The sequence below is a fragment of the Hevea brasiliensis genome, chromosome 9, assembly GCF_030052815.1.
Source record: "Hevea brasiliensis isolate MT/VB/25A 57/8 chromosome 9, ASM3005281v1, whole genome shotgun sequence".
NCBI classification, from domain to species: Eukaryota; Viridiplantae; Streptophyta; class Magnoliopsida; order Malpighiales; family Euphorbiaceae; genus Hevea; species Hevea brasiliensis.
Window position 1 is genome coordinate 48,512,253 of NC_079501.1, and position 72,089 is coordinate 48,584,341.

Below are 72,089 nucleotides of genomic sequence, written 5' to 3' on the forward strand. Positions count from 1 at the left end.
TATGTTTTAAACTAAAAATTTTAATTTAAATTCTTACCTCTCTTGAGCTTTCGAATCTTCTTAATTCTTCAATTTTCTTCAAATTTTCTCTTTCAAATCTTTTTCTTGAAGCTCAATTTGAGGATTTCTACAAGTTTTCTAAGGGATTTATGTGGTAATTTAGGGTTACAAAAGCTCAAAGTGAGCTTTAATGGAGGGAAGGAAAAGAAAAAAAATGAGAGAGAAGAGAGTTCATGGCAAGAAGAAGAAGAAAGGAAAAAAAAATGAAATTTCTTTTAATTTTTGCTATTTTTATGTCTTTTAAAATTACTTTTGACTTGGTTAATTTAGGTAGGAAAATTAAAATTAGTTTTGACATCATGATGATGTCATAAAGGTGTTGTAATAAGTCCCATTTTTATTCTTTTTCTTTTTCTTTAATTTTCCAAAAGTTCTTTAATTTAATTTTCGATTCTGTCGCAAGGTGTTTTGCGGTCGCCTGGACGAACACTCACCGAAGTGGGAAAAGTGAGGAGTTGCCACTTTAATTTTGAGAGAAATTAAAGAAAAGCATTTGTGAAAGTAAATTAAAATGAAACCACTTCAAAAACAGAGATTCTAGGTTCGGGGTCCGTAAACGGGCGGGGAAGGTGTTAGGCACCCCACCTCGTCCCTCAACGAGGGTAAGCAGATTTAACTTCACGTTCTTTATAGTTAGGAGGGTTTGACTGGAAATGTTAATCCTTTTGACAACAGGAATATTTGATTTTTTACTAATTCGGATTACCCAGATACATAAGTAAATGAGACAACCTTAGTGAGTTGCTATTGCGTATTTATTTTATTTTAGGGGGATCATCTTACGTATTTGTTAAAATTTAATTTGGAAATCGGATAAGAACTTTCCTTCGATCTCTTTAAAATATTTATTAAGATTTTTAAATGATAACCGGATAAGAACCCTCCTTTGATCTCTTCTAAATATTTGTTAAAATTTTTAAGTGAGAACCGGATAAGAACTCTCCTCCGATCTCTTTTTAAATATTTGTTAAAATTTTTAAGTGAGAACCGGATAAGAACTCTCCTCCGATCTCTTTTTAAATATTTATTAAAATTTTTAAGTGAGAACCGGATAAGAACTCTCCTCCGATCTCCTTTAAATATTTGTTAAAATTTTAGATTGAGAATCGAATAAGAACTCTCCTCCGATCTCCTTTTAAATATTTATTAAAAAAATTTTTAAGTGAGAACCGGATAAGAACTCTCCTTCGATCTCCTTTAAATATTTGTTAAAATTTTAGATTGAGAATCGGATAAGAACTCTCCTCCGATATCCTTTTTAAATATTTATTAGAATTTTAGGTTGAGAACCGGATAAGGACTTTTCCGATCTCTCGAAACTTGGTTACAGCTACCCGTCACGAAATCCTAGAACTAAGGGTTCTGGCATTTAAAGATGCCGGGGCTCGGAATAAGGCTTCTTTTAACTCATTGGTACCTTGTAACTAGTCAGGAGATACCAAACTGAATTTTCCGACCTTCGTATGTGGTCGCCTTACTAGTACCTTTTGATACCCGATCTATCCCATTTATCTATCTTAAGGTTCAGTTTTACTCTGCCTTGTGACGTCTTACTCAATTGTTTTTTTTGCATTATTCTAGTGATTCGGCCTTACTATTTTCCCGACTTATTGTTCAGACCTTTCATTATTTTAAAGAGACCCTTAAGATACAGTTACTTACATTTTATCCGACCACTTATATGCTACTCAGGACTAGAAGACTTATGTTCAGCAATAACAAAGATTAACAAAAAGAATGGACTGGTCAACACGGAAGTAAACTCGAGAATGACCTTCTTCGTGTTCTTTAGCGCAATATAAACTTGGAGAAAATTATATTTATATATAAAGAATAAAGGAAATACGTAAAATAAGAACGAACACTCAATAAAAAAGCAATATGAGCACTCACCTGTGGGGAGTCGGATCTATTGAACTAACTATGGGATCACAGAACGTAATGGGGGCCGCGGGCTGGTAACCTGAAGACTAAGGTTCGCCTTGAAATGAAGAATACCTTGTTAAAATGCAGTCCGATCAATATTATAACCAAGTATGAATGAAGTTGAGCTTGGACAACGGAAGTGGGAATAAAGATAATAAAGACAGAAAGTGAGAGTGTCACAGGATAATGAACGAACTGAAAATGGAGAGTTTCAGTATTCAGAAATCCTTTACAAGAAAATACTTCAGAAAACTGGTTTCAAAAGTTTTTCTTATGAAAGCTTCAAAAATAGCAGAGTAACGAGCTGAATTAAGTTTCAGAGTCCTTCCGCTATATTCACTATTTGTCCTCCTTTGAACAGTTTTTCATGCAGGTATTTATAAGAACCGGGTGCTCCCCATGGAGGGTCAGGATCTGTTTTGAGGGAGATGGAGGGTTAAGATTTTGAAGGACATGATCTAAGGGCTCGGGAATTAAAGAGAATCAGAACGGACGACTGAGATCCCTTCCGGAGTATTTGTCCTTTTCTCTCTTCTAATCAGACGGCCCAAAATTTCTTATCAAGAGCGATCCGAGAACTAGGAGTGAAAGGCGCTGATCTTGTGATTTTCTTCTTCAATCCGAGGGCTCCGAGCTCGTCCTTACAAGTAAGATCAACCGTGGAGATTAGGATGTACAGCGCTGTCCTGACGTACTCTGGCACATGTCAGTAATGCGGGCGATTCTGGGGCATGCGGTGGAGATTTCGTTTGTGACGCTTTAACTACCTCGGCCCTGGTTATGACGATAATCAGCAGGAGCTGTCTTATTCTTTTTGCTATCCGACCTCCTTTCTTTTCCGATCTTCCTAACACACTCTTTTTTGATATTTCATGCCAGCCTCCCTTCTTCCGACCTCTCCTACTCTTGTCTTTTCTTTATCAGGTCCGGTCCAGTCAAAACATTTATTCCCTCAATTTCCGAGGCGTCCGCTTCGTTTTCTGCTTAGTAATAAATGCTCAGACCATCCCCTATATATATACCTTCAGCAGGAAACCCTTCCTCATTTGATTTTTCCTCTTTCTTTCTCACTTTTCTTGTTCTAACTGCTCCAACAATAATCCCGGATAAGATGACCGCTTTTAATCTTTTTCCGATTGCCCTCTTTGTTCCTTGCCTGAAAATTTACGATCCCGGTGATCGAAAAATCATGATGACCTTATCTGATGACAGTGAGAGAACTGGACTAATTAACCGATCCGAATCGAGGACCTCGATCGTGCCAATCTCGAATCGTTTGCCTGATATAATCGGCAAACTGATTTCGGGCGAGAATTTGCTAATATTCCCCTCAACACCGGTGACTGCTCTTTGGCGTTCATCTGGCTCCTCTCCACACTGGGTGTTCCAACAATGGCTCGGTTTCGAGCGGTAACTTTGATGACGACCTCTCTCATTCTCATGAGAGTCATAGTCCCCCCCAGCCGGTAACTCAGCCATAAGACTAGGCTTTGACATAGGCCTTTTAGATAGGATGTTCCACCGATCTCTAAAGATCGCCCTTATGATGTAATAAGACCTTTAATGTAATCCGATCTCTAGAGATCGCCCAAATGATGTAATTAGAACTTTAATGTAATTCGATCTCCAGAGATCGCCCTAATGATGTAATTTGACCTTTTGGAAATAAAATTTATTTTGCCAATTATCACTTTATTATTATTGATTATTCTCCGATCTCTGGTGTGCTTATCCAATCTGGTTTCCAACTGAACAACCCTTATCCGATCTGCACTTCCAAATATTTGATTAATTAGCCAATATCTAACTAGCCGGTCTTTCCTTATGGAATTTTGGAATATTCGTGAGACGTGTCAGAACAGCTGGCGAGTCCCGCTAACCAATGCACTGCCTGGAACATCGTGAGCATTAAATGCTCGGACGAGTATAAATAGGGGTGGGGGTTAGCCAGTTGCTCCCTTATGTCATTTTCAGTCTCTCGCGAACAACTTCAAAATTCTCTCGCTTCCTCAAGTTCTTCCGACACCGATTAGACTCCGGTAAGGGTTTTGATCCTTCTTTTAGTTTAAATTTCTTGTTTCCTTTGAAAATGAGCGGCACCGAGGGTCAGAGAGCGGCAAGCCCTCCTTTCGTTCAGATCTCGTGGTCATCTGATGAAGTGGAGGTGGTCAGACCAAGCGTGCGACCTAAACCTTCTAGGGTCCCTGTTCCAGCTCGGGGGCAAGCAGCACCATCAAGGCCTGTACCTTCTTCAGGGAGGGAAAATCTTCCCATGGATGAGCTACCATCAGTTCTTCAAGAAACCGACCTACAATCGTTCAGCCAAGAATACAACATTCATCCTAATTCATTCGAACTCATCCGGTGTCACGGAGATATCCGAGCTGATCACTTCTTCGAAGGGAACAACATGATTATAGTATACGAAGAGAAATTAAAAGCCAGTCTACGGTTCCCTTTGGACGACTTCTTCAAGGAAGTTTTAAAATATCACCAAGTGTGCATCGCTCAAGTTCACCCGAACTCATGGCGGACCTTAGTAGCCTTCCGAGGCCTATGCCGAGCTAAGGGACTTCGACCCAGCTAAGGTATTCACCGAACTACATAGATTAACTCGTCGAAAGGACGACGAGTATTGGTTCTTCCAGGCGAAACCTCATTGTGGACTTTTTACCGACCTGCCTTCCTCCCTGAAGAATTGGAAGAACCGCTTCTTTATCCTGAGGAGCAAAATTCCGAACAGCTTTGAGGGCTTCCCCCACAGCTGGCTGCACCAGGGCCCTGTACTTTCGAAGTGCATCACCTTAAATAGAGAAGAAGGCCTGATGGTGATGGAGCTAAAGGATCAGGCGGGCAGAGAGAAGTTTTCTTGTCTGGATACTGTGACTGCCGAACTACATCACTGGACAATGGAGTTGATCGCGGGCTTCAGCTCTCTGACCTCGGCATCGGTATTTTCCTATATCTCAAATCTTTGGACCTTAGCGATCTCACTGACCTCTTCTTTGTGCGGGTATGTCAAGCGACGAAGCCTCCAAGGAGAGCCGGAAGTGAAAGAGAGAGGTCTCCCGAAAAGTGCGGGAGATAAAGCGATTCGAGCTACTCCAGACTCCCAGCCATGAGCCCGGGGAAATACAAGGGGGCTCATCTCAACCTTCGGGGCAGCCGATCCTCGAGGTAGAAGTGATCCGATCTCCTCCTCGCCAAGAAGAGCCGCCTCCAGCTCCTCCTGTTGCTTCAGGTGCGGAAGGGGGTCCTTCTCAACCTACCACACGGACCCTCTCTCGCGGTGCTCAAGTGCTGATCCATTCCTTGGAGAAGAACCGAACTGTTCGGGAGAATCCGGGTTTGGTTAAAGTCCTAGGTGCTTCTATTTGCCTTCGGGAGGGTCAAGACAGGCTGTCTCCGGACAACCTTGATGATATCCTGACCCGATCCATGAGCCTGAACGTGGAGTGCTTGGTGAATCAGCACATCGTCCGGGAGAAGGCTCACCGCCTGGGTAAGGAGGTCGAGAAGATGGGTCATGAAGTGGCTTCCCTCCGATCCCAACTCTCATCCGCTCAGAACTACATATCTGAAATTGAGGGGCGGATGAAGTTCTACGAGGACAAGCTGGCGAGCAAGCTCGTCTTCTAGCCGAGCGAGATTGTGTTCTTGAGGACATTCAGGAGCTCCGGGCTAGTGAAGTTGCGCAGCTCACTGAGGAGCTCAAAGCAAAAGAGGAAGAGGTGGTGACAAGGGAAGCCGGCGCTTATGTGAATGCTCACAGGGATCTCCTGGTCGAGCTCAAAAATCGGTACCCCAAAGAGGACTTCTATTGGATAGTAGATCTGGCTCCCTAAGACGAGGGTGAGGATAGCGAGGAGGAGGCTGAGGGCGAGAGAGAAAATGAGCAAAATGTAGATCAGGCTGGGGGTGATCCTCCAGCCGAATGACTTGTACAAACTTTAATATGAAATGAAACACGCTTTTTGTTCAGTGAATGGATGTGATCGGAAAATCTCTAAATTACTTAAGCACTTAATTGTCTGAGCATATTAAAACAACTAAAGTTGATTATTAATCTAAGTGTATGAGGTCGGAAAACACCATAAGCATGAGATCGGCAGGGAACCAATGCTAAACATGACTTAATTTAAAATTGGAAATTTGGCTTGAGTACATAAGATCGGGACTGCTATTAAACCAGATTGAAACCTTAACTTGATCATTCCCAAACTTTTAAAATGAAGATCTAGTGCTGGTTCAGTTTCGTTTGACGAGAGAGATCGTGAATGTAATTTACTGTTCAGGATATTTGACAATTGGTTTGAGAGATCGGCAAGGCTTTAAGTGACATGGGGACTTAGTATTGGTTTGATTCCTTTTGAGGAGAGGTCAGAAATGTGATTGTTCGGTAAAGAGAGATCGGAAATGTAATTGGCTGGCAAAAGGAGATTTAGTGCTGGGGATCAGTTTCAAAATTTATTGATTCTGGGGATCAGCCAAAATATGGTGTCGACAGCTGCCCCTCTTTACATAATTTCTATTAAAGGGAAAAATTTTCCCGTGTAGGGATTATGTAAAGATTCAGACCCATATTTTGGGCGGTTAGGAGTTCAAGGTTAGGAAGCTAAAGCCTACTTAAGTTAGTGACCTAGAGGACAGGAGTTAAAATGCTAAAGATTTGAAATCAACTTGGATCAAGGAACCAGAGGTTGATTAACAAGAAATTTAGAATGCTGAAAGTTAAAATCAACTTAGATCAAGGAACCAGAGGTTGATTGACAGGAAATTTAAAATGCTAGAAAATTAAAATCAACTTAGATAAAGGAACCAGAGGTTGATGATGGGAAATTTAAATGCAGGAAATTAAAATCAACTTAGATCAAGGAACCAAAGGTTGATTGACAAGAAATTTAAGATGCTGAAAATTAAAATCAACTTAGATCAAGGAACCAGAGGTTGATTGACAAGAAATTTAAAATGCTGAAAATTAAAATCAACTTAGATCAAGGAACCAGAGGTTGATAACAAGAAATTTAAAATGCTGGAAAATTAAAATCAACTTAGATCAAGGAACCAGTGGTTGATTGACAGGAAATTTAAAATGCTAGAAAATTAAAATCAACTTAGATCAAGGAACCAGAGATTGATGATGGGAAATTTAAATGCAGAAAATTAAAATCAACTTAGATCAAGGAACCAGAGGTTGATTGACAGGAAATTTAAAATGCTGGAAAATTAAAATCAACTTAGATCAAGGAACCAGAGTTTGATTGACAGGAAATTTAAAATGCTAGGAAATTAAAATCAACATGGATCAAGGAACCAGAGGTTGATAACAGGAAATTTAAAATGCTGGAAAATTAAAATCGACTTATAAAGCAAGTCTAATCTCGACACAAGAAGTTCTTCCCCGATGAAGTGTACTTAACAGGATCCCGTAAGCCAATGATTAATGGAGGACGAGTTACAAGACTTGGCCTACGACCTCATTTCTTCGGATGCTCATTGACTTTCTTCTTATTTTGCGAAAAGCGCCCTTGTGGGTTTTCACTTTCCTTTCGTCCATTTGACTAGAAGCGCCCTTCCAGGTTTTCACCTCTATTTTTTTTTTCCGCCATTTCCTGCAAATCTCATAGTAAAGTACGTGAGGTTATCAATTTTCAAATCCTAACCTTATGGAAAAATTTTAAATGATTAATAGCGCAGAGAAAATAGTGTGAGTATAAAGATAAAGCAAAAAGACGAATTGAAACGGGAAGAAGATAGATGGGAGAAGAAGAATGACTTTATTAAGGCATTAAGAAACAAAGATACAGTTTTAAAGGAAAAGGGTACAAGGATAGATCTCACATGTTTCTTGTAGTTAATTTTGAAGTCCCTTAACTGCCATTATTTCAAGTACTCTAAAGCCTTGTGCCATGACGGTTTATTTCCCTTCTCGGTTTCACGCCCCGCTCCTTATTTCTCCCCTTTTGGTTCTTGGGATGCCCTTTCGGGTTTTCACCCCTAGATTTTTTTTTTCTTTCAGGATGCCCTTTCGGGTTTTCATCCTTCACTCATTTTACAGAAAGCGCCCTTCGAGGGTTTTCGCCTTCTTTCACACATTTTGCTAGGAGCGCCCTTTCGGGTTTTCACCCCTACCTTTTTTTTTTTTTTTTTTTAGGCATAGTATCTCTTGACGGCATCAGTATTCATAGGTCTTGGAAATTCTTCGCCATCCATATGGGTTAAGATCAGGGCCCAACTAGAAAATGCCCTTTTAACCACATAGGGTCCCTTGTAGGTTGGTGACCATTTACCCCGGGGATCATTTTGATTCGGGAGAACTTTCTTCAGAACTAGGTCCCCGGGTTGAAATTCGCGAGGGCGAACACTTTTGTCAAATGCCCTGGCCGTTCTTCTCTGGTACAACTGCCCATGACATGCTGCTGCTAGCCTCTTCTCATCCAGCAAGTTTAATTGATCCAACCTTGACTAGATCCATTCCGACTCATCAATCCCTGATTCCTTCAGAATCCTTAGGGAAGGAATTTCAACTTCGATAGGCAATACAGCTTCCATCCTGTAGACCAGTGAGTACAGAGTTGCCCCAGTTGATGTTCTTACGGAGGTCCGGTATGCATGAAGAGCGTAAGGGAGCATTTCATGCCAATCCCTATAAGTGATCGTCATTTTCCGAATTATTCTTTTGAGATTTTTGTTTGCGGCTTCCACCGCTCCATTCATCTGGGGACGGTATGGGGAGGAATTGAGATGTCGAATCTTGTATTGATCACATAACTTCTGGATCTTTGGGCCATTTAAGTTCTTGGCGTTGTAAGTGACGATTTCATTGGGGAGGCCGTGCCGGCAGATGGTATTATTTCTGAGGAATTTAAGAAATGTGTTCTACGTAATATGGGCATATGACGTCGCTTCGACCCATTTAGAAAAATAGTCGATGGCTACCAGGATAAATCTATGCCCGTTGGATGCCTTAGGGTTGATGGGACCAATCACATCGATGCCCCACACTGCGAAAGGCCAAGGTGAGACAAGATTGAATAACTGGTGAGGCAGAACATTTATAGGATCTGCGTAGATTTGACACTTATGGCACTTCCGGAAATACTCGACGCAATCCTTTTCCATGATAGTCCAAAAATATCCCCGTCACATGATTTGCTTAGCCATCTTATGCCCATTGGTATGGGTCGCACAGTTTCCCTCATGGGTCTCGAAAAGGATTCTCTTTGCCTCATTCGCATCCACACATCTCAAAAAATCGCCGTTGGAGCTCCTTTTGTATAGAATTTCTCCACTGGGGGAGTACCCCAATGCTAATCTCTGAATCATCCTCTTTTCGTTTTCACTCGTCCCTGAGGGGAATTCTCTGGTTCTGATGTAAACCAGGATGTCATGATACCAAGGTTTACCATCAGGCTCTTCTTCGATCATGAAGCAGTAAGCCAGCTCACTTCTCGCTTTAATCTTTAATACCTGAGTCGTCTGCCCTTCTTCCATCTGAGCCATAACAGCCAGGGTGGCTAAGGCGTCTGCAAATTGATTCTTGTCTCGACTAAGGTGAGTGAAAGAGATTTCCTCAAATTTCTTAATCAGCTCCAGTAAGTACTTCTGATATGGGATTAGCTTTGGATCCTTAGTTTGCCATTCTCCCTTGACTTGATAAATTATCAGAGCTGAGTCTCCATACACCTCCAACTTTCTGATTTTCATTTCGATAGTAGCTTGTAGACCCATTACACAAGCTTCATATTCTGCGACGTTGTTGGTGCAGTCAAATCTCAACTTGATAGCTATCGGAAAGTGTCTCCCATCCGGAGATATCAATACAGCTCCGATTCCATTACTGGACAAATTGACAGCTCCGTCAAAATACATTTCCCAAACATCAACTGGCTCTTCTTCTTCGCAGTCTACTTCATTAATATGCTCATCAGGGAACTCAAAATCCAGAGCTTCATAATCCTGGATAGGATTTTCTGCTAAGAGATCAGCGATCACGCTACCCTTCACCGCTTTCCGGGTCATATAGACAATGTCATACTGGGAGAGTATGACCTGCCACTTGGCTATCCTTCCTAGCACGAATGGGCTTTCGAATACATACTTGATAGGATCCATTCTGGAAATGAGCCATGTCTTGTGATTCAACATGTTGTGCTTGAGGCGATTCACTGTCCAGGCTAGTGCGCAACAAGTTTTCTCTAGGAAAGAATACCTTGACTCACAATCATTGAACTTTTTGCTCAAGTAATAAATAGCTCTTTCCTTCTGGCCGGTATCATCATGTTGCCCCAAAACACATCCCATTGAACTTTGTTGGACTGCCATGTATAAAATCATAGGCCTTCCTGCCACTGGCGGAACCAATACTGGTGGGTTGGACAAATACTGCTTGATTTTCTCGAAAGCCTCTTGACAAACTGGATCCCATTGAGTGGTGTTATTCTTTTGGAGTAGTCTAAAAATAGGCTCAGCTTTAGCGGTGAGATTGGAAATAAACCTTGATATGTAGCTCAACTTCCCCAAGAAACTGCGCACTTCCCTTTCTGTTTTTGGGGATGGCATCTCTTGAATAGCTCGGACTTTGTCTGGATCAACTTCTATTCCTTTCTCGCTGACTATGAATCCCAACAATTTCCCAGATCTAGCTCCGAATATGCATTTGGCGTGGTCTGGCCACTGATATTTCCTGAGTCTCTCGAATACTTTCCTCATCACCTGCACATGACTCTCTTCTCCCCTAGATTTGATGATCATATCATCCACGTATACCTCCATTTCTTTATGCATCATGTCGTGGAATAATGTGACCATAGCGCATTGGTAGGTGGCGCCAGCATTCTTTAACCCGAAAGGCATGACCCGATAGCAAAATACCCCCCACTGAGTGATAAAAGCAGTTTTCTCCTTGTCTTCCTCGTCCATTAGGATTTGATTGCATCCCGATGCCCCATCGATACATGAACACCTGCCAAATCCCGCAGCATTGTCTACTAACACATCAATGTGAGGGAGGGGGAAATCATCTTTTAAGCTCGCCTTATTAAGATCCCTGTAGTCAACGCACACCCTAACTCTCCTGTCCTTCTTCATTACCGAGACAACGTTAGCTATCCATTGGGGATATTTGACTACTTCCAGGAACCCTGCATCATACTGTTTCTTGACCTCATCCCTAACTTTGAGTAGCGTGTCCGGATTCATTCTTCTTAGCTTTTGCTTCACCGGGATTGTCCCCGAAATTAGGGGAATTCTGTGCGTCACTATCTGGGGGTCCAAACCAACCATATCGTCATAGGTCCAGGAAAACACGTCCAGGAATTCTTTGAGCAAACTGATCATATCTCCCAATTCCTCGCTCTCCACAACCTTAAGTTCCCTTTTCACTTCTTCCGTGCCTAAGTTTATGGTGTGCGTTTCGTCTCCACAAGGCACTAGGGAAGGTTAATCCCTTTCATCCCTTTCTTTTGTGAGCTCTACCTCAGAATCACTTGAAGTAATGGTAGTTATGGGGATTTCAAAATTAACCAGAGGAAATTCTGAGTCTATTGAATTATTAGGAGTTAATTGACGAATGGTCCTGAATGAACGAAAATAGAATATATTATAAGGATGGAATTCAAGTGGGAAGAAAAAGAGAATTGGAAATAAAGGCGCTATTAATTCATTAAGATTTATGAGATAAGAAAAGGGTCCATTTACAATGTTACACTTGCCACCATGGACAAAATGATCAAGTGTAGATAACCAAAGGTACTTTACTAGAAATTAAGTACAGGGATGTCCTCTGCCGTCCAGTTGTCCAACTCTTGCCCCTCAGCTATTGGTGAGACCAGAGCCTCATACAAGGAATCCAAGTGGATGACATCAATAGATGGTTCATCGGGTGATTCTTCAACCTCTGCCGGATTTTCATTGACCGATTTAGTGAAGACCTCTGTGATTCTCGGGACTATTTTCATTCTCCCGATTTTCTGGTCAAATCTCTGATCCTGAAGTCTATTCCTCATCCAGAATCGTCCATCTATGAGGGCATCTTCCTCATATCCCAAACCGCAATGGCCCACCTTCTGGATAGCCGGTATAGGTTCAACAATTCCTTGTAATGTGGCGCCTAGGCCTTTGCCTTCTTCATATCCATTCCTTGACATTATCTTGGCCACCATAGCCATAGCACCTTCATTTTTGGTTTCTTGTAATTTGAGGACCTGGAAAGAGCTTTCCAATGACTCCTCAGCAGCTTCCACATAAGGAAGTGACTGTGGCTTAGTGACTAATATGGCTTCTTCCCTCTCACCATGATGATTTTGCCGTCCATGATGTACTTTATCTTCTGATGCAAAGTTGAAGGAATGGCATTCGCTGAATGGATCCACGGCCTCCCCAGCAACATAGTGTAGGCCGGTTCAATGTTCATCACTTGGAATGTGACGTTGAAGGTGCATACACCAATTTGGAGTGGCAAGTCGATGTCGCCCAACACTTCTCTTCTTGTACCATCAAAGGCTCTTATCACTATAGCACTCTGACGTATATTTGATTGGTCAACTGGCAGTCTAGCCAAAGTAGCACTAGGCAGTACGTTGAGCGCTGATCCATTATCAATAAGGACCTTGGCCACTATACAACCTTTGCATTTCACTGTCACATGGAGGGCTTTAGTGTGTGCCAAGCCTGCAGGATCTATCTCTTCTTCAGAAAAGGTAACAAAACTGGATGCCTGGATTTGTCTCACTATCTTCTCGAACTGCCCCGGTGTGATGTCGGGATTCACAAAGGCCTGATCCAGGATTTTCTGCAAGGCTTGACGGTGCACCTCAGAGCTTAAAATCAGTGATAATAGTGAAATTCGGGCAGGTGTCTTTCTCAACTATTCCACCACATCATACTCACTCTTTTTCATTATTTGGAGCAACAGCTCCTCCTCTTCTTTAGGCCCGGCGGGCTCTTCTTCCCCCGTTTTCTCAATCTCTTCTTCTGTACTCTTCTGTAATTCTCCCATTTTTACTTTCCCCTTCTTCTTTTCTTTTTCTTCGTTCCCCTAACATCTCCCACTTCGAGTTATAAACTCGACTTTTTACTCAGGTGGGGAGGATTTTGTGGCAGCGACGGGCTGAGGATTAGGTTGAGGAGTAGTATTGCTGGTAGGTCCAGCGTAAGTCATTCTGAAGTGCTCATGGGCAGTGAAGCATGGTTTTGGAGGTGCCGGAGGTGAAGGAAGATTAGGAGCCGACGTATTGCTTGATGCTCCTTGGGTGAAAACTTGAAAGTTATAATTCCAAGGTATGGCATGAGTATTGGTGACAGGAAGCTGGGGCGAGGCTTGGATAATCGTTACTGGTGGTGAGGGCGTTGGGGCATTAGGGGCAGAGAAGGTTAATCTAGGATTGGGGGTAGAGGTATTCTGGCCAAACCTGGCGGTATTTACTTTGCCCTCCACTTTCGATCTCCTTTGACATCTTAAAATTTTGAGGGACAGTAAGTTCTGGACCTCTTGCCGGAATCCCTCACAGTCTCGCAGCTCGTGATCAGCTGCCCCTCCATGGTAAGGACATCCCGCACTTTTCTCGATCCCGACACGAGGGCAAAGGTAACCTTCCCTCATCGCCATGGCAAAAATTTCCTCAAAGTGGGGAATCAGCTTGTCTACCTCTGGTGTCGACCTCTCCCCGTCTGATTCTATCATGTTTACAGCATTTCCTGTATTATGATTAGGCAGCGGGTTTGAGGTAACATTGGGGAGAGAACCATTCCCTTCAATCTTCAACCACCCGTTTCGGATTAAAGCGTGCACTCTCCCACTGAGTGCCCCGTAGTTTTCAGTTGAATGCCCTTGTGCCCCTCCATGATATTCACAACGGGCAGTGGCATCATACCACCTGCGGTATGGTGGCTGAATTGGGTCTAGGGGTATTGGTACTATCTGGTTTATACCAACGAGGTATCGGTATATTTCACTGAGTGGGATGGGAAGGGGTGGATCAGGATTTCTTAGTGGTCTGGGGTTATTTTGAGGTGGTCTGGGTTGGGTAGGTGGAGGAGGAGGTCTAGGCCAGTAATTTGTAGGTGGTGGGTATTGTAGGCGTGTGTGTGGATAATTTGGGAAAGGAGGTGGAATGTTTGCAACTGTTTGGCCATGAGGGGGAGGATATGGCCGGTAGTTATTTTGAGGAAGTGGGGAGTAATTATTTTGCCGGGTGACGGAATGCACATCACCCTTCTTCTTTTTGCCAAAACTGGCAGTTTTCTTCGTAGGATTCTCAGTCAACTGCTGCAGCTGTCCCATCCTTAAATTAGCCTATATTCTCTCACCGGCTTGGATGATGTCCGAGAAGCTGTTGGAAGTGTTTCCAATCATCAAATTGAAGTAGGGAGCCTTCAATGTTTCGATGAACAGGGAGCATAGTTCATTATCAGTTACTAGAGGATATACTTCTGCAACCTTTTCCCTCCATCTTTGGGCATATTCCTTGAAGCTTTCCCTGTCTCTTTGCACCAGGTTTTGAAGGTCCCTCCTTGTGGGGGCCACATCACAATTAAATTTGTACTGCTTCAAGAATGCGTCGGCTAAATCCTTCCAGGAGCGTAGTTTGCTCCTATGCAACTGAATACACCATCTCAAGGCTGCTCCGGAGAGGCTCTCGTGAAAAAAGTGGATGAGAAGTCTATCATCTTCTGTCAAGGCTGACATTTTGGCAATGTAGGTTGCCAGGTGAATGCGGGGGTCTGAGTTCCCGGTGTACTTGTCGAAGTCTGGGACTTTGAATTTGGGTGGCACCACCACATCTGGCACCAATCTAAGTGACGCCACATCGACTGAACCATACATGTTCAGTCCCTCTATTGCTCTCAGTCTTTCCTCTAGAGCAGAGAGTTTTTCATTTTCCCTAGTCTTATTTTCTCCTCCTACTGCAAAAGATACTCCCCCAGCTGGGAAATGAGGGGTGGAGTGAACCGGAGGGATCAATATTGAAGGGTATGGATCAGCATTTGAGATAGCCGAGTAATGGGAGAAAGGTGGGTCATTATTTATAGTAGCCGGATTGACAGTGATTATCGGATCCGGGATAGGTGACTGAAAGGTGAAAGAAGTTGAAGCTTGATGCGGATCATTTGTTGTAGGTGGTGGGGGAGGTAGTGGTAGGTTAGGTTCTGAAGCTGATTTATTTTGGAACATCTCCCTCATTAGCCTCATGAGTTCTGAGACCTGGTCTTTCAGCTCGGATACTTGCCCTTGTAACTTTTGTACTTGTTCCTGATCTTCCATTATCTTCTTTGTTCGGGATCTTGTTAAGTACACTCGCTTGGGTTGAACCGTGTGCTTGGTCAGACTTACCTTGTTTGAAGCAATGTTGATTTTCTGTGGGGAAATAAATAAAAGCTTTTAGTGAATTTTGAATTTTGTAAAAAAACTAAAGGTCCTGGTTCGGATGAAGGATACAGTGGCATTTGGGAGCCAAAATGAAATCTGCAGAAGGATGGTTACATCAATTTTATCATGGCATCATTCGATAGTCTGACTATGAATGACTGGATCGAATGCGCGTTTATGATACCTGTTCATATGGCATCTCCAATTTTTCGCATAACCCTAGCGAGGGGGTTCCTACGGGAGTTATACTATTTATTCACAATTTTGCTAAACAATGGCCCAAAAAGTTTTCCATTAACTGAATATTTATACACAGCATTCTTTACATCGGCCTAGGCTCAGGGAGGCTCTTTATAATGAGATGACATTTTCTGAGATACTCGTATAACCTTTCTTCTTGTTTGGCAGGGTCGAATGCTTTCAGAGCATACTCAGATTTAGGAAGGAGTTCTTGTTTTCCCTGTGCTATCGTTCTCTCCAGCTGGTCAACATTCTCTTTCAGCTCTTGATAAAGAGCAGCTTGTCTTTCTTTCTCCTTCCTTTCCTTAGCACATTCTTTCAGAATATCGTTGATGAGTAATGCCTGTTCCTTCAATTCAAGCTTCTTCTTTTTGTTCTCTTGTTTATACTCTTCTACGAGTATCTCTTGGTATTTCATTTTTTCCTGAAGCTTACTATTCTGCACTTCTACTTCCCTTACCACAGCTTGGAGAGAGCCTTTTTCCTCTTCCCACTGTGCCTCTTGCTCTTCGAAGCTCATCTTTTTGGCCCTTGCCTCTTCCCTGAGTCTTCTCACTTTTCTTTTAAGGTTTCGCTGTTGGTCCTCTAACTGCTTTATTTGTTCTTGCAGTTGTGAATTTTCGGTGTTTGCCTTCTATAGTGAGTTAGCCAGATGATTATTAGATTCTTCTGATAAGACGTTTCGGTGAGGGTCGCTGTCTTCGAATTCTGCAGTTGAGTGTTCTTGGTCCCTGTCAGCCCTCCATTTAAGATAATCGCCCGTGGCACTCAGAACTTTAGGCGACCTGTCCATCAGAATGATGTTTTCCCAAGATTTGCGAGTTATTTTCAACCCCTCCTCTTCCTTGAGCTCATGGTAGAAATGACCTTGGTGGTATTCTTCCGTATTGATTCTGAACTATGTTGAGCCGAATTGTCTTACTACTAAGGCCGGAGTGTAACTTGTGTATCCAGTCACTCCGATTAGGGATACTAATTGATTGTTCCCCGTGCTGATCAGAATGGATTGACTTGACGTCCACAATTTCTTCCAACAATAGTTATGGCTATTAAAGCTCAAAATCCGTTCTTGCCACTGCACCTCATCCTTCGGGCTGATTACCAATCGGGTCATTTTCTCGATGAGAGGCTGGTCAAGATACCAAGTTAATCCCTTCGTCTCCATAGGACACATATGACTAATGATCCAGAGGTGCAACAACTGAGAACAACACTTAATGGACCCCTTGCCTTGCTGTCTGCAGTAAGTGAGGGTTAAGAAAGTCTCGGCAAGTATTGCTGGTACTGGATTGACTTTCTGTTTCTCTACTGCCCAGAACATTTCCACAACACTGCAGGTTATGATTCCGGAAGGTCCAAGGAACAAGATCAAGCCGTAAATTGCTAAAGCGAGCATCAATGAAGCTTGATCCCACTGTTGATCTTGGATGCATTGATCCAACCCTTTCTTGAGGTAAGTCCAATACCATCCATGCGTGTTTCCTTTGACGGTTTCTCTCGCCTTTGCTTCTTCTGGTGGGATCCCCAGCATATGTGCGAGCCGTTTCCAGGTCTGCCTATGTTCGAGGTGTAGGTAAATCCGATTCTGCGCCGCATAAGGGATTTCTAGCAATGCTTGATATTCTTCCATAGTGGGAGCAGTATCGATGTCGTTGAAAGAGAACACTCCAAACTTAGGGTTCCAAACTGGCAACATGGCCTTTAGTGCCGGGACCTGGACCCTAACTCGCATCAAGGTTGCAATCCTCCCATATTTCTTCTCAAATTGTGCTTTGACCTGATCGGGAATGACTTCCAACAATTGGCCAGACCCTCGAGACTGTTCATCCTGACTTCAATCTTGCTCAGGTCCAATGGGGGTAATGAGCTAGTATCCCTTTGTGGAGGCACTGAGCTATGAGACGATTCGGGCCATGGTTTAGCATTTTGTTCTGATTTAAGAACTTCTTCTACCGACTGACTCGAGGATGCCATGTTAGAAATGATGCTTATCCTTTTACAGACCTTATTTCGGTGATGCCTGCAGGAAAAACTTGTTAGCAGGATAAATTCAGGTAATCTTGAATTATACTATTGGCAGAGTGACACCTGCACATTTATCAAAGTAGGAAAATGTGTAGGTTTTCTTGACAGTATGATTCAAGATTACCCTTAAAAATGAGAACAAAATAAAATAAACAGAATAGGGTAAGAGTAAGTATGCCCCTTTTGTCTTAAAGTAAAGGAAAGTCCTAATACTGGCTGGGTGCTACCTAATCGAACAGTTCTATCTTACCAGGTAGCTTGCTAAGGCTTCCAGCTATCGTGATAGTTTAACTCAAGGTCTAATTTTCTAAAAGCCACAGGTTCCCAAATTGCCCCCACTATAAACAGTAGAGCCCCATTCTATCCCCCACGATACTGTCGGGAAAATTCCACGGGTATCACAGTGAATAGAACGAGTTTCAATTTGAGCAGAAGCCTTCACGGATACTAACGGGGTAAAACCCACGGGTACCGCTACATGACTCCCTCCTACGTTCCTAAAAGGGTAAGAAAACCCGGGTATAGGGCTGAAGTGTGTGAGGACATCGTGTGAGTGTTCAGTGTGTGAAGGGACACCTTTACCTCTTCCCAATTCGGGGGGATTTTCATTTTTCCCTTTTTTCTTTTAAATGAAGAGTGCTATGGAAAGTAAAACAAGCAAGACAAGCAAAATGGTTAGCAGGAATAACAATAATTGACATAAAGAATTTTGCGGAGTGAGCCCACCTAACTATGATTTGATCGTAAAATTAAATATACTTTTGGACCTCTAGACCGGGGTTAAGTTTTGATACTTTCCCAGTGGAGTCGCCAAGCTGTCGGAAGGTGTTTTGCGGTCACCTGGACAAACACTCACCCAAGTGGGAAAAGTGAGGAGTCGCCACTTTAATTTTGAGGGAAATTAAAGAAAACCATTTGTGAAAATAAATTAAAATGAAACCACTTCAAAAACAGAGATTCTAGGTTCGGGGTCCGTAAACGGGCGGGAAAGGTGTTAGGCACCCCACCTCGTCCCTCAACGAGGGTAAACAGATTTAACTTCACGTTCTTTATAGTTAGGAGGGTTTGAATGGAAATGTTAATCCTTTTGACAAAAGGAATATTTAATTTTTCACTAATCCGGATTACCCAGATACATAAGTAAATGAGACAACCTTGGTGAGTTGCTATTGCGTATTTGTTTTATTTTAGGGGGATCATCTTATGTATTTGTTAAAATTTAATTTGGAAATCGGATAAGAACTCTCCTTCGATCTCTTTAAAATATTTATTAAGATTTTTAAATGATAACCGGATAAGAACCCTCCTCCAATCTCTTTTAAATATTTGTTAAAGTTTTTAAGTGAGAACTGGATAAGAACTCTCCTCTGATCTCTTTTTAAATATTTGTTAAAATTTTTAAGTGAGAACCGAATAAGAACTCTCCTCCGATCTCTTTTTAAATATTTATTAAAATTTTTAAGTGAGAACCGGATAAGAACTCTCCTCCGATCTCCTTTAAATATTTGTTAAAATTTTAGATTGAGAATCGGATAAGAACTCTCCTCCGATCTCCTTTTAAATATTTATTAAAAAATTTTTTAAGTGATAACCGGATAAGAACTCTCCTTCGATCTCCTTTAAATATTTGTTAAAATTTTAGATTGAGAATCGGATAAGAACTCTCCTCCGATCTCCTTTTTAAATATTTATTAGAATTTTAGGTTGAGAACCGGATAAGGATTTTTCCGATCTCTCGAAACTTGGTTACAGCTACCCATCACGAAATCCTAGAACTAAGGGTTCTAGCATTTAAAGATGCCGGGGCTCGGAATAAGGCTTCTTTTAACTCATTGGTACCTTGTAACTAGTCAGGAGATACCAAACCGAATTTTTCGACCTTCCTATGTGGTCGCCTTACCAGTACCTTTTGATACCCGATCTATCCCATTTATCTATCTTAAGGTTCGGTTTTACTCAGCCTTGTGACGTCTTACTCAATTGTTTTTTTTTTGCATTATTCTAGTGATTCGGCCTTACTATTTTCCCTACTTATTGTTCAGACCTTTCATTATTTTAAAGAGACCCTTAAGATACAGTTACCTACATTTTATCCGACCACTTATATGCTACTCGGGACTAGAAGACTTACGTTCAGGAATAACAAAGATTAACAAAAAGAATGGACTGGTCAACAAGGAAGTAAACTCGAGAATGACCTTCTTCGTGTTCTTTAGCGCAATATAAACTTGGAAAAAATTTTATATATATATATATATATATAAAGAATAAAGGAAATACGTAAAATAAGAACGAACACTTAATAAAAAAGCAATATGAGCACTCACCTGTGGGGAGTCGTATCTATTGAACTAACTATGGGATCACAGAACGTAATGGGGGCTGCGGGCTGGTAACCTGAAGACTAAGGTTCGCCTTGAAATGAAGAATACCTTGTTAAAATGCAGTCCGATCAATATTATAACCAAGTATGAATGAAGTTGAGCTTGGACAACGGAAGTGGGAATAAAGATAATAAAGACAGAAAGTGAGAGTGTCACAGGATAATGAACGAGCTGAAAATGGAGAGTTTCAATATTTAGATATCCTTTGCAGGAAAATACTTTAGAAAACTGGTTTCAAAAGTTTTTCTTATGAAAGCTTCAAAAATAGCAGAGTAACGACCTGAATTAAGTTTCAGAGTCCTTCCGCTATATTCGCTATTTGTCCTCCTTTGAACAGTTTTTCATACAGGTATTTATAGGAACCGGGTGCTCCCCATGGAGGGTCAGGATCTGTTTTGAGGGAGATGGAGGGTTAAGATTTTGAAGGACATGATCTAAGGGCTCGGGAATTAAAGAGAATCAGAACGGACGACTTAGATCCCTTCCGGAGTATTTGTCCTTTTCTCTCTTCTAATCTGACGGCCCAAAATTTCTTGTCAAGAGCGATCCGAGGGCTAGGAGTGAAAGGCGCTGATCTTGTCGTTTTCTTCTTCGATCCGAGGGCTTCGAGCTCTTCCTTACAAGTAAGATCAACGGTGGAGATTAGGATGTACAGCGCTGTCCTGACGTACTCTGGCACATGTCAGTAATGCAGGCGATTCTGGGGCGTGCGGTGGAGATTTTGTTTGCGACGCTTTAACTACCTCAGCCCTAGTTATGACGATAATCAGCAGGAGCTGTCTTATTCTTTTTGCTATCCGACCTCCTTTCTTTTCCGATCTTCCTAACACGCTCTTTTCGGATCTTTCATGCCGGCCTCCCTTCTTCCGACCTCTCCTGCTCTGGTCTTTTCTTTATCAGGTCCGGTCCAGTCAAAGCATTTATTCCCTCAATTTTCGAGGCGTCCGCTTCATTTTCTGCTTAGTAATAAATGCTCAGACCATCCCCTATATATATACCTTCAGTAGGAAACCCTTCCTCATTTGATTTTTCCTCTTTCTTTCTCACTTTTCTTATTCTAACTGCTCCGGCAATAATCCCGGACAAGATGACCGCTTTTAATCTTTTTTCGGTTTCCCTCTTTGTCCCTTGCCTGAAAATTTATGATCCCGGTGATCGAAAAATCATGATGACCTTATTTGATGACAGTGAGAGAACTGGACTAATTAACCGATCTGGATCGAGGACCTCGATCATGCCTATTTCGAATCGTTCGCCCGATATAATCGGCGAACTGATTTCGGATGAGAAGACTGCTAATATTCCCCTCAACACCGGTGACTGCTCTTTGGCATTCATCTGGCTCCTCTCCACACTGGGTGTTCCAACAGTAGCTCTGTTTATAGCGGTAACTTTAATGATGACCTCTCTCATTCTCATGAGAGTCATAGTCCCCCCCAGTCGGTCTCCTGGTCAAACACATCTTTTGACTCAGCCACGAGACTAGGCTTTGAGATAGGCCTTTTACATAGGATGTTCCACCGATCTCTAAAGATCGCCCTTATGATGTAATCAGACCTTTAATGTAATACGATCTCTAGAGATCGCCCAAATGATGTAATCAGACCTTTAATGTAATCCGATCTCCAGAGATCGCCCAAATGATGTAATTTGACCTTTTGGAAATAAAATTTATTTTGCCAATTATCACTTTATTATTATTGATTATTCTCTGATCTGTGGTGTGTTTATCCGATCTGGTTTCCAACTGAACAGCCCTTATCCGATCCGCACTTCCAAACATTTGCCTTAATTAGCCGATCTCTAACTAGCCGGTCTCTCCTTATGGAATTTTGGAATATTCGTGAGACGTGTCAGAACAACTGGCGAGTCCCGCTAACCGATGCACTACCTAGAACATCGTGAGCATTAAATGCTCGGACGAGTATAAATAGGGGTGGGGATTAGCCAGTTGCTCCCTTATGTCATTTTCAGTCTCTCGCGAATAACTTTAAAATTCTCTCATTTCCTCAAGTTCTTCCGACACCGATCAGACTCCAGTAAGGGTTTTGATCCTTCTTTTAGTTTAAATTTCTTGTTTCCTTTGAAAATGAGTGGCGTCGAGGGTCAGAGAGCGGCAAGCCCTCCTTCCGTTCAGATCTCGTGGTCATCTGATGAAGTGGAGGTGGTCGGACCAAGCGTGCGACCTGAACCTTCTAGGGTCCCTATTCCAGCTCTAGGGCAAGCAGCACCATCAAGGCCTGTACCTTCTTTAGGGAGGGAAAATCTTCCCATGGACGAGCTACCATTAGTTCTTCAAGAAACCGACCTACAATCGTTCAGCCAAGAATACAACATTCATCCTGATTCATTCGAACTCATCCAGTGTCATGGAGATATCCGAGCCGATCACTTCTTCAAAGGGAACGACATGATTATAGTATACGAAGAGCAATTAAAAGCCAGTTTACGGTTCCCTTTGGACGACTTCTTCAAGGAAGTTTTAAAATATCACCAAGTGTGCATCGCTCAAGTTCACCCGAACTCATGGCGGATCTTAGTAGCCTTCCGAGGCCTATGCCGAGCTAAGGGACTCCGACCCATAGCTAAGGTATTCGCCGAACTACATAGATTAACTCGTCAAAAGGACGACGAGTATTGGTTCTTCCAGGTGAAACCTCGTTGTGGACTTTTTACCGACCTGCCTTCCTCCCTGAAGAATTGGAAGAACCGCTTCTTTATCCTGAGGAGCAAAATTTCGAACAGCTTTGAGGGCTTCCCCCGCAGCTGGCTGCACCAGGGCCCCGTACTTCCGAAGCGCATCACCTTAAATAGAGAAGAAGGCCTGATGGTGATGGAGCTAAAGGATCAGGCGGGCAGAGAGAAGTTTTCTTGTCTGCATCTTTGGATCGCCAATCGCATCACCGACAATGGAGTTGATCACGGGCGAAGATCGCGGGCTTCAGCTCTCTGACCTCGGCATCGGTATTTTCCTATATCTCAAATCTTTGGACCTTAGCGATCTAACTGACCTCTTCTTTGTGTAGGTATGGCAAGCGGCGAAGCCTCCAAGGAGAGCCAGAAGCGAAAGAGAGAGGTCTCCTGGAAAGTGCGGGAGATGAAGCGATCCGAGCTGCTCCAGACGCCCAGCCATGAGCCCGGGAAAATACAAGGGGGCTCATCTCAACCTTTGGGGCAGCCGATCCCCGAGGTAGAAGTGATCCGATCTCCTCCTCGCCAAGAAGAGCCGCCTCCAGCTCCTCCAGTTGCTTCATGTGTGGAAGGGGGTCCTTCTCAACCTACCACACGGACCCTCTCCCACGGTGCTCAAGTGCTGATCCATTCCTTGGAGAAGAACCAAACTGTTCGGGAGAATCCGGGTTTGGCTAAAGTCCTGGGTGCTTCTATTTGCCTTCGGGAGGAATGGGACAGGCTGTCTCCAGACAACCTTAATGATATCCTGACCCGATCCATGAGCCTGAACGTGGAGTGCTTGGTGAATCAGCACATCGTCCGGGAGAAGGCTCACCACCTGGGTAAGGAGGTCGAGAAGATGGGTCATGAAGTGGCTTCCCTCCGATCCCAACTCTCATCTACTCAGAAATACATATCTGAAATTGAGGGCGGATGAAGTTCTACGAGGACAAGCTGGCCGAGCAAGCTCGTGTTCTAGCCGAGCGAGTTCGTGTTCTTGAAGAGATTCAGGCGCTCCGGCCTGGTGAAGTTGCTCAGCTCACTGAGGAGCTCAAAGCGAAAGAGGAAGAGGTGTTGACAAAGGAAGCTGGCGCTTATGTGAATGCTCACAGGGATCTCCTGGCCGAGCTCAAAAATAGGTACCCCGAAGAGGACTTCTCTTAGATGGTAGATCTGGCTCCCCAGGACGAGGGTGAGGATAGCAAGGAGGAGGCTGAGGGCGAGAGAGAAAATGAGTAAAATGTAGATTAGGCTGGGGGTGATCCTCCAGCCGAATGACTTATACAAACTTTAATATGAAATGAAACTCGTTTTTTGTTCAGTGAATGGATGTGATCGGAAAATTTCTAAATTACTTAAGCACTTGATTGTCTGAGCATATTAAAACAACTAAAGTTGATTATTAATCTAAGTGTATGAGGTCGGAAAACACCATAAGCATGAGATCGACAGGAAACCAACGCTAAATAGGACTTAATTTAAAATTGGAAATTTGGCTTGAGTACTTAAGATCGGGATCGTTATTAAACCGGATTGGAACCTTAACTTGATCATTCCTAAACTTTTAAAATGAAGATCTAGTACTGGTTCAGTTTCGTCTGATGAGAGAGATCGGGAATGTAATTGACTGTTCAGTATATTTGACAATTGGTTTGAGAGATCGGCAAGGCTTTAAGTGACATGGGGACTTAGTATTGGTTTGATTCCTTTTGAGGAGAGGTCGGAAATGTGATTGTTCGGTAAAGAGAGATCGGAAATGTAATTGGCTGGCAAAAGGAGATTTAGTGCTGGGGATCAGTTTCGAAATTTATTGATTTTAGGGATCGGCCAAAATATGGTGTCGACAGATTCCAAAATTTTCTTTTCTTTAATTGTAATTGACAGTTAGGTCGGGAGTCAGCTCTCAGGGTCAATTGACCAAATTGCCCCTCTCCAGTTTAACCCGATTTACAAATAATTCAATATTTTTTTTCGAATCCCTGACCTAATTATTTGATTGGCTTAACAATTCTTTTTCGTGTTTTTCTCTTTTTCACTGTGTTCGCAATAGTCCTAAGGACTGCTGCGTCACATTTTATGATTCGAAATTTGAGTTTAAATCGACTTCGCAATCCTTCCTGAGAATGTCACCCATCGCTGTGACTCTCGGCTCATTTAACTTCTCATATTTTGTTTTTCTTATTTATACTTAACTAATTGACAATTACTAATTATTTGTGTTCAGGGCTTATCTAGTTGTCTTAAGTGTGGTTCTAATCCCCTCAGTTGTTCGGACCGACACCGGTCACCGGAATAGTGAAATATACCAGGCTATGTAAATAGGGGTATTACAATGATCCAAGGCCCATAATTAGGCCCATGACTAATTAAAGTATTTAATTAGTTATTTTAATCACATAATTAAATTTTGATTCAGATCTGAATATTAAAAATTATTTGAATGTGACTCAAATCTGAATTTTAAAAGTTGTTTAAATGTGATTCAAATCTGAATTTCTAAAGTTGTTTGAATGTGATTCAAATCTGAATTTTTAAATTGTTTAAATCATATTCAAATCTGAATTTTTAAAGTTGTTTGAATGTAATTCAAATCTGAATTTTAAAAGTTGTTTGAATATGATTCAAATCTAAATTTTTAAAGTTGTTTGAATATGATTCAAATCTGAATTTTTAAATTTATTTGAATGTGATTCAAATCTGAATTTTTAAATTTGTTTAAATCATATTCAAATCTGAATTTTTTAAGTTGAATATGAGATATTCAATTTAATTTAAGAATGTATGTTTTATTTAATTGTTAAATAGTGATATGCTTGATGGATGATCATGGACTATAAAAGACCAATGTGATTGGATTTATTTCTTTTATGTTATCTTTGGGTTGTAAATTAATTAATTAATTTTAATTTATTTTGGGCATGTATTATTAAGGTTGTAATAATTTTGGGTTGTAATTTCATTTATTTAGTTCTTGTAAATTCGCCTTTGTATGCCAAGGATTACTATATAATTGGATTGCAAGAAGATTAAGGAGGTCAAGAGCATTGGTGGGATCAGTGGGAGGAATTCAATATCAAGTGTTGATTATGTACTCCTTCAGCAACTCTTGTAATATGAATGAATGAAATGCACCTAGGAATGCCCTGATTCAATTCTTGGTGGCTCAATTGAATCCCTTGGAAAAGTCTATGATCATACCATATTTGTTTATTATCCATGAATACATGAGATGTATGAGAATGTATGCAAGTACGTGATGTATGCATACTAATTGGATAATGTGCAAAGTGAGACCTTAATACTAATTAGGACGACTATAAAATCTTCTAAACAAATGATTAAGTTGGATATGCTATAATTAAAGTAATTATAAAATTGGCCCTCTATTGGGGCAATTATTTTAAGAAATTTTAAATAGTTGCATATGATGCAATTAATTTAAGAGATTTTCTTAAGAATAATTATTAAGCATGAGATGTTGTAAATATATAAATGGTTTGGTGGCCAATAATGGATGTGCCTGAGGACATTAAAATTATTTGCATGTTCACTGGCTCAATGGGATCAACTTAAATAATGCAAGATAAGTCAATAATGTATGTGCCTGAGATTTTGAACATTAGGAGCTAGGTAAAGGATTGAACCTCACATGAGATGTGATGGACAAGGAGTTGCTCACTTATAATTTATTGTTATTCCAATAATAGATGTGCCTAAGGATGATCAATAGGATTATAAGAATTCAATCACCCACTAGAAATCCATCCAACTAGGATTTCCATTTTCTACTTTGGAAATTTAGGATTTGCTAAGTTACTGGGAGGACCAATTTGATTAAAAGACCATAATCATTTTGGTTAATTACATGATACATTTACTAATTAATCTGGTTATTTTTTGCAGTTAATTTTCTGATAATAATGAGCACAGAATAACCACCACCATCTAATATCCTTGCAAGCATACTTGATCGCAATAGATTGACAGGACCTAATTTATCTGATTGGCTAAGAAATTTGAAACTTGTCATGAACCTTGAACATATAGGATGTGTCACACCCTACTCCTCTGTAAGGCATGACATGATCCCATAGTATATCTAATAGATTACCAACTTCGTCAACTGATAACCCATTAAATACACTACAAGGGATTTTAAAACTTTTCTTACTTCTTTTTACAGTGGTGAGCACTATTTACAGGTGTTAAAAAAATTTTTTTGAACTGAAGTGAAAGAGCTAATACATTTGAATTAGTGGTAATTTCTGTAAAAATTTTAGCAAAGTGCCCTCTGTATTTTTGAATAAAATAGTTCTTCAAAAACCTGTAAAATGCACTTCAAATATATTTCTCAACCTCAAACTCTAACATTTAATCAACACAATATATTTTTCAGCTCAAATCCACAATAATTTTTCAAAGGCTAAGATAAAAGAAATACAGTACAAATTTTACAAGCCAAAATAACTCATAATTTATTTTTACAATTTCAATGTACAATTTTAATTTACAACTACTCAAAACCAAAAACACAATATACATACAGTGAACATACATTACAATACAAAATGCAAAATATGGTATACTCAATATACCCGATGATCTCGCGCTGAATGTACTAGCAGCCTAGTCTGCTGCCCTGTTAGTCTGCCTACCTGCGATAGCAATGAAAAGCTATTGCTGAAACAATGTCTCAGTGGTGCACAACATTAACCAAATACAACTTTAAATCACAAATCATAAATCATATAAATAGTGGATACGTAAAACCATAGTTAAATTCAAGACAATGAATGTCATAAAGAATTTAAACTCCATTTCACAATATCACAATAAATCTCAATAATTAAAATATAGTTAAATTCAAAAGACAGTGAATGTCAATAAGAATTTAAACTCCATTTCACAATCTCACAACACATATCAATAAATCACACACAGCTTAATCATGTTCCAAAGTTCAATTCGTCCCAAAAGCTGATGGCTAATGAAGTATTCAATTCATCCCAAAAGCTGATGGCTAATGAAGTATTCAATTCGTCCCAAAAGCTGATGGCTAATGAGGAATAACATAGCTAGCTAGCAAAAATATGAGTACTCATTCTATTCGTCCTCAACAGGCACACACCTAAACACTTCAGCCAGAGAGGGAATTCAATTCGTCCCACTGGACAAGCTAGCGAGAAATACAATCAATTTACATGATAGCTGTGGTTTCAAACCATTTCTAATGCTTTTCAATCAATAAGTATCCATCAATATTATTCAAATAATTTTTCACAGTTTCAAACCATTTACAATGTGTTTCAAACCATTTACAATGTTTTTCAAGCAGTAAGTATCCATTCAAACACATTTCCACAATTTAAAACAATAATGTACAAATAGTCATAATTCATTTCAATTGAAAAATTCAAAAGAAATAGATGTTGTGCACAAACCTCTGATAATTGTCTCCTGGCCTTGACTCAGTGTTTCCTTCCCTTTCCCTGAGTCTTTGCTAACTGAGAAACATAATTTGAAGTGTTTCAGTACTCATTTAAACTGTCTATAACGATAATGCTTAATAATTAATTCACTGAATTCTATTATTTGCTTCGTCAACCTAATATGTCGACCCTTGATGCATTCTAGGTAAATTAGGTTTTAATGTTACTAAAATGTCACATTCAATAGTCTTTTAGGGTTGGTACATGTTACCAAACTCATTTCCATGTATATTGCGTTTTATTGCAATTTGCTGGATTCCGGGATACTAGTTTGACATAGCCGGATGACCTTGTTCCCTCGGTTTTCGGGATTCGGTAAAAAATACAAACTTGTAGATCTATGTCTTATTGCATGCGGGACAAAATTTCAGGTCATTCTGAGTTATGTAGACAAAGTTATGGTCATTTTACTATTGCTGGTCAAAATGCATCAAAATTGGTCACTTTAGGTCATTTTAGGTCATTTTAGGTTCAGCCAGTTTTTGGACCCAAATTTGTGCAAGCTGTTTGACTTGCTTATGGTCATTTCTGGGCTTTGGTGTCTTCATAAGACTTGTAGATATATGTCTTAACTATTCATGGTTAAAATTTCAGGTCAATTGGACCTGTTTTGAGTGAGTTATGGCCTAAACACTAACTTCTGCCCAAATGGTAAATTTTCAGGCCTTAATTGCACTAATCCGGATTTGGTCACTTTTCAAGTTACCTTACAAGCAGAATTTTGGTAAGCTTCCTCCATGAAAGTTGGCACATTTTGTGCCTAGTTTCACCTCCAATTTGTCTCATATCAATTGAAGCCACATACTTAAGGTTTTAGGTGCAAAACCTAAACTGCCCTATTGTATTTCCTTTATTACTCATCAAAGGTCACTTTTAACATTTACCAAACTACACATTCATGCCAATTTTGGTTTGTACCATAACCTAAACATATTTCACAACATATTGTTGATCATTTTGGTAACTTATAATCACATTCAACATACACCATATAGTGCAGAATTTTTTTCAAGCTCAATTATAACAATTCAATCACCTAACCATAACAAATAACTTATCCACTATCTTAACATATAACTTCACTACTAACTTACATACACAGTTGGCAAACTTTAGGACCACAATTCATTAAACAACTTCATGAATTCCAGCATTCTTCAAGAAGTTAACAAGCTGCTGAATTGTAAGTCTCCCATAATTACTTTCAAGCTCAAACTTTCACTTGGTCCACCATCACATATACATGAAGTTAACTTACTAAAATCTTAAATCACATTAGTCAACATTAATTCTCCACAATACATGTAAGAATAGTTTATTTAGTATATAATTTCATTGCTGTCCATTTAGGCATTTACGCATAGAATTTCAAACTCAACATAATTTCCAACTCAAGTGCTCAACTTTAACATACACCAATAATTAACCTACTAAAACTTTTATTCACTTCAATCAACATCAATACCCATTAATTTCATGTAAAAATAATTCAAACTCTTTAATTACCATGGCTGCCTAAACTAATACATAATCATAACTCACCAAAAACTCAAAATTTCTTCATCAATATATTTATCTCAAGCTTCCCATAAACTTTACTTAAGAAAGAAAATAATTTAAACACTTACCTATTGTTGGGGCTTGTTAAATCTTCACCAAAATCCCTTGAATTTAGTATCTATTTCTTCCTTGTGATGTGGGGATCAAAATTAGTGAAGTGATTTTGGTGTTTGAGTTGGAAATGGTGGAGGTTAGGAAGCTCTCACAATTTCGGCCATGGAGGATTTTAAAGGGTTTCATTTTGGCATGGACAAGGTGAAGGTTGAAGATGAAGTGTTAGTGGATATACACCTACCCACTTAATGGTTTATTTAACCCCATAGTGCTCCACTCACCATAAGTTAATTATATTATATGTTTAAAGTGTTAATTACTCAAATTATAACCCATTTTTGCTATTTACATTAGGTACCACTAATTAAATTTTTCATGAAATTTTCCAAGTGTAATATTATTTATTTTTAATGGACATTTAGGTCAAAAGATAACTCGGAGTGTCAAATGACCACACTGCCCCTGTTCGGGTTGCATTCCCGATTTTTCGGTAACACCAGGTTTTGTCCGTTTTTCGAATTCTCACTTTTCTTAATACTAATTAATTAATTTTTCTTTCATATTTCTAATGGCATGTATACTTCAATAGACATTTTTTTAAGTCCTAAAAATATTTTCCAGGGTTCCCCGCGGTCCAGGGCTAGTCAATGGTCCGCACCCCCGGTGCGGTCACCCATCGCTAGGGTTCTCGGCTCGTTTAACTTGGTTACATTTCATTGCTATTATTTTTCCTTTGTTTTTATTGTATTTTCTTTTCTTGTATTTCATTATTTTATGTCTCCTCACTCATATCGAAGTGTAGTTCTAGGCATCCTAGCTGTCCGGACAACACTGGTCACAGGAACAGTAGAACGCACTACCGAACTTAGGGGCGTTACAATTCTCCCCCCCTTAAAATAAATTTCATCTCGAAATTTTACCTGGCATTAGTCTCTGAATAGCTGTGGGTGTTGTCTCTTCATATCCTCTTCACATTCCCAAGTAGCTTCCTGGCCTGAATAATGGTTCCACAGCACTTTAACCAGGTGTATCTGTTTATTCCTCAGCTGCTTCACCTCATAAGCCATAATTTCTATGGGTTCTTCCTCATAGGAGAGGTCTGGATTTACCTCAATCTCTTCAACTGATAGTACATGAGATGGGTCTGATATGTACCTCCTTAACATGGACACATGGAAGACACTGTGTATCCTTGCTAACTCCGGAGGTAATGCCACCCGACATGCCAAAGGACCTACTCTTTCCAGAACCTCATATGGTCCGATAAAACGAGGACTCAGTTTCCCCTTTCTGTCGAATCTCATAATCCTCTTCCAAGGAGAAACTTTGAGGAATACCTTATCACCTACTGCATATTCAATATCTCTTCTCTTCAGATCAACATAGGACTTCTGACGGTCTGATGTAGCCTTGAGTCTATCTCTAATCAATCTGATCTTTTCCTCTGTCTGCTGAACAATTTCTGGCCCAATCATCTTTCTTTCACCTACTTCATCCCAACATAAGGGAGTTCTGCACTTTCTGCCATACAAAGCTTCATATGGAGGCATCCCAGTGCTTGATTGGTAGCTGTTGTTATAAGCAAACTCAATCAAAGGCAAGTGTGTATCCCAACTACCTTCAAACTCAATCACACATTCCCATAGCATATCCTCCAATATCTGAATTACCCTTTCGGGTGGCCATGCATGCGTGGGTGGAATCTTGTCTTTGAAGTTCAATCTAGTTCCTAGGGCTCTCTGAAGACTACCCGTAATCTAGAAGTGAACCTAGGATCTCTGTCGGAACACAATTGATCTGGCACTCCATGCGGTTTACAATCTCATATATGTACAATCGGCCAATCTCTCGAGGATATAGTCCATTCGAATCGCAAAAGTGAGCGGACTTGGTTAATCACAACTATAACCCATATTGCATCATGACTATTACGTGTCCTTGAAGTCCATAACAAAATCCATAGTTATCCAATCCCATTTCCACTGCATGCGGCAATGGATGTAACAAACCAGCTGGAACTTGATGTTCTGCCTTTACTTGCTGACAAGTTAGGCATTTGGAAACAAATTCAGCTATATCACTCTTCATACCCATCCACCTTCAGCCCTCTGTACATTTTAGTTCCACTAGGGTGCATAGTAAAAGGAGACTCATGTGCTTCCTTCATAATGATATGTCTCAGTTCAGCATCATTAGGAACGCATATTCTGCCCTGATGTAGCAATAAACCATCATCTTTCATAGAAAATTCAGGTTTCTTACCCTGCTGGACTTCTTTCAGTAGCTTCTGATATTTAACATCACTCTGAGCAGCCATTCTGATCTGATCAATCAACACTGGCTGTACATGCCATGCAACTACTGTCTGTCCCTCATCATCAATCTCTAAATTGGCATGCTGTGCTTTCAATTCATATACCATGGACAAAGGAGAAACTCTGAGACTTGCCATAGTCTTGCGACTTAAGGCGTCAGCCACCACATTTACTTTCCCAGGCTGATAGTCTATTAAGCAGTCATAGTCTTTAATAGTTATAACCATCTCCTCTGCCTCAAGTTCAATTCCTTCTGGGTGCCCAAATACTTCAAGCTCTTGTGATCTGTGTAAATGTAGCATTTCTCCCCATACAAATAGTGTCTCTAGATCTTCAGAGCAAAAACAATAGCTGCTAGCTCCAAATCATGTGTTGGGTAGTTCCTCTCATGCGATTTTAGCTGGTGTGATGCATAAGCAATGACATTCCAATCTTGCATCAGTACACAGCCTAACCCATTGTGAGAAGCATCACTATAAACTGTGTATTCTTTACCCGGAGTAGGTAAAGGATTGGAGCTTCAGTCAAACACCTCTTCAACTCATTAAAACTCTGCTGGCATTTATCAGTCCACTGAAATTTTACATCTTTTCAAAGTAGCTTGGTCAGTGGAGAAGATAACATAGAAAACCCTTTCACAAACCGACGGTAATATCCAGCTAAACCCAAAAAACTGCGAATTTCTATGATATTCCTGGGCGGTTTCCAATTAAGGATAGCTTCTACCTTGCTGGAATCTACCTTGATCCCTTCAGCTGACACAACATGTCCTAAGAAGGAGATTTCTCTCAGCCAAAATTCACATTTTGATAATTTGGCGTATAACTCTTTCTCCCTTAAAGTATGCAGTACAATCCGCAGATGTCTGTCATACTCCTCTGCATTCCTCGAATATATCAAAATATCATCAATAAACACCACCACAAACTAGTCGAGATATGGTCTAAAGATAGTGTTCATTAGATCCATAAAAGCAGCTGGAGCATTAGTTAACCCGAATGGCATTATTAGAAATTCATAATAGCCATACCGAGTTCTGAAAGCAGTTTTTGGAATACTCTGCTCTTGCACCTTCAACTAATAATAATCAGATCGCAAATCAATTTTGGAGAATACAGTTCTTCAACTGATCAAACAGATCATCGATGCAAGGCAATGGATATCTGTTCTTTATTGTCACCTTATTCAACTGCCGGTAATCAATACATAAGCAGAGGGTGCCATCTTTCTTCTTAACAAACAATACTGGCGCTACCTAAGGTGACACACTAGGGCGGATGAAGCCCTTTTTAAGTAGTTCTTGCAACTGTGCCTTCAACTCCTTCAACTCTGCTGGTGCCATTCTGTATGGTGTTATGGAGATTGGATCCACACCAGGCATAACATTAATTTCAAACTGCACTTCTCTTTCCGGAGGTAATCCTGGCAATTCATCAGGAAACACATCTGGAAAGTCACATACAGTGGGGCTGTCCTTCAGTGTCACACCCTACCCCTCTGTAAGGCATAACATGATCTCGTAGTATACCTAATGAATTACCAACTTTGTCTACTGATAACCCATTAAATACAGTACAAGGGATTTTAAAAACTTTTCTTACTTCTTTTACAGTGGTGAGCACTATTTACAGGTGTTAAAAACCTTTTTGAACTGAAGCGATAGAACTAACACATTTGAATTATTTGGAATTTCTGTAAAAATTTTGGTAGAGTGCCATCTGTATTTTGGATAAAACAGTTCTTCAGAAAACCTGTAAAAAGCACTTCAATATATATTTCCAAATCTCAACTCCAACATGTTTCTCAACACAACATATTTCTCAACTCAAATCCATAGTAATTTTTCAAAGACTGAGATAAAAGAAATATAATACAAATTTTACAAGTCAAAATATCTCATAATTTACTTTACAACTTCAATGCACAATTTTAATTTACAACTGCTCAAAACCAAAAACAATATATACATACAGTGGTTATACATTACAGTACAAAAAGCAAAATGGGGTATACTCGTTATACCCGATAATCTCTCGCTGGATGTACTAGCAGCCTAGTCTGCTGCCCTGTCTGTCTGTCTACCTGCGACAGCAATAAAAAGCTATCGCTGAGACAATGTCTCAGTGGTGCACAACATTAACCAAATACAACTTTAAATCACAATTCATAAATCATTTAAATGATGGATGCGTAAAATCATAGTTAAATTCAAGACAATGAATGTCAGAAGGAATTTAACACAATATCACAATAAATCTCAGAGATCAAAACATAGTTAACTTCAAAAGACAGTAAATGTCAATAAGGATTTAACTCCATTTCACAATCTCATAATACAAATCAATAAATCAACAAATCACACACAGCTTAATCATGTTCCAAAGTTCAATTCGTCCCAAAAGTCGATGACTAATGACGAATAACATAGCTAGCTAGCAAAAATATGAGTACTCATTCGATTCGTCCTCAATAGGCACACACCTCAACACTTCCGCCAGAGAGGGAATTCAATTCGTCCCACTAGACAAGCTAGCAAGGAATACAATCAATATACATGATAGCTGTGGTTTCAAATCATTTCCAATGCTTTTCAATCAATAAGTATCCATCAATATCATTCAAACAATTTTTCATAGTTTTAAACCATTTACAATGCTTTTCAAGCGATAAATATCCATTAAATATCATTCAAACAATTTTTCACAGTTTCACAATTCAAAACAATAATATACTAATAGTCATAATTTATTTCAATTGAAAATAATTCAAAAGAAATAGCTGTTGTGCACAAACCTCTGATAACTGTCTCCTGGTCTTGACTCAGTGTTTCCTTCCCTTTTCCTGAGTCTTTGCTAACTGAGAAACACAATTTGAAGTGTTTCAGTACTAAATTAAACTGTCTCTAACGATAATGTTTGATAAATAATTCACTGAATGCTATTATTTGCTTAATCAACCTAATATATCGACCCTCGATGCATTCTAGGTAAATTAGGTTTTAATATTATTAATATGTCACATTCGATAGTCTTTTAGGGTTGGTACATGTTACCAAATTCATTTCCGTGTATACTGCATTTTTTTGCAATTTGTTAGATTCCGGGATACTAGTTTAACCTAGCCGGACGACCTAGTTCCCTCAGTTTTCAGGTTTTAATCAAAACTAAAAACTTGTAGATCTATGTCTTATGGAACGCGGGGCATAATTTCAGGTCATTCTGAGTTATGTAGACCAAGTTATTGTCATTTTACTATTGCTGGTCAAATTGCACCAAAATTGGTCATTTTAGGTCACTTTAGGTCATTTTAGGTTTGGCCAGTTTTTGGACCCGAATTTGTGCAAGCTGTTTGACTTGCTTATGGTCATTTCTGGGCTTTAGTGTCTTCATAAGACTTGTAGATATGGGTCTTCACTATTCATGGTTAAAATTTCAGGTCAATTGGACCTGTTTTGAGTGAGTTATGGCCTAAACACTAACTGCTGCCCAAATGGTCAATTTTCAGGCCTTACTTGCACTTAATCCAGATTTGGTCATTTTTCAAGCTACCTTGCAAGCAGAATTTTGGTAAGCTTTCTTCATGAAAGTTGGCACATTTTGTGCCTAGTTTCACCTCCAATTGGCCTCATACCAATTGGAGCCACACAATTAAAGTTCTAGACCTAAAACTAAAACTGCCTTATTGCAATTCTTGCATACATATCAAACATCACTTTTAACACTCACCAAACTTAACATTCAAAGTAATTTTGATTGTACCACAACCTAAACATAATTTACAACATATTTTAGGTAATTTTGGCAGCTTACAATTACATTCAATGTGCACCAACAAGTGCAGAATTTGTCCAATTCAATTTACAATAATTCAATCACCAATTCATGCTCATTTACATGTCCCACTTCAGACCACCATACATACACTCAAACTGCCATAACAACCAACACATTTTAACATCATTATTCCATAAACCAAGCATGAATTCCAGCATTCCTCAAAAGTTAGCAAACTGTCACAATGGTACACTTACATTCCATTACTTCCCAAGCTTTAAATCTCATTTTACATTTACATATACTAAGTATACATTACCCAAACAATTTCCTACACAATATACATTTAATCAATCATTTAATTCACCATTTACAAGCACAAATAAACTGCCTTCAAGGTGTTTACATGGCTGCCAAAAGTACACACCATCATAACTCACCAAAAACTCAAAATTTCTTCATCAATCATTTTATCTCAAGCTTCCCATAAACTTTACTTAAGAAAAAACATAATTTAAACACTTACCTATTGTTGGGGCTTGTTAAATCTTCACCAAATTTCTTCCTTTTTGTTCCCTATAATCTGCCCAAGAGGTGTGGACCAAGTTTAATGAAGAGAATTTATGGTTTTATGTTGAAAATGGGAGAGAATTAAGCTTTGCATGGAAAATTTTCCATGGAGAATTGGGAGTGACAATCGGCCATTGTTGGAAGATTGAAGAAAATGAGTTAGTTAGTGGAGAAATCTGCCCATTTAATGGTTATTATAATCCTTAGTGCTCCACTCACCAATTATAAACTATATTATATGTTTAAATGTGTTAATTAGTCAATTTACCCTCCATTTTTACTATTTACATTAGGTACCCCTAATTTAATTTTTCATTATATTTTCCAAGTGTAATATTATTTATTTTTAATGGACATTTAGGTCAAAAGACAACTCGGGATGTCAAATGACCACAATGCCCCTGTTCGGGTTGTATTCCCGATTTTTCGGTAACAACGGGTTTTGTCCGTTTTTCGATTTCTCACTTTTCTTTGTACTAATTATTTAATTTTTCTTTGATATTTCTAATGATATTTATACTTCAATAGGGGTCTATTTAAGTTCTAAAAATATTTTCCAGGGTTCCCCGCGGTCCAGGGCTAGTCAACGGTCCACGCCGTGACTTCCCGGTGCAGTCACCCATCGCTAGGGTTCTCGGCTCGCTTAACTTGGTTGCATTTCTTTACTATTATTTTTCCTTTGTTTTTCTTGTATTTTCTTTTCTTGTATTTCATTATTTTATGTCTCCTCACTCATCTCAAAGTGTAGTTCTTGGCATTCTAGCTGTCCGGACAACACTGGTCACCAGAACAGTAGTACGCATTACCGAACATAGGGGTGTTACAATTCTCCCCCCCTTAAATAAATTTCATCTCAAAATTTTACCTGGCATTAGTCTCTGAACAGCTGTGGGTGCTGTCTCCTCATATCCTCTTCACGTTCCCAAGTAGCTTCCTGGCCTGAATGATGGTTCCACAGCACTTTAACCAGGTGTATATGTTTGTTCCTTAGCTGCTTCACCTCATAAGCCAGAATTTTTATGGGTTCTTCCTCATATGAGAGGTCTGGATTTACTTCAATCTCTTCAATTGATAGTACATGAGATGGGTCAGATCTGTACCTCCTTAACATGGACACATGGAAGACACTGTTTATCCTTGCTAGCTCTGGAGGTAATGCCAACCGATATGCCAAAGAACCCACTCTTTCCAGATCCTCACATGATCCGATGAAACGAGGACTCAGTTCCTCTTCCAAGGAGAAACTTTGAGGAATACCTTATCACCCACTGCATATTCAATATCTCTTCTCTTCAAATCAACATAGGACTTCTGACGATCTGATGCAGCCTTGAGTCTATCTCTGATCAATCTGATCTTTTCCTCTGTTTGCTGAATAATTTCTGGCCCAATCATCTTCCTTTCACCTACTTCATCCCAACATAAGGGAGTTCTGCACTTTCTGCCATACAAAGCTTCATATGGAGGCATCCCTATGCTTGATTGGTAGCTGTTGTTATAAGCAAACTCAATCAAAGGCAAGTGTGTATCCCAACTACCTTCAAACTCAATCACACAAGCCCGTAGCATATCCTCCAATATCTAAATAACCCTCTCGGGTGGCCATCCATGCGTGGGTGGAATCTTTGTCTTTGAAGTTCAATCTAGTTCCTAGGGCTCTCTAAAGACTACCCCAGAATCTAGAAGTGAACCTAGGATCTCTGTCAGACACAATTGATACTGGCACTCCATGCAATTTTACAATCTCATATATGTACAATCTGGCCAATCTTTCCAGGCTATAATCCGTCCGCACTGGCAAAAAGTGAGCAGACTTAGTCAGTCTGTCAACTATAACCCATACTGCATCATGACTATTCTGTGTCCTTGGAAGTCCTGTAACAAAATCCATAGTTATTCGTTCCCATTTCCACTCTGGTACTGACAAAGGATGTAACAAACCAGCTGGAACTTGATGTTCTGCCTTTACTTGCTGACAAGTTAGGCATTTGTAAACGAATTCAGCTATATCTCTCTTCATACCCATCCACCAGTAATGCTCTTTTAGCCCTTTGTACATTTTAGTTCCACCAGGGTGCATAGCAAATGGAGACTCATGTGCTTCCTTCATAATGATTTATCTTAATTCCACATCACTAGGAACGTACATTCTGCCCTGATGTAGCAATAAACCATCATCTCTCATAGAAAATTCAGGTTTTTTGCCCTGCTGGACTTCTTTCAGTAGCTTCTGATATTTTTCATCACTTTGAGCAACAATTCTGATCTAATCAATCAACACTGGTTGTACATGCCATGCAACTACTGTCTGTCCCTCATCATCAATCTCTAAACTGGCATGCTGTGCTTTCAATTCATATATCATGGACAAAGGAGAAACTCTGAGACTTGCCATAGTCTTGCGACTTAAGGCGTCAGCCACCACATTTGCTTTCCCTGGCTAATAGTCTATTAAGCAGTCATAATCTTTAATGAGTTCTAACCATCTCCTCTGCCTCAAATTTAATTCCTTCTGGGTGCCCAAATACTTCAAGCTCTTGTGACCTGTGTAAATGTAGCATTTCTCCCCATACAAATAGTGTCTCCAGATCTTCAGAGCAAAAACAATAGCTGCTACCTCCAGATCATGTGTTGGGTAGTTCCTCTCATGCGGTTTCAGCTGGCGTGATGCATAAGCAATGACATTCCGATCTTGCATCAGTACACAGCTTAACCCATTGTGAGAAGCATCACTATAAACTGTGTATTCTTTACCCGGGGTAGGTAAAGTGAGGACTGGAACTTCAGTCAAACACCTTTTCAACTCATCAAAACTTTGCTGGCATTTATCAGTCCACTGAAATTTTACATCTTTCCGAAGTAGTTTGGTTAGTGGAGAAGATAACATAGAAAACCCCTTCACAAACCGACGGTAATATCCAGCTAAACCCAGAAAACTGCGAATTTCTGTGATGTTCCTGGGTGGCTTCCAATTAAGGATAGCTTCTACCTTGCTAGAATCTACCTTGATCCCTTCAGCTGACACAACATGTCCCAGAAAGGAGATTTCTTTCAACCAAAATTCACATTTCGACAATTTTGCATATAGCTGTTTCTCCCTTAAGGTCTGCAGTACAATCCGCAGATGTCTGTCATGCTCTTCTGCATTCCTCGAGTATATCAAAATGTCATCAATAAACACCACCACAATTTGTTCGAGATATGGTCTGAAGATAGTGTTCATCAGATCCATAAAAGTAGCTGGAGCATTTGTTAACCCGAATGGCATTACTAGAAACTCATAGTGGCCATACCGAGTTCTGAAAGCAGTTTTTGGAATACTCTGCTTTTAACATCCTCCCGGTAGCAATTCCGCACAGTCTACTGTTTCGGTGACCAGTGTCGGTCCGGACAGATAGACCTTCTGGAAAAATATTTAAACAAAAGTGAGGAACCATAATTAACTCAAATATTACTAAGAAAAATTTAGTAAAAATTTTAGAAATAAAATACAACCAAGTCAAATGAGCAGGTGCCCAAGCGATGGGTAATCAGAGGTAAGTTGCGGTTCTCGCAACGAGGAGCCCTAGACCCGGAGAAAATTTCATAAAATAATTTTTGGGACACCAGAGAAGGGTCATTGAGGTTCCTATGGCATTAGAATGCCAAGAAAATATTTAGAAAAATTTTTCAATCGGTACAGACAATTTTGACCCGTTAAGCCAAACGGAGGGCATTTTGGTCATTTCGCCTTCAGAGACGATTTTTGGCCGACTTGTCCAGTTGAGTAAATAATTATTATGACATAAAATATGAATTAATGTTGATGAAAAATTAATTTGAAGTTAGTAGAAGAGAAAAGAAAAGAAAATACAATAAAATGCCAATTATGACTATTATGAGGTCATTTAAAATTGTCCACCAATCACAATTAAGTAACCATTTGACTAATTAATAAAAGAGATAAATAAAGACCAAGGAAGACCAAAAACAAGCAGCCATCTTCTTCTTCAAAACGTGATCCTCTCCTCCATAACCCTCCATGGAAGTTTTCTTTAATTACTTCCATTTTCCCATGAATTTGCACTATAAAACCCTAAGTCCCTTCACTAAAAGCTTGTCTCTACCTCTTGGGAAGTGTTTGGCAGCCTAGAAAGTGAAGGAAAGTGAAGTTTTGAGTTGGGAAAAATCTGCCTACAAGAGGTTAGTGCTTACTTTTACAAATATTTCTTTATTTCTATGTTAGGGACTTGAACTTAGTATGAAATTGTAAATTAAATGGACTAAACTCATGTGTATCTATACCATGAATTTAGGCTACCCTAAGGAAGGAATAGGATTGATTGTTTTGATGGACTTAGAGTGGACTAAATATGATGTTTAAGGTATTTATATACATGGATAATGAGTTAGTGTATTAACTAGGGTAACTAGTGTGAATCACAATGGGAAACTAGGGTTTTGGAGAGTGAAATTTGGTTTTGGCTTATGAAGTGGTAAGTGAACCTTATAAGGGTCAATTAGTGACCATTTGAGGTAATTTCACCATAATTTGAAGAGATTTAGAGTGATGCAAACTGAATTGGCAGGCTGCCTAGGGTAACTTGATGGGGAGGCTGTGATTCCAGCCCACTTGGACTACCATATCTTTGGCTGTGTTGGTCCAATTGGTGCTTGGCCAATTGGACATGAAACTAGGCTTATAATGGCACATTTTTGCTGAAGAAACCATGCCCAAAAGACCAAAGCAAGAGGACCAAAAGTTGGCCCCAATCCGGATACCACCGCGACACTGCGAAATGACCAAATGAGCGATCGCTGTTCATTTGGCCATAACTCACTATAGATATGGTCAATTGACCTGAAATGTTTACAGCAACAAGATATGATATAGAAAAACAACTTTCATGAAGAACATCACCCCAAATTATGCCATTAACCCATTCAAATTATTGAGCAAAGTTAAGTTATCAAACCTGCAACTCTGCAGATTTTCACTTGAGCAGTAATGTTTGGATGGCTATAACTCTCTCTAGAAAACTCAGATTTAGGCGATTCTTGAACCGATGGAAACCTAAGGCATAGTAGAACATTTCATATGAAGAAATTTAGACCAAATTATGAACTTAACTTGGTCAAGTTACTGACCAAAGTTGGACCAAAATCTGCCATAACCCAAAATCTCAGCATGAACAGTGCACGTGAATAGTAAACTTATTTTGGCTATAACTTGAGCTACAAAACTCCGATTGAGGTGATCCAAAAATGAGAATACACTTAAGACAATAAGGAACATTTTCTATGAAGGAAGTTTTGTCAAATTCCAACAGTAAATCGACCAATGGAATAGTGCAACTTCGGAGCACTAAAACCGCAAATTGGCAATTTTGCCAAAATGACCTAAGCTTTGAGAAAGTGACCAAAACCAACAAGTTTTAAATGAAAAATGTGGTACATTGGGAGTGTTAAAACCAATGCACCCATTGTCTATGCAAAAGTCAACATTTTAGTTGACTAATGAAGTGAATAGTGACATGAAAACTTGAAATTCAAAAATGTGAAACTTAAAAATGCAAAATGCCCTAGTAGGCCTAATGTGATTGGTTTGGATAGATTGGCATGCCAATAGGGTATTGTTTTAGCAGTACTGCGAAAGGCTTTATGCCTGTATTCATGGCTTTATGCCCGTATTCATGGCTTTTATGCCCGTATTCATGGCTTTTATGCCGATTATGTGATATCATGGCTTTTTAGCCATACTGACTGCATACGTGGTTGACGTTCTGCGTCCCATGGTATGACGGCCCAAGGCACCGCGGTGTCCAGTGCCAACGACCCGTTATCCAGTCCAGTCGTCCAGTATAGGTTACTTGGGCATGGAAAAGTATAACTGTGATTGAACTGATCATTAAAGAAAATACGAAAATTAAGTATCAGGAATGATTACCAAAAATACAAAGAAGCTCAAGATCATGAAGAAAATAATTAGCGAAATGCATGAAGAAGTTAATATCATAAAACATGAATAGCCCTCGACTAAACAATAAGTTAGTAATTATTCATTTATTATGAACACAATAGCAAGGAAATTATTATCTTTATTTGCATATTATATTTTCTTGTATTATTGGCACCACTAAGCTTTATGCTTAGCGCGTCGCTTTTGCAACGCGCAGTGATCAAGATTTGGAGAAAGGGCCCAGTAGACCACAGATTCGGTAAGGCAGTTCACAGTTCTGCATAGCGTCCGTGTCACCTCAAAGACTACAGTGCATTGGTAGGACACTAGGTCCCATTTTGTATTTTGAGATTTTTGTAAATTTGGTAATTAAACTTTTATTTTATCATATGTATTTGAACAAATGTAATATAATTTTTTATTAATGTAAGTACTTGTAATTTGTGATTATAAATCACAAGTGAGAATTTGTTTATGATTTGAGTCTAATGATGATGTGAAATGACAAATAGAGGAATCGTTAAGAAATTGTTGTAACTTTATGTGATACAAAATGTGAATTGTATATGAGTACCATGAGATGAATGATTGAGAAATAAATGAAATTGCTGAAATTATTCTGAGACTTTGTTGATAATTGGAGTTGGGATTGATTAAATATGATCATATGAAGTGTTTTTCACAGGTTCCGAAGAACTGTTTTCTCCATTTTTAGCCGGTACTCTGCCGGATTTTCTTTAAAATTTTCGGAACCTCAAATAAATAATAATTTCGATAAATGGCTTAAATGAATTATATTTCACAAATTGTATTCAAAACCATGATAAAAATGAATTAAGATAAAATAGAGTGCTCCGGCACACTGAGTGGCATAACTTGCTCGGCTACACTGTAGTCGGGTAAGGGGTGTCACACTACTCTTGCACCTTCAACTGATAATAACCAGATCGCAAATCAATTTTGGAGAATATAGCTGCACCCTTCAACTGATCAAACAGATCATCAATGAGAGGCAATGGATATCTGTTCTTTATTGTCACCTTATTCAACTGCCGGTAGTCAATGCATAAGCGGAGAGTACCATCTTTCTTCTTAACAAACAACACTGGTGCTCCCCAAGGTGACACACTAGGGCAGATGAAGCCCTTTTCAAGTAATTCTTGCAATTTTATCTTCAACTCCTTCAACTCTGCTGGTGCCATTCTGTATGGCGTTATGGAGATTGGATCCACACCAGGCATAACATTAATTTCAAACTGCATTTCTCTTTTCGGAGGTAATCCTGGCAATTCATCAGGAAACACATCTGGAAAGTCATGTACTGTAGGGATGTCCTTCAATGCTGGACTCCCCACTTGGGTGTCTACCACATGTGCCAAGTAGCCTTCACACCCCTTTCTGATCATTTTTCTGGCTAGAGCAGCCAAAATGATGTTTGATGGCAATAACTGCCTCTCCCCATGTATTACCACATCACTATACTGAGGGAGACCGAAAGTGATTGTCTTCAGCCTACAGTCAATCATGGCATGATGCCTAGCTAACCAATCCATGCCCAAGATGATATCATAATCTCTGAAGGGCATTTCAATGAAATCAAACAGAAAAGTGTGTCCTTGGATCACCAAAGGACAATCTCTATACATTCTATTAACCCTGACTTCCTGTCCTAGTGGACTTGTTACTAGCACCTCAAAGTCCATTTTTGTACATGGAACAACAATGTAATCAATGATGGTAGCACTCACATAAGAATGGGTAGAACCCGAATCAAATAACACAAACACATCTTGATTAAAAGTTGAGAAGGTACCAGCCACAACATCAGATGTCTCTGCCTCTTCCCTTTGTCTCATTGCATAGATTCTGACTGGAGCACTGTCTTGCTCTGAATGTTTCACTGTGCCTTGGCTGCCTGCTGGGCTACCTCTACCTCTACCACTACCTTTCTTTGGGTGGTGTGAACTTAATGTGGCTCAGGCCCGACCCTTGCGAAGTAGGAGGTGGTCCAACTCTGCGACTCAGTGCGATCCTTGGCAAAGTGTCTGTGCCTCCACAGTTATAACAGCTCCAATAGCCTTGTAGCAGATCCCACCATGATTTCTTCCACATGTTTCACATTGGCGGGAGGGTAGGAACCTGCAGTACTCTGTGACGGATAGAGGAGGCTTCATCACGAATATCTTCCCCTACCAGACTTCTTGCCACCTCTGCCATGTCCCCCATGATTCTTCCTCTTTCCAGTAGGACCACTGGAACTCTGTTCTACTGATTTTCCCTCTTTCTCTGTCTTCTTTTTCTCAGGAGCAGCTTCAGACTCAATTCTTTCCAACTCTAGGGCTTGGGAAACAAGTTCAGAGAAGTTAGTGTGTTTGAATCTGACTACTTGTAATCTGATACTAGGCTTCAAGCCAGTTTCAAACCTCTTGCATCTCTCCCTGCTGGTAGCAAGTAAACTTACTGCATAATGGCTCAGGCAGGAAAATTCTCTTTCATACTTAGCCACTGATCTGCTCCCCTGTTTCAGACTTAAGAACTCTTGTAGCTTCTGGTCTATATAAGCATCAGGGACATATTTTTGTCTGAATTCCCTGAGAAAGTCATTCCATGTTAACACTGCAGGTTCTACCAGATTGTGGGGAATGGTTTTCCACCAGTCATAAGCATCCCCCTGTAACAAAGATACTGAGTATTCAAATCTGAGCTCTTCCGTGCAATGCAGTTTCTTGAATACCCTATCCATCCTCTCTAACCACTGTTCAGCTTCTAGAGGATCTACTGTCCCCTTGAACTCTGTAGCCCCATACTTTATCAATTTGTCATCTCGCCTAGTAGGAGGCGTGGTTGTACCACCGGTGTGCATGTATTGGGACTTGAGTAGGCACATTACCGACCATTTGTTGGAACATTGCGACCATCTCACGAGCGAGCGAGAAGCTGCGATCTTGTGGGGGCTAGTGCTGCTGAACCACTGACATTATGTAGGCCTGGGGCATCCCCTTGCACCTCAGCCTCAATAGAGTGATCGACTGAACGATCACCCTCTTCCATAGTCAATGTGAGGATTTTAGATCTCCTGAACAAATAACACAAGGAGATTTCCTCCCGTTAGTGCATATTTTAATGTAATGTACTGTATGTATCAAACAATGATATTGAGCAGTTGTACTATGAAGAAAGAATATTCAAGTAACATGTGAAAACAGAATTTAAAAAACTTTGCTCTGATACCTCTAAAACATATCACACCCTACCCCTCTGTAATGTATAACATGATCCCGTAGTATACCTAATGAATTATCAACTTTGTCTACTGATAACCCATTAAATACACTACAAGGGATTTTAAAAACTTTTTTACTTCTTTTACAGTGGTGAGCACTATTCCCAAACTTTTCCAAAGTTCAATTCGTCCCAAAAGTCGATGACTAATGAGGAATAACATAGCTAGCTAGCAAAAATATGAGTACTCATTCGATTCGTCCTCAACAGGCACACACCTCAACACTTCCGCCAGAGAGGGAATTTAATTCGTCCCACTAGACAAGCTAGCGAGGAATACAATCAATATACATGATAGCTGTGGTTTCAAATCATTTCCAATGCTTTTCAATCAATAAGTATCCATCAATATCATTCAAACAATTTTTCATAGTTTCAAACCATTTACAATGCTTTTCAAGCGATAAATATCCATCAAATATCATTCAAACAATTTTTCATAATTTCACAATTCAAAACAATAATATACTAATAGTCATAATTTATTTCAATTGAAAATAATTCAAAAGAAATAGCTGTTGTGCACAAACCTCTGATAACTGTCTCCTGGTCTTGACTAAGTGTTTCCTTCCCTTTTCCTGAGTCTTTGCTAACTGAGAAACACAATTTGAAGTGTTTTAGTACTAAATTAAACTATCTCTAACGATAATGTTTGATAAATAATTCACTGAATGCTATTATTTGCTTAATCAACCTAATATATCGACCCTCGATGCATTCTAGGTAAATTAGGTTTTAATATTATTAATATGTCACATTCGATAGTCTTTTAGGGTTGGTACATGTTACCAAATTCATTTCCGTGTATACTGCATTTTCTTGCAATTTGCTGGATTCCATGATACTAGTTTGACCTAGCCAGACGACCTAGTTTCCTCAGTTTTCGGGTTTCGATCAAAACTACAAACTTGTAGATCTATGTCTTATGGAATTCGGGGCAAAATTTCAGGTCATTCTGAGTTATGTAGACCAAGTTATGGTCATTTTACTATTGCTGGTCAAATTGTACCAAAATTAGTCATTTTAGGTCACTTTAGGTCATTTTAGGTTCGGCCAGTTTTTGGACCCAAACTTGTGCAAGCTGTTTGACTTGCTTATGGTCATTTCTGGGCTTTAGTGTCTTCATAAGACTTGTAGATATGGGTCTTAACTATTCATGGTTAAAATTTCAGGTCAATTGGACCTGTTTTGAGTGAGTTATGGCCTAAATACTAACTGCTGCCCAAATGGTCAATTTTCAGGCCTTACTTGCACTTAATCCGGATTTGGTCATTTTTCAAGCTACCTTGCAAGCAGAATTTTGATAAGATTTCTTCATTAAAGTTGGCACATTTTGTGCCTAGTTTCACTTCCAATTGGCCTCATACCAATTGGAGCCACACAATTAAAGTTCTAGGCCTAAAACTCAAACTGCCTTATTGCAATTCTTGCATACATATCAAACATCACTTTTAACACTCACCAAACTTAACATTCAAAGTAATTCTGGTTGTACCACAACCTAAACATAATTTACAACATATTATAGGTAATTTTGGTAGCTTACAATTACATTCAATGTGCACCAACAAGTACAGAATTTGTCCAATTCAATTTACAACAATTCAATCACCAATTCATGCTCATTTACATGTCCCACTTCACACCACCATACATACACTCAAACTACCATAACAACCAATACATTTTAGCATCATTATTCCATAAACCAAGCATGAATTCCAGCATTCCTCAAGAGTTAGCAAACTGTCACAATGATACACTTACATTCCATTACTTCCCAAGCTTTAAATCTCATTTTACATTTACATATACTAAGTATACATTACCCAAAAAATTTCCTACACAATATACATTACTTCCCAAGCTTTAAACCTCTGGTACTCTACTGACCAGATAGAGGAGGTTTTTATCCTGAATATCTTCCCTTACCAGACTTCTTGCCACCTCTGCTGTGTCCCCCATGGTTCTTCCTCTTTCCAGTAGGACCACTGGGACTCTATTCTACTGGTTTTCCCTCTTTCTCTGTCTTCTCTGATTTCTTTTTCTCAAGAGCTGCTTCAGATTCAATTCTTTCTAACTCTAGGGCTTGAGAAATAAGTTCAGAGAAGTTAGTGTGTTTGAATCCGACCACTTGTAATCTGATACTAGGCTTCAAGCCAGTTTCAAACCTCTTGCATCTCTCCCTGCTGGTAGAAAGTAGACTTACTGAATAATGGCTCAGGCGGGAAAATTCCCTTTCATATTTAGCCACTGATCTGCTCCCCTGTTTCAGACATAGGAACTCTTGTAGCTTCTGGTCTACATAAGCATCAGGGATATATTTTTGTCTGAATTCCCTGAGAAAGTCATTCCATGTTAGCACTGCAGGTTCTACCAGACTGTGGTGAATGGTTTTCCACCAGTCATAAGCATCCCCCTATAGCAAAGATACTGAGTATTCAAATCTGAGCTCCTCTGTGCAGTGCAGTTTCTTGAATACCCTATCCATCCTCTCTAACCACTATTCTGCCTCTAGAGGATCTACTGTTCCCTTAAACTCTGTTGCTCCATATTTCATCAATTTGTCATATTGCCTCGCAGAACACTGTGGTTGTACCACTGGTGTCTGTATTGGGACTTGAGTAGGCACATTACCAGCCATTTGTTGAAACATTGCGGCCATCTGCTGAGGGAACTGAGCAGGAAACTGCAGTACTGCGGGGGCTGGTGTTGCTGAACCACTGACATTGTGTAGGGCTAGGGCATCCCCTTGCACCTCAGCCTCTATAGATTGATCGACTGAACGATCATCCTCTTCCATAGTCAATGCGAGGATCTTAGACCTCCTGAACAAATAACACTAGGAGATTTCCTCCTGTTAGTGCATATTTCTAATGTAATGTACTGTATGTATCAAACAATGATATTGAGCAGTTGTACTATGAAGAAGGAATATTCAAGTAACAGGTGAAAACAGAATTTAGAAACTAGCTCTGATACCACTAAAACATGTCACACCCTACCCCTTTGTAAGGCATGACATGATCCCACAGTATACATAATGAATTACCAACTTCGTCTACTGATAACCCATTAAATACACTACAAGGGATTTTAAAACTTTTCTTACTTCTTTTTACAGTGGTGAGCACTATTTATAGGTGTTAAAAAAAAATTTTTGAACTGAAGTGAAACAGCTAATACATTTGAATTAGTGGTAATTTCTATAAAAATTTTGGCGGAGTGCCCTCTATATTTTGAATAAAACAGTTCTTCAAAAACCTGTAAAATGCACTTTAAATATATTTCTCAACCTCAAACTCCAACATTTAATCAACACAATATATTTCTCAACTCAAATCCATAATAATTTTTCAAAGGCTGAGATAAAAGAAATACAATACAAATTTTACAAGCCAAAATAACTCATAATTTATTTTTACAATTTCAATGTACAATTTTAATTTACAACTGCTCAAAACCAAAAACACTATATACATACAGTGAACATACATTACAATACAAAATGCAAAATACGGTATACTCAATATACCTAATGATCTCTCGCTGAATGTACTAGCAGCCTAGTCTGCTGCCCTGTCAGTCTGCCTACCTACGACAGCAATGAAAAGCTATCACTGAGACAATGTCTCAGTGGTGCACAACATTAACCAAATACAACTTTAAATAACAAATCATAAATCATATAAATAGTGGATACGTAAAACCATAGTTAAATTCAAGACAATGAATGTCATAAAGAATTTAAACTCCATTTCACAATATCACAATAAATCTCAATAATCAAAACATAGTTAAATTCAAAAGACAGTGAATGTCAATAAGAATTTAAACTCCATTTCAGAATCTCACAATACATATCAATAAATCACACACAACTTAATCATGTTCCAAAGTTCAATTCGTCCCAAAAGCCGATGGCTAATGAGGTATTCAATTCGTCACAAAAGCTGATGGCTAATGAGGAATAACATAGTTAGCCAGCAAAAATATGAGTACTCATTCTATTCGTCCTTAACAGGCACACACCTCAACACTTCAGCCAGAGAGGGAATTCAATTCGTCCCACTAGACAAGCTAGCGAGGAATACAATCAATATACATGATAGCAGTGGTTTCAAACAATTTCCAATGCTTTTCAATCAATAAGTATCCATCAATATTATTCAAACAATACAGTTTCAAACCATTTACAATGTTTTTCAAGCAGTAAGTATCCATTCAAACACATTTCCACAATTTAAAACAATAATGCACAAATAGTCATAATTCATTTTAGTTGAAAAATTCAAAAGAAATAGTTGTTGTGCACAAACCTCTGATAATTGTCTCCTGGCCTTGACTCAGTGTTTCCTTCCCTTTCCCTGAGTCTTTACTAAATGAGAAACATAATTTGAAGTGTTTCAGTACTCATTTAAACTATCTCTAACGATAATGCTTGATAATTAATTCACTGAATTCTATTATTTGCTTAGTCAACCTAATATGTCGACCCTTGATGCATTCTAGGTAAATTAGGTTTTAATGTTACTAATATGTCACATTCAATAGTCTTTTAGGGTTGGTACATGTTACCAAACTCATTTCCATGTATATTGCGTTTTATTGCAATTTGCTGGATTCCGGGATACTAGTTTGACCTAGCCAGACAACCTAGTTTCCTCGGTTTTCGGGTTTCGGTTGAAACTACAAACTTGTAGATCTATGTCTTATTGCACGCGAGGCAAAATTTCAGGTTATTCTGAGTTATGTAGACCAAGTTATGGTCATTTTACTATTGCTGATCAAAATGCATCAAAATTGGTCACTTTGGGTCATTTTAGGTCATTTTAGGTTCAGTCAGTTTTTGGACCCGAATTTGTGCAAACTGTTTGACTTGCTTATGGTCATTTCTGGGCTTTGGTGTCTTCATAAGACTTGTATATATATGTCTTATCTATTCATGGTTAAAATTTCAGGTCAATTGGACCTGTTTTGAGTGAGTTATGGCCTAAACACTAACTGCTGCCTAAATGGTAAATTTTCAGACCTTAATTGCACTAATCCGGATTTGGTCACTTTTCAAGTTACCTTACAAGTAGAATTTTGGTAAGCTTCCTTCATGAAAGTTGGCACATTTTGTGCCTAGTTTCACCTCCAATTTGTCTCATACCAATTGGAGCCACACACTTAAGGTTTTAGGTGCAAAACCTAAACTGCCCTATTGCATTTCCTTCATTACTCATCAAAGGTCACTTTTAACATTTACCAAACTACACATTCATGCCAATTTTGGTTTGTACCATAACCTAAACATATTTCACAACATATTTTTGATCATTTTGGTAGCTTATAATCACACTCGACATACACCATATAGTGCAGAATTTTTTTCAAGCTCAATTACAACAATTCAATCACCTAACCATAACAAATAACTTCTCCACTATCTTACACATATAACTTCACCACTAACTTACATACACATTTGGCAAACTTTAGGACCACAATTCATTAAACAACTTCATGAATTCCAGCATTCTTCAAGAAGTTAACAAGCTACTGAATTGTAAGTCTCCCATAATTACTTTCAAGCTCAAACTTTCACTTGGTCCACCATCACATATACATGAAGTTAACTTACTAAAATCTTAAATCACATTAGTCAACATTAATTCTCTACAATACATGTAAGAATAGTTTATTTAGTATATAATTTCATGGCTGTCCATTTAGGCATTTACGTATAGAATTTCAAACTCAACATAATTTCCAACTCAAGTGCTCAACTTTAACATACACCAATAATTAACCTACTAAAACTTTTATTCACTTTAATCAACATCAATACCCATCAATTTCATGTGAAAATAATTCAAACTCTTTAATTACCATGACTGCCTAAACTAATACATAATCATAACTCACCAAAAACTCAAAATTTCTTCATCAATTTATTTATCTCAAGCTTCCCATAAACTTTACTTAAGAAAGAAAACAATTTAAACACTTACCTATTGTTGGGGCTTGTTAAATCTTCACCAAAATCCCTTGAATTTAGTATCTATTTCTTCCGTGTGATGTGGGGATCAAAATTAGTGAAGTGATTTTGGTGTTTGAGTTGGAAATGGTAGAGGTTAGGAAGCTCTCACAATTTCGGCCATGGAGGATTTTAAAGGGTTTCATTACGGCATGGACAAGGTAAAGGTTGAAGATGAAGTGTTAGTGGATATACACCTGCCCACTTAATGGTTTATTTAACCCTATAGTGCTCCACTCCCATAAGTTAATTATATTATATGTTTAAAGTGTTAATTACTCAAATTATACCCCATTTTTACTATTTACATTAGGTACCACTAATTAAATTTTTCATGACATTTTCCAAGTGTAATATTATTTATTTTTAATGGAAATTTAGGTCAAAAGACAACTCGGGGTGTCAAATGACCACATTGCCCCTGTTCGGGTTGCATTCCCGATTTTTCGATAACACCGGGTTTTGTCCATTTTTCGATTTCTCACTTTTCTTTGTACTAATTAATTAATTTTTCTTTGATATTTCTAATGGCATGTATACTTCAATAGACATTTATTTAAGTCCTAAAAATATTTTCCAGGGTTCCCCACAGTCCAGGGCTAGTCAACGGTCCACACCGCGACTTCCCGGTGCGGTCACCCATCGCTAGGGTTCTCGGCTCGTTTAACTTGGTTATATTTCATTGCTATTATTTTTCCTTTCTTTTTCTTGTACTTTCTTTTCTTGTATTTCATTATTTTATGTCTTCTCACTCATATCGAAGTGTAGTTCTAGGCATCCTAGCTGTCTGGACAACACTAGCCACAGGAATAGTAGAACGCACTACCGAACTTAGAGGTGTTACAGGATATGTTCTAGATTCAAATGTTCCTTGTCCCTTACCTCCTGAGGCCACTCAAGAGGAAAATGAAACTTTGGACAACTGGAAGGAGCATGATATGAGGGCTAAGTGTTACATGCTTGCTTCCATGATTAATGAGTTACAGAAGCAGCATGAGAACATGCAGAGTGCGAGTAAGATCCTCTTTCACCTACAAGAGTTGTATGGTGAGCACAGCAGGAATGTTAGGTATGAGATATCTAGACAGTTATTCCGCATGAGGATGTTTGAGGACAGAATGTTGGGGATCATGTCCACAAGATGATTCGGCTGATTGAGCAGTTGGAACATCTTGATTTTAACATGGATTTCCAACTGCAGACGGATTTGATCCTTGAGTCCCTTCTTGAGTCATTTGGTAATTTTATGACAAATTTTTATATGACTAAATAGGAATGCACCTTGGCTGATTTACTCAACATGCTGATTATTGCCCAAAAAAATATGTCAGGCAATAAAGGAAAAGAGGTAGCTTTGATTGTATCTTCTTCTGTTGGAAAGTCCAACAAGAAAAAGGGCAATAAGAAAAAGAAATCTCAAATTCTTGGTCCTTCCAATAAAATAGCTAAACAAAAAGTAAAGACCAAAGCTGACAAAGGCAAAGGAAAGTGTTTCCACTACCAGAATGATGGGCACTAGAATAGCAACTGCCCAGAGTATAGCCAATAATAAAAGCTTGCAGTAACGAGATATTAGACGCCGGATTGGCAATGGCTCAACTGTTGAAGCCTTAGCCATAGGATCTAAATCTTTATACATGTGTGGACATGTTTTGTATTTAAATAAGGTTTTTCATGTAGCTGATTCCTTTTAAGAACATCATTTCTATATCTAGTTTGACTAGAGATGGTTATGAATTTCAGTTCATAAATGATGTTTGCAATATTTATTTTGGAAATAAATATATTGGTTCGAGTTATATGTATCATGGACTTTATTATTAATTAATAATGTTAAATACAAATCTAATGCAAGCAATCTAAAAGAATGCAATGCTATAGTGAAAAACAACTCAAGTTCAAAATATATTTGGCACTTAAGGTTAGGTCATGTTGCAAAAGATAGGATTGCAAAACTAGAGAAAATGGGGATTTTATGCTCATTAGGCTCTGAGCCTATTCCAACTTGTGAATCCTGCCTTCAGGGCAAAATGGCTAAATCACCCTTTGTTGGACAAGGACTAAGAGCTGAAAATATTTTAGAACTAATACATAGTGATGTATGTAATCCATTTAAGGAAATGGTTAGAGGCAGTTTTCATTACTTTATTACCTTTACTGATGATAAATCAAGGTTTGGGTATCTATATTTGATGAAATACAAACATGAATCCTTTAAAAAGTTCAAAGAATTTAAATTTGAAGTAGAAAATCAAACAAGAAAAAGTATTAAAGCTCTTCAATTAGATCGTGGAGGTGAATACATGAGTATTGAATATGATGAATACTTGAGAAAGCATGGCATTGTTTCCAGCTAACTCCTCTAGGAACACCACAACAGAATAGTGTATCTGAAAGGAGAAATCGTACCCTATTGGATATGGTACGTAGTTTGGGGTTGTCCAGCTTATATCAAAAAGCTGAACAATGATAAATTGGAAACTAGATAAGAAAAGGGTTGATTTGTTGGATATCCAAAAGATAGTTTTGGATATTATTTTTATTTGCTTACATTACAAAAGGTTGTGATAAGTAGAGATGTCACATTTTTTAACAACAGTTTGTTCAAGAAGGAGGCAAAGGAAGGCAGATAGAGTTGGAATTAGAGAATTTTGACCAACCAATAGATCAAATGGATATAGATCCATCTAGTCAACCTACACCTATTAATGAAACATCTACAGCTATTTCTCGTAGAACAACTAGGGTATCTCACCCACTAGTGAGATATGGTTTCCTTCACAAAGAAGAATAAGAGTTGTCTACTCATGAAGAAGTAGATTATGTAGATGATCCACGTACCTATGAAGAAGCTATATTAGATATAGACTCTTCAAAATGGATTGATGCTATGAAATCCGAGATTGTTTCCGTGTATAAGAATCAAGTTTGGGATCTTGTTGACCCACCTGAAGGTATTGTACCTATAGGGAACAAATGGGTTTTCAAGAAGAAAATTAGTTCTGATGGAAAGGTTGAGACCTATAAAGCAAGGCTAGTAGCAAAAGGGTTTCGCCAAAGGCAAGGAATCGACTATGAGGAGATTTTCTCGCCTATTGCCATGCTTAAATCAATTAGGATTATACTAGCAATAGCTGCATACTATGATTATGAGATTTGACAGATGGATGTCAAAATAGCTTTTCTCAATGGATACATTGAAGAAAACATTTTCATGGAAAAACCTAGGGATTTTAAATCCTGAGATGGTTCCAAAGTGCACAAGCTAAAGCGATCCATTTATGGGTTAAAACAAGTTTCGAGGAGATGGAACATCCGTTTTGATGAAACCATTAAGTCATTTGGTTTTATCAAAAATGACGATGAGCCATGTATATATAAGAAGGTTAGTGATAGTGTTATCACTTTCCTTGTCTTATATGTGGATAATATTCTGTTGATAGGTAATGACACAGGTATGTTGACAACTATAAAGGTATAGTTGTTAAATACATTCTCCATGAAAGACTTAGGGGAGGCAACCTATATTCTAGGGATTCGCATCTATAGAGATAAAGCAAAAAGAATAATTGGTTTATCCTAAAGTCTATACTTGGAAAAGGTGTTAAAGAGGTTTAACATGCTTGATTCCAAGAGAGGATTGTTACCAGTGAGACATGGTATCCATCTTTCTTAGGAGATGTCTTCAAAGACACCTGAAGAAAGAGATAAAATGGCCAGGATTCCATATGCTTCTACTATTGGAAGTTTGATGCATGCAATGTTGTGTACTAGGCTAGATATCGCATATGCTGTTAGTTTGACTAGCAGGAATCAATCCAATCCAGGTTTCGAACACTGGATAACTATCAAGAATATCATTAAGTACTTGAGAAGAACTAAGGATTTATTCTTGATATATTAAGGTGGTGACTTGCAATCGGATGGTTATACTGATTCTGATTTCCAATCAGATATCGATGATATAAAGTCTGCCTATTGGTATGTGTTCATTTGTAATAGAGGTGCAGTCAGTTGGAAGAGTTCCAAACAGAGTACGACTGCAGATTCCACTACCGAGGCTGAGCATATTGCTACATCAGATGCTACAAAAGAATATTTTTGGATATAAGGAAACCTAGTCTCACTAAAATTCCAAACACATAGAAAGGCGCTATCATATTATAAGAGAAATAGTTGGGCAAGGCGATATAGCCATGTAGAAAATAACATCAGTTGAAAATCCAGCTAATTTATTCACTAAGCCTTTGTCACAAGCACAGTTAGACCGACATCTTGAGAAGATGGGCCTAAGGTATTGTAATGAATGGCTCTAGTGCTAGTGGGAGATTGTTAATAGTATGCCCTAGAGTATATCATTTAGTATGTATCTTGTACATATTTTATTAATAAAAGGCATTTTCACTTTTCCATTTATATAATATATTTATGTGTAATAGAAAAGGTCCATTGATATTTTGTTAGAAATTCTATTCTTAAGTTGTAAAGAATATGAGTGACAGCATTTCTAGCACAAAGTGTCATAAATAGGTTCACAATCGAGGATACTTCACAATAAGGACATGACTTATCTAGAAATATTGCAATCATGTTTATTTCCAAGTTATTTATATGAGATATAAATAAGATGGAATGGTGAGTCTCATGCCATATAACAAACATGATAGACATTCATACAAGATAAGTAGGCCGAACCAGTGACACTTATGACAAGCACATGGAGTTTACTCTTGTCAATGCATTGTCGTAAATCATATCAGTGCATATAATCTTTAGACCTGAGATAGCACAGTTATCTTGTATATAGGTAGTTTGAGTTTGATACTGCTTTCATACTTGTACTGTGTATGGGTATATGAGCATGTGTTGGCTCCTACTAGTTATATATGAAGGTAGGTGTTGATCAAGATGGAATATGTTCCTATAAGTAAATAGGGATAAAGTCCTATGTTCATTAAATTGTTCTTAATGTTTCAAATTCCAGGCCAGGACAAATAGATTTATTCAGAAAAGAGTTTCTGATGAGAAAATTTTTTTAATCAAGAACTGGAATTAAAAGAGAACATAATATTCATAGCAAATGAGGTTTGACATAAGCCATGACTCCAGCTCGAATTGGGATTTTGTAACAGAGAGATTCTAGTGCATGGTAACATATGATTATAGGTTCATTTAAGGTAAACTTTATTACTAATTGGGTGGCCATGGCATGATATGCTAGGTGTTAACTATGGTCTATGAGGTATATAAAATGATTTAGAGAAATCATTTATGGTAAGAAAGAGTTCTGATGATATTAAGAGTTGATGTCATGTCTCATTGCTAATTAGTGATGAGCCTAGTAAGTCACACACATACACAAGTAATCACTAAATTAAATATGATTTAATTAATCAATTAAAGAGTTTAATTGATTAATTAAATAGGTTTGGTTTGTAATTAGATTGCAAAGTCCCTAGCATAGCTTAAAACCAAATCTAGGTTATTGGAAGTATAGTATAAGTTAAATTTATATTTAAAGTATTTAAATATGAATTTAATTAATGAGAAATTAATTAATTAATTTATATTTGATATAAATTGATTAGAAGAAGAGAAATAATTATTTTGGGTTGAGAACTAAAAATTAAGACACAGGGACATTTTGGTCATTTCACAGGGTGACATGTGGCACCATGAAATGGTGACACATGGCACTACACATAAGCTTGGAAAATGTCTTTTAATTATGTAAGATGATTAAAATTAAGATTAAATATAGGTTTGACACTTGGCACAATGTGATTGGGTCAATTAAACCTAGAGCCAATCAAAAGGTGACATGTGGCAAGGGTTTTAAGTGGTGAAGGATGAAAGAACAAACATAATAAGCAGCCACTCACTCTTTGTGCTGCCACCTAAAAGAACACTCTTCTTCTCTTCTTCTTCATCTCTCATCAATTCAAAGACATTAGCAAACAATCTCTTGAATTAAAAATACTAGAAATTATTTATAGTATTCTATTTACATTTGTAATCTCTCAAAAGGCAAAACTTGATTTTCTAATTCATAGAAAAAGCTTTAAAAGCTGATCAAGGGCTACCATATTTGATCTTGGTGTGGACAAGCTAGAGGGACAACATCTGGTGTCCTAAACGCATCCCAAAGGTGTCAAATATACTGCAGTGCATCAAGAGGTTAGTGCACTTATTCTTTATCTAATCTAGGGTTCTAATAATTAATCTGATTAATTCTAAAATCTTAAATGGCAAATGTAGATCCAAAAACATATTAAAAGAGTTTTAATATATTGTTTATCATTGAAATCAAATAGATAAAAATGAATCTTGCATGATGCATGTGACCCTAGGTAAAAATTTTTAATTCATTGATATAAACTTGTGTTTTTCATCCTTCCGCTCCTACACAATTGTCATATAAAATAATACTCAATAATTCCATTCATTTTTCATTAAAATAAAAACAATTTACATTCATCAACCAAACTTTACATTAGAAAAACTAAAATAATATTATTACAAACTTTATAAAACTGCTCAAGACCCATTTATACATGTACATACATTTACATATATCAAAATAAATATTACATTCAGGGTATAAAATTATACCCGATAAAATCTCAGGGATGTAGCTCCAAGATCCTCAGTAGCTCACTCGGCTGCTCCTCTAGTCTCTCTATCTGCGACAGCAATAACAGCTATCGCGGAGTACTATGACTCAGTGGTGCACAACATACTAAAATAACAGTTTATGCATAATTCAAATCACATTTATTCAAATATGGTGCTGAGCATGAAAAACAAATACAAAACATGATTTATAAATTTTTAATCCAAACAATCTCGTTTAGGAAGTCTCAAAATGAATTTCATAAAAACACACAGTTATATCATGCCATTCAGAACAATACTCATCTCAATAGCCGAAGGCTTATGACAAATCACAAGGCTAGCTAGCTCAAACTATGGGTACCCATTCAAATTTCTTCTTCTACTGGCACACACCTCAACACTTCAGCCAGAGAAGGAATCAAAATTTGAAACTAATTTCTCCCACTAGTCATGCTAGTGAGACATTCAAATATATGGTCATCACACTGTGGTTTCAAAACTATCTTATCAATTTATCAAACATTTACTGACAATTAAATCACATATCATCAAATTTTCAACAATTTAGATAAAAAAACATAGTGTACATTTCAATCATTATTTTGCAATATAATTAAACCACAAATCATTTCATGCACTTTGCAAAGAAATTTTAAAGAATGTTTATGTTGTGCACAAACCTTATGCGAGTCACCTCTTGGCCTTGACTTGATGCTTCGGGTTCTTTTCCGGTATTCTTTTCTGGTATTCTTTTCCATTGGAACACACAATTTTACAGTGTTTTAGTACCATAAATTATCATAAGTCCAAAAATAATTTCAAATCTAACTTTATTGTGCTTAATTTGACGTTCTTTGAAATTTGTATTTTGGAGTTACTATTCATGATACTATTCAAGTCAATTTGTTGACTTTCTAATGCTTAATAGGTATTGGAATTCTAATTTCACCCACATACCACATTTTGGTTACCTAATCTATTGATTTTGGTTGTTTTTCTCAAATCTTAAGTCTCTTAGGTGAAATTCCAAAATTTCAGATTTGGTGCCTTGTTTTGCACTTTTCCATTGGTTATATTGTTGTGATAATTTGGCTAAGTTTTCTTCATAGAAGTTGTTCCTTATTGTCTTAAATTTATTTCCCTTTTTGAATCACTCCATTTGGAGTTTTGTAGCCCTAGTTATGCCCATTTGAACATGGCTGGCCAGATTTGGTGTTACCTAGAATTCTGGGCATTTACTGGTTAATGGCAGTTTTTGTGGGTTGATTGCAGGTGAGTTTTTGGACAGCTTATGGTCAAATTTTGGTTTTGTTTTCTCTATGAAAGTTGTAGGGCTATGTCTCAGCTTTCTTTCACTATAAAATTCAGGTCATTTGGACCTTCCTAGATCAAGTTATGGTCATTTACATAACTACTGTTTATTTGGTCATTTTTGAATAGGTTAGTGTGCCTAATTCCGGATTTGGCCTAATTGTTTACTAAGTTATGGTCACTTTCTGGGCATGATTCCTAGATGAAAAATGGTCCATTTTGTGTCTAGTTTCATTCCCAATTGGTCTAGGTTGGTAAATTTTCAGTTTTGGTCCTGAAATGGACCTAAGTCAAGCTACCTGCAGATTGACCCTCACTAATTCGAATTTAAACTTGTTTCCAACCATTCACACACACCACAAATGGTCACAATTGACCATTTCTCAATTCAGATAAGGTCAAAAACATCATTTGACCAATTCTCAAATTTTTTTTCAATTTTTTCACATGTTCAAAACCCTAGCTACACAAAAAGTTCAATGTAATGCAATTTAAACTGTGTATTCATGTTCTACACACCTAATTCACCTCAAATAACCATTCAAAACCATCAAACTCATTCATATCAAACCCTAACCCTAGCTGGATGAATTTCATGTTTGGTCCCTCAACAATTGCTTTTGTTTGATTTTACACAATTTCTAAGTTAAGTGAGTTACATACACAATAATTAAACTAAAATTTTCAAATTCAATCACTTACCTCAATTAGAGCTTTTCTAACTTCTTAAACTCCACTTCTTTCCTGTTTCTTCCACTTCAAATCTTCTCTTCCAATGGCACTTAGAAGGTTTTTAGGCTTTTTACTAAGATTTATGGTGGAAATCAAGTATCTGGAAACTTGAGGCTTTGGTTGTTAATGGTGGTTGAGGGAGAAAGTAAGAGAGAGAGAGAGGACATTTTTTTTTTTTTGGAGAAGAAGACAATTCTTCTTTTTTTCTTTTGAATTTTTAACTTATTAATACAGAATTATCCCCAAAATTTCAATTTTTAAATATTAGGTTTATTACATCACGCTTATGTCATGCATGATGCCATAAACTTTTTGATTTTTGGATTTTTCATTTCTTTTTCATTTATTTTTCCATTAGTTCTTTAATTTAATTTCTTTAATTTATTTTTTCATTAGTTCTTTAATTTTTTTTTTTTCATTTCTTTTTCATGCAAGTTATTTGATATTTCTTCTGGATCTCTAACCTAACTATTTGACCTGCTTAACAATTCTTTTATGTGATTTTCTCTTTTCCATTCTGTTCGCAGTAGTGCTAAGGACCGCAGCGTCACATTTTACTGTTCGAAATTTGAGTTTAGATTGACCTCATATTCATTCTCGAGAAGGTCACCCATCGCTGTGACTCCCAGCTCATTTAACTTTTTATGTTCTATTTTTCTTCTTTATACTTAACTATTTGGCAATTACTAATTATTTGCGTTCAGGGGTTAACTAGGTGTTTTAGATGTGGTTCTACTTCTCTTAATTGTTCGGACAGACACCGGTCACTGGAATAGTAAAATGTACTAGGCTAGGCCAATAGGGATGTTACATGCTATCTGTAATCTTTAATTGGTATACCAATTGATCCAACTATATACATATAAGCCTAGGTATACTTTGGGCAAATTAATATTATTAAACACTTATAGTTTTATTATTTCATTCTATGTACTATTAAGGGTTCATAACATGTTGTTATTTCACTTCACGTACTATCTATGCTTTATACCATTTTCATGTCATTATAATGGGAACATAGGTACCAAGTACATATTCATATAACTTATGCATTTATCACTATCATTATTTTATCTCATGTACTATACATATTCATAGTATTATTATTTCATATATGATGGAAACATTGGTTCCAAGTGTGTTTTCATATGACTTATGTGTTTAGAAAATCATTGAGGTAATTTACATTTCATGTCACCTTGTGGTAGGAAAGTGGGTCCCATATACCTATTTCATATAATTTAGCATGTAGTGACTTATTAGGGATAAGTCCTTACTAAAAACAATTTAATTCAAGAACCTTTCATTAGGTTTGGTTTTACTTCTTTTGAATGTACATATCAAGTTGTGCAATTTGTGGCCACTGTTTATCCCATCTTTATTCATGGAAGTTGTTCTTCTATGTCTTTTCTTTATTTACCTTATTGAATCATGTCATTTGGATTTGTATAACTCAAGTTATGGTCAAATAACCATAACTGGTTCAGTTGCAAATTCTAGTTCCTTCAGTCAGGTAGTTTTGGTATCATATTTTGTCAAATTATTTGGACAGGTTGTAGCAATATTTAGCCTAGTGTTCTTCATAGGATTTGTTGCCCTATATCTTATGATCACTCAAAATTTCTAGTTGCAATTTTTCAAGTCTTGTAGAATTAATTATAGCCACCTTATTGGACTGGACTCAAGTATCTTGTGGCAACAGGATTTCAATTAGGTCAGTAGCTTTGACCCAATATTTAAGCTTCTTACATTCATATGTTGAGGAAGATGTCTAAAACAAAGTTGAAGACCTGTTTCTTAGGTTTCTACAATGCTATGGCTCATTTCAATTGAAGATTTTTAGTGGGAGATATGCTTAACAGACTATGCAAGAGTCAATGGTTACCTATGCACATTTCCAGAATTTGTGCACTAATTTGGCCTAGCCAATTGACCTATTTCTCTGGATTTCTGCATTTTGGTAGAAATACTAATCTTGTAGATCTATGTCTTATTGAAATTTTGGCACTAGTTTCATGCCATTTTAAGTTCTATGGACCAAGTTATGACCTCTTTGCCAAAACTGCTCAAGTAGCCAATGCATAGTAAATCTAGGCAGTTTTGGTTTTGGACACATTTGGTAGCCCAAATTTGGCAAGCAACTTGACTTGGTTAATGGCATTTCTGGGCTCTAGTGTCTTCACAAAAGTTGTAGGCCTATGTCTAATCTTTCCAATGGTATAAATTTTCGGTCATTTGGACCTGTTAAGTGAGTTATAGCCAAATGAATGAACACTGTTCATTTGGTCAAAATTCTGGATTTACAATTTGGTAATCCGAATTAGATCAAATTTAAGGTCACTTTTTAGGCAAAATTTTGGCAAGGTTTCTACATGAAAATTGGAGCATTTTAGGTCTAGTTTTACCTCCAATTGGCCTCATACCACTTGGGGTCACACAATTTCACTGATGGCTCAAAACATACACTACCCTAACACAAACTCAACCTATACAAAAATTTACACTTTTAATTTCATTCTCAAACTCCCAAATTCCACATTTACATTTGTGGCACTTCTAATATCATCAATTCATTTCTCAATTTGGTCAAATTTCTAGCAATTATACAAGTCTCCAAGAATCAATTCACAACCCTAATTCAAATGGTCAAGGTCAATAATACTCACATTCAATCAAATTTCTAGCACAATTATTTCCATTAATCCATACATAGCTTACATTTACTTAGTCATCAACATCACAATTCACCATTTAAATTCATGAAATTATCAATCTCCCATGTTCTCAAGGCTGCCAAATTGAGACAATTAAATAAAGTCTTTAATAATTATTCAAACCCTAATTTAAATTGTTAATCCCCAACATACAATGCAATTAATTTCTAATACATATAATTACCTTAATCAATATCACAAATCATCCCTTACATTTAAGAATCAATCAAACTCCTAAGCTCTTCATGGCTGCCGAATTCATGGCTCCCTAAATCCTCATCAATTTCCTCAATTTTCTTAGCAAATCAACTCATTATAAGCTCAAAACAAGAATTAATGAAGAAAAGTGGGAAGATTAAGCACTAACCTTTTCTTGAGCTTATTAAAATCTTGAAATTTCTCCTTCCTTTTACTGCTTATAGTCTTCCCATGGTGTGAGGACAATTTCTTGTGAAGGGGCTTTATGATTTCATGTAGAAAATGGTGGGATTTTAAAGCTTTGCTTGTGAACTTCCATGGAGGAATTGTGGAAGATGAAATTTGGCCATTGTTGAGAATTAGAGAAGATGAAGTGAGTTAGTGGATTAAGATGTGTCATCTTATGGCATTTATACCTCCACTAACAATAATAAATCAATTATAATATTTAAGGTTTTAATATTTCCATTAATTCATCTTATATTTCTTTAATTACATTACATGTAAATTTCATATTTTCATGAAAATTTCAAATTTTAATACTACTTATTTTTAATGAACATTTAGGTCAAAAGTCAACTCTAAGTGCCAAATGACCAAAATACCCCTCTTTGAGTTATAGATAGACTTTTTCGGTAATACCGATTTAATTCTTGATCCGACGGTTCCTTTAATTTTCATTTTTGTCTGTACCGATTCACTAAATTTTCTTTGACATTTTCAATGTCATTTATACCTCAGTAGAATCTTAATTAAGTTCCGAAAATATTTCCTAGGGTTCCCTACAGTCCTGGGATCGTCAACCGTCTATGCATTGACTTATCGATACGATCACCCATCGCTACGGTTCCGGCTTATTTAACATAGTTGCATTTCATCTCTTTTATTTTCTCCTAATTTTTCTTTTATTTTCTTATCATTTATTCCATCATTTTATATCTCCTCACTATCATTTAAGTATAGTTTCAGACATTCTAGCTGTCTGCATAGACGTTAGTTGTCAGAACAGTATAGCGTACGAACTACCTACGGTGAGAGTGTTACAATTCTTCTCCTCTAAATAAAAATTTTTTCCTCAAAATTTACCCAGTGTAAATAATTGAGGAACTGCTATCTCCTTGTCTTTCCACTTTTTTGTGTTATAATACTTCACTTTCTCTTTAGTATGTCTTAATAGTCCTAGCTTTACAATCTTATCCTTATCTCAATTTACTATCGAAAATACGTACTCTATACAATAGTCCCAAGTCAGTACTATAATCTACAGCTTACAGCACAAACGTAGAGAACATTGCATAATTACCACGGTATATCCCAATAGATCAGATTTTTCCTATACTTATCATTTTCGAATCTATGACTTTCTGTGGACCGAGATCCATACCTTAATCTAAAATAACCAGAGAAAACAGATCTCCATTAGTGTCACCTCGACTCTATTTAAAGGTCCATGCATGTGATGTACTCTATTTCTTTCTATCTATCTAGGTCTAGGACCACCTAAACCATTGCTCTGATACCACTAAATATAACACCCCTCAGCCGTCTATAGTATAGCCGAGCAAGGAGTGCACATTCGGTGCCGAAGCACCCTAGCTTATCTTGTTGTGTCCATTGTTAATTTTAAACTTATTAGAAAACATGTGAAAAAAAAAATTTTATCACAATTTATTCCTGTGGAAACTTCGGCAGAACCTCTTCTGTTTTATTAGCATCTAGCGGGTTCCACTAGTTACCTGTTAAAAACTATTTCAATATGTCTCATATTTCTATACTCTTGTGTATCATCATACATTCATATGATCATATCATATCATTTCAAGAAATGAAATTCATTTCATATATATGTAAATTATATACAAAAATTCCCAAACTTATTTACAATTCCAAAATATAAATTACATTTATTTACAATGCTCATAATTAATACACATTTCATTATACATGAACTAAAATGCAAAACCCTAATTACATTGGGCCCTACCTAAATAAACACTACTGAGGTGAGCTTTGGACTGTAGCAGATTTGGACAACTGCAATCAGAGTACTACTGTGGTGGTTGCTGTGTGTGGTTTCCAGTACCTACTCGATGGAAAATCCAACGCGCTAAGCAAATTACTTAATTGTGCATAATCTTAAAGCAGAATAACTAAATGATTTAAAATGACAATAATATGTGAAATTTCATAATTTTAGGTCAATTGTATATTTCAATTGCACTTTGGGATTAATTTAATTATCAGTATCTTATCTGTGCATTTATTTCTTTCTATGTCTTTTAAAGTCATATCATTGGTGTCTTCATGTAATTATTTAATTTTTAAAGCTTTTTACTTTTGAGTCATTTCATAACTTTAGCTACTCCATAGGAGCACATCAGTTTACATGGATCTCTTCATATAATCAATTGATTTTTACAGCTTATTACTCGTATCTGTGATCTTTTCGATACTTAATTAAATTTAAGACTCATTACTCATATTTATGCCCAAGTAACCTATAAAAGACTACAAGGCTGGATACGCGGGAGTGTCTATCCTGTACACAACAGTCATGTCAGGCACTAGGCTAGCGAGCAAGCATATAATATCCTTTATACAACTGTCTGTCAGGCACAAGGCCAGTGGACAGGCATACAATATCCTATATACAACTGTCTGTCAAGCACAAGGCCAGTGGGTAGGTATAAAGCTTGAAATCATATTAGACATATTTTATCGATTAATGATTATTCATGTAAAAATCATATCAGTGCATTCTCAGTCTTTTAAAATCGTATCAATGTCTACTATAACAGTTTATGAAGACTGGATATATGGGAATATTCTATCCTGTACACATCTATCATGTCAGGCACAAGACCAGCGGGCAGGCTATTAAAGTCAGAAATACAATTATGCACAATAGCATCTGTCATGTCAGGCACAAGGCCAGCGGGCAGGCTATTAAAGCCAGAAATACAATTGTGCACAATGGCATCTGTCATGTCAGGCACAAGGCCAGCGGGCAGGCTGTTAAAGCCAGAAATACAATTAGGCACTTGGCCAATGAGCAGGCATATAGCCTATAGAACAATCATATCAAACATATATTGTCAGTGCATAACTTTCCATGTAGGCAGTACCGCTATCTGTAATCTCTAATTAGTATGCCAATCGATCCAACTATATACATATAAGCCTAGGTACACTTTGGGCAAATTATTATTATTAAACAATTATAGTTTTATTATTCCATGCTATGTACTATTAAGGGTTCATAACATATTGTTATTTCACTTTTTCATGTACTATCTATGCTTTATATAATTTTCATGTCATTATAATAGGAATATAGGTCCCAAGTACATATTCATATATTTTATGTATTTATCACTCTCATTATTTTATGTCATGTACTATACATATTCATAGTATTGTTATTTCATATATGATGGAAACATAGGTTCCAAGTGTATTTTCATATGACTTATGTGTTTAGAAAATCATTTAGGTAATTTACATTTTATGTATCAACTGATTTCATGTCACCTTGTAGTGGGAAAGGAGGTCCCACATACCTATTTCATGTAATTTAGCATGTAGTGATTTATTAGGTATAAGTCCTTACTAAAAATAATTTAATTCAAGAACCTTTCTTTTGGTTCAGTTTTACTGTTTTGAATTTACATATCAAGTTGTGCAATTTGTGGCTGCTTTTTATCCTAACTTCAGTCATGGAAGTTGTCCTTCTATGTCTTGTCTTTATTTTTCTTTTTGAATCATGTCATTTAGATTTGTATAACTCAAGTTATGGTCAAATAACCATAACTGGATAAGTTGCAAATTCTAGTTCCTTTAGTTAGGCAGTTTTGGTATCATACTTTGTCAAATTATTTGGATAGGTTGTAGCAACATTTAGGCCTAGTGTTCTTCATAGGATTTGTTACCCTATGTCTTATGATCACTCAAAATTTCTAGTTGCAATTTTTCAAGTCTTGTAGAATTAATTATGGCCACCTTATTGGACTGGACTCAAGTATATTGTAGCAACAGGATTTCAATTAGGTCAATAGCTTTGACCCAATATTTAAGCTTCTTACATTCATAAGTTGAGAAAGATGTCTAAAGCAAAGTTGAAGATCTATTTCTTAGGATTCTAGAATGTTATGGCTCATTTCAATTGAAGATCTCTAGTGGGAGATATGCTTAACAGGCAATGCTAGAGTCAATGGTTACCTATGCACATTTCTAGAATTTATGCACTAACTTCGCCTAGCCAATTGACCTATTTCTCTTCATTTATGGGAATTGGTAAAAATACCAAACTTGTAGGTCTATGTCTTATTGAAATTTTTGCACTCGTTTCATACTATTTGGAGTTCTATGGACCATGTTATGGCCTTTTTGCCAAAACTAGTCAATTAGCATATGTTTAGTAAATATGGGCAATTTTGGTTCTGGGCACTTTTGGTAGCCCAACTTTAGTAAGCAACTTGACTTGGTTAATAGCATTTTTGGGCTCTAGTGTCTTTACAAAAGTTGTAGCCCTTTGTCTAAGCTTTCAAATGGTATAAATTTCAGGTTATTTGGACCGGTCTAGGGTGAGTTATAGCCACATGAATGAACACTATTCATTTGGTCAAAATTCAGGGTTCACAATTTGGTATTCCGAATTAGGTCAAATTTTAAGTTGCCTTTTAGGCAAAATTTTGGCATGGTTTCTGCATGAAAATTGGAGCATTTTAGGTCTAGTTTTACCTCCAATTGGCTTCATACCAGTTGAGATCACACAATTTCACTTATGGCTTAAAACATACACTGCCCTAACACATACTCAACCTACAAAAAAATTTATACTTCTAATTTCATTCTCCAACTCCCAAATTCCACATTTACATTCAAGGCACTTCTAACATCATCAATTCATTTCTCAATTTGGTCAAATTTCCAGCAATTATACAAGTCTCTAAGAATCAATTCACAATCCTAATTCAAATTGTCAAGGTCAACAATACACACATTCAATCAAATTTCTAGCACAAGTATTTCCATTAATCAATACATAGCCTACATTTTCTTATTCATCAACATCACAATTCACCATTTAAATTCATGAAATTATCAATCTCCCATGTTCTCAAGGCTGCCAAATTGACACAATTAAACAAAGTCTTCAATAATTATTCAAACCCTAATTTAAATTGTCAATCTCCAACATACAATGCAATTAATTTCTAATACATATAATTACCTTAATCAACATCACAAATCATCCCTTACATGTAAGAATCAATCAAACTCCTAAGCTTTTCATGGCTGCTGAATTCATGGCTCCCCAAATACTCATCAATTTCCTCAATTTTCTTAGCAAATCAACTCATCCCAAGCTCAAAACTAGAATTAGTGAAGAAAAGTGGGAAGATTAAGCACTAACCTTTTCTTGAGCTTGTTAAAACCTTGGAATTTCTCCTTTCTTTTGCTGCCTATAGTCTTCCCATGTTGTGAGGACAATTTCTTTTGAAGGGACTTTATGATTTCATGTGGAAAATGGTGGGATTTTAGAGCTTTGCATGTGAACTCCCATGGAGGAATTGTGGAAGATGAAATTTGGCCATTATTGAGAATTAGAGAAGATGAAGTGAGTTAGTGGATTAAGATGTGTCATCTTATGGCTTTTATACCTCCACTAACAATAATAAATCAATTATAATATATAAGGTTTTAATATGTCCATCAACTCATCTTATATTTCTTTAATTACATTACATGTAAATTTCATATTTTCATGAACTTTTCAAAATTTAATACTACTCATTTTGAATGGACATTTAGGTCAAAAGTCAACTCTAGGTATCAAATAACCAAAATGCCCCTCTTCAGGTTATAGTCAGACTTTTTCGGTAATACCGATTTAATTCCTGATCCGATGGTTCCTTTAATTTTCATTTTTATCTGTACCGATTCACTAAATTTTCTTTCATATTTTTAATGTCATTTATACATCAACAGACTTTTAATTAACTCTCGAAAAAATTTCGTAAGGTTCCCTGTTGTGACACCCCTTACCCGTGTACAGTATACCCGAGTAAGTAATGCCACACGGTGTACTGGCACACTCTAATATACCTTACTTAATTTGTATCATGCTTTTGAAGCTAATTTATGAAATATGATTTATTTAAGCCATTTATCGAAATTATTATTTATATGAGGTTCCGAAAATTTTAAAGAAAATCCGGCGGAGTACCGGCTAAAAATGGAAAAAAAACAGTTCTTCGGAACCTGTTAAAAACACTTCCAAATAATTACCAAACAATCCCAACTTCAATTTATCAGTAAAATCTCAATATTAAGATCTCAAAAACATTTCAATTCCAGTTCTCAATCATCCATCACATGTGATGATCTCATATAAATCACAAGTAAACATTTACTTTTCCATTCACAAGTACAATTTTCATAATTTACATAAACATCAATATACATTACATAAGTTTAATTACATAGGAGAAAATAAAGTTAAGTTACAAAATGTCAAAATGACACCTAATGTCCTACCAATGCACTGCAGAAGTTGAGGTGAGACGGACACTGTGCAGAGCTGCAGGATGGACTCACCCAGTCTGTGGTCTACTGGGCTTACGATCTGTATCCCCAGTACCTACGTGTGGCAAAAGCAACGCGCTAAGCAATAATGCTTAGTGGTGCAATAATATAATAAAAGAAAATAGCAAGAAATTAAATGTGTAGTGAATGTGTATGTTTTATTTGTTTGGTATTTGTATATCATTTACTTTGTTCACTTTTATTCATTTGGTTGCCCCAAGTAACCTACACTAGACGACTGGACTGGATAACGGGTAAACTGGCACTGGGTATCTAGTACCTCGGGACGTCACACCATCGGTCACATATGCATCTCCCGGTGTGCAACAGAACAGCTACCAAGCTGTAAATAATTTCAGGCACAAGGCCAAATCTCAATGCAAAGTCAGAATGGCTAAAAGCCATGAAATCACAGAACGGCATATTGTCATGTGCAGTACTGCTAACTGAACCCTATTGGCATGCCAAACTATCCAAACCAATCTTGTTAGGTATACTAGGGCATTCGATACTTTAAAATTCTTCAATATTTGAATTTCAAGTTTCAGTGTCACTATTCACCTCTTTAGTCAACTAAAATGTTGACTTTTAGGTAGAAATTAGGTACATTGGTTTTGGCACTCCCAACATACCACATTTTGCTTTTAACACTTGTTGGGATTGGTCACATTTACCATTTCTAACTTAAAACCAAGAGGGCAGAAAATTTCAGTTTTTGAAGCATATGTTTATTGTTCCATTAAACACTGTTGCAGTGGGAATTTGAAGAAATGACAAACATGAAAGTTGTTCCTTATTTTGTCTAGTTGAATTTCTTTTTTTGAATCACTCCATTTGGAGTTTTGTAGCTCCACATATGGCCCAAAAACCCAAGCTGGCCGGATGGCCAATCTGCAGAAATTACCATATCTACAGTAACATGAACAGTGACTACCACTGCCATTTGGGTTAGGTTCTGGCCATAATTTAGAGTAGGTTTCTTCATGAAAGTTGTTTTTCTATCTCTTAACTTGTTTCTGTAAAAATTTCAGGTCAATTGACCAAATCTACAGTGAGTTACTGTTCATTTGGTCAATTCTGCAGGGGCTGTTGCAGTGTGTCCGGATTGGGGCCAAGTTTTGGTCCTCTTGCTTTGGTCTTTTGGGCATGGTTTCTTCAGCAAAAATGTGCCATTATAAGCGTAGTTTCATGTCCAATTGGCCAAAAATCAATTGGACCTACACAGCCAAAGTTATGGCTGTGCAAGTGGACTGAAATTTCAGTCACTCTGCTGCACTAAGAAGGCAGCCTACACATTCACTTGGCTATACTATTTTTCAGTCCAATTCATGGTCAACATACCTAAAATGGTCACTAATTGACCCTTATAACGTTCTTTCACAATTTCATAAGCTAAATCCAAGTTTCACTTCTCAAAACCCTAATGTCCAATTTAAATTACCCATAAACCTCAATTAGCACACTAATTCAACATCCATGCATATTCATACCTTAAACATCATTTCTATCCATTATAAATTCATTAAAACAATCAACCACATCCTTCCTTAGGGCTGCCAAAAAAATTGAAGACGCCCTAACACATATAATTTACTTCAAATTCTTACAATTTCTTAACTTAAAATGATGCTCTAATAAGGATTAAAGGAGTGAGAGTGAAAGGATAGCACTAACCTCACTTTAACCTCTTGTAGGGCAGATTTCTTCAAGCTAAAACTTCACTTCCCTTCTTCTTCTTGGCTGCCAAAAGCTTCCCCAAGTGATATGGTCAAGGTTTAATGAAAGGGGTTAGGGTTTAGTGGTGTAACAAGGTAGGAAATTAAGCTTGCTTGATTGAACATCAATGGAGGGAGGAAGAAGAGAAACTCACGTTTTTGGCTGAAGAGAAGGCAGCTGGTTTTTGGTCTTCCTTGGTCTTTATTTAGCTTTTTTATTAGTTAGTCAAATGGTTACTTAATGGTGATTGGTTGGCAATTTTAAATGACATCATCAAGATGTCATAAATGAGCTTTTCTTTGATTTTTCTTTTCTTTTCATCACTACTCAATTTCAATTTAATTTCTAGTAATGTTTATTCATATTTTATGTCATATTAATTATTTACTCAACTGGACAAGTAGGCCAAAAATCACCTCTGAAGGCGAAATGACCAAAATGCCCTCCGTTTGGCTTAACGGGTCAAAATTGTCTGTACCGATTGAAAAATTTTTCTAGTATTTTCTTGGCATTCTAATGCCATGGGAACCTCAAT